Below are 72,089 nucleotides of genomic sequence, written 5' to 3'. Positions count from 1 at the left end.
TATATAGGACTGCATATTAGGGGAAAACATGTAAACAACTAAGAGGCTCATATATACCTCCTCAAGTAAAGCACATAAATAGCATGACTTAAACACATTTAGGGTCAGAATTTAAAATACTAAGACAGGGGAGTTTTAGTTGTTGAAGCAGACTAATTTATTACATAACTCATATAAGAAGTCTGAATCAGGCCTGCCTGCTGGTTGTAGCTGTTGCTAATTAAACAAAGGCAGATTCAGTTTTATCATTATTACCTAAGGCTTGCCTAAGTGAATATTGATGATATCCTATAAGCATGATATCTATTACTGATTCAAAATGGCAAAGCAGTAACCATTTTAAACGAGCAATTTGGATCCTATAGGCATGCTTTCTAAACCGCATTAATGAAAGGAGTAAATTGTTTAAACTGATTCAAAGCAGTACGAGTCAAACTGATTTTTAACTAAATTGGTTTCAGATCTTATAGACATAATCTCAATTGTTGCTGAATTAAAGGCTGATTTGGTCCTATAGGCATGGTATCTAATGAAACGGAGTAGGAAGGATTTATTTGATCACAGCGAAATTCCTATAGGCATGATTTCTATAAAATATTGAAATTAACCTTATAGGCATGACATCTAATTAACCTTGTAAATAGGATGTCTGATTATAGCTATTAGACCCTATGGGCATGATTTCTAAGTGTGGAAGTAAACATGCAAAACTTTATTAAACAGATCCTATAGGCAGGATAACTAAGTGTGGAAGTAAAACATGCAGAAATTTATTAAACAGATCCTATAGGCAGGATATCTAAGTGTAGAATTAAAACATGCAGAATTTGAAAGTAGGTCCTATAGGCATGTTATCTACCCTCCTAATAGCTAAACATACATAATTATTTCGTCCCTTTCTACTAGCCAACCCCAATATTTGTTTATAAATTATTACAGACCAAATACTGAATTACATCAGAAAAGTGTAAAATAAGAAGTTACAACCATAGGAAGCCTGATTCTGACTTCCTCTCTGAGTTATGGAACAAACCACCTCAAATGCCACTTGTTTCAAAGCCTTTCTCAGACCTGGGTGTGTCAAAGTTCCCTAAGGGTCTCAAAAGACCCCGGGCAGTGCTTACACCCAGGTTTGCATAACCAGATAGAAATGAGTGTAGTGTGGAAAGGCCAGCCCTTATGTGTCCAAGTTCAGAGGGAGCTCAAGGGCCCCAAGGCAAGGCTCACACAAGAGGGGCAGAACTTAGGTTCTAGGAATATAGTCAAAGTGCAGAACATAGAGATTTATTTAAAAAATTGGACTGGGAAATAGTAGGTGATAAGGGTGATTTGAAAACAGTAGTACACAGAAACAGTAGCTACACTAAGGGGTCAGGGATTTTGGGGAATACATTGCATGAAGCATATGACCCTAGGAGGGGTCAGGTTTGGACATGCGCAGCAATAGATGATGCTGGCATGTTCACAAACCAGCCAGAGAATACAAACACAAAGAGGGGATGTGGGGTTTGGGATTCATACACATATGAGAGCATTAACTCGAAAAGGGGAAGGGAACACATTTCAACATGCTAGTAATGAACTTGATTGCAGAAACATAAGCAGAAGTGGACAAGCATGAAAGAAGTTGAAACAATTACAGAAACATGTTGTTGTTGATGCTTGAAAATCAACTAGGACATACCAGTAAGAAGCAAAGTGCAGAAAAGAAAAAGTAAGCAAACTCCCACAGCTGACTAGACAAAGCAGTAGCACAAATAGTAACAGAGAAAAGAGGGAGTTTTGAGTGAAGTGTGTGTTCTGAAATCAGATCGTTCGTGTCTCAAAGAAAAGAGGGGAGGGGTATTTATAGTTTTGAAAACAAGTGGTAAGTAAGGTAATAACTAAAGTCTTAACACAAACATGGAAACAATCACAAATTAGAATCAATTAACACAAGTGATTCCCTTTAATTAAGGAATCACTTTTTAACGGGCAGTAGCAGGTTTTAATTAAGGAAAGAAAATCAGTTTGAGGACAGATTGATTATTGCCATATAAGGGGTAGTAAAAGCATGAAGTAAACAATCAAGTCTAAGTGCGAAAATAAGCTTATTTTTAGGAAAGGATTCTGCAAGGTAAAATATCATAGCAAGGAAAGGAATCAATTAACTTTAAGCAGATGAGTAGAAATTAGGGCTTGTAAGAAAACTTTTGCAATCAGTCTCAATATCAAGATCAATCGAGGAAGATCAATCAGTATATAAATAGAGTGAATAGAAGCATCAGACATGCGAGGCCAAGCACATTGGCAAAAGAAACAACATACAATAGTAGCAAAAATAAGCATAGGATTCAGTAGTAAAGCAAACATTCGAGGCACAGTAGTCAAGTAGGTCAAGTCACATAGAATCAATAGTGAAGAAAAACATAGTATCAGGTAAAAGAAGTCAAAAACAGGTAAAGATCTCACAGTAGTAGCAAGTGAGAAAATTTCTAAGAAATTTAGGGCTTTGACAGTAGTCGAGTTTTCAGAGATGGTAAGAACTCAAAATCAAACAAGTCAAACAAGGGAAATAGGGTCAGAAACAAATAACAAGTACATATTTAAACAAACAATTTCCAGAACTCGGATAAGACTAAAAAGAACTAGGGTTTTTAACATGCTGAAATAGATAGAAGAACAATGTGAGCAAATAGCAAAATCATCAAACAACATTAAGATCAGAGAAGAAAACTCAAAGGAAAAACCCTAATCGTTGGAAAAACGAATAGTCGTTTTGAAAGAAAGGTTGAAGAACCTTCGAGAAACACTTAAAAAATTCATAGTAAGCACAGATCTAAGATACATCTGAAAGAAATCGAAAAGTCTTAGAGATTAGGGTTTCAGAAAACCCAAAAGAGATGAGAAAGATCTCGAAAGTTAACGATCTAACCAGAAAAGTGAAGGGTCTGCCTTTAAAGGCCATGAATGGCCGGAGAAAGGTCGTGGATGACCGAAGAAAGGCCATGAACAACAGTCGAGCAGGACTGGACCAGATTCCTTTGAGGTTTGGTCATAAAACCACAGAAACAAACACCCAGGAGCCATAAAAGGCTGATACATGTCCTAAATGACCACGAGAGGCCATGGATTAGGTAGGTATTAGGGCGGATTAGGGTGGGATTAGAAGGCGGCGGCTAGGGTTTAGGTGGGGTTTCAGAGAGAATTGAGAGAAAGGGGAATTCAAGGGCGGCGGGTTGTGGAAAAATGATTTAGGGTAAGGGGTTGTTTGAGGCTAAAAATGGAAAGGGCGAGTATTGGCCGTTGATCGTAGATCAACGGCCAGGATTGAAAGGGTTAGGTAGGGGATCGGGGTTGGGTTGGTTTGATTGGTTGGGGGTCAGGTTAAAATTGAAATTGGGCTGGTAAATTGGGGGCCTGTTTTGGGTTATAATTGAAACTCAATTTGGGCTATAATTGCAATAGACACTTTTCCCCTTTAAATTATAAAAAATAGTAAATCGATTTCCAGAAATAAATTGAAAGCACTAAAGTAATTTATGATATATTATTGACACATTAAAAATATGGGACTTGATTTTATGAATATAAACGCAATTAAATCTTAAAAGAGGCTAGTATTGCAATTATGCACTTTAGCTTTGAAAAATACTAAATAAATTTGTAAAAATATGCAAAAATTACCTTAGCTATATTTTAGCATAAAGATGAAAATCCAATAGATGATTTGCCAAAAAATAATAATTTTGAAAATGATTATTGGTTTTTGTGGATAAAAGGTGGAAATAAATTGATTGAAAAACCTTTAAAATTATAGGAAAAATAATGAAATGCTTGAATATGCTTACATATGCATATATATGCCATTTTGAAGTTGTTTTGCATATTAAAAATATATAGGAAAAAATTGGGTGTCAACAGCTGCCCCTCTTTACCCGGGAAGGATGAAAGAGTTTTCGGGTAAAGATATGATGGTCAATTTTGACCGAGCGAAACGGTTTGAAGAGGTTTGGGCCGCACCCTGGTTTCTGAGTTGCCTACATATCCCTGGTTTTACAGGAATCGGGCCATATATAGTTCAGGATCCGTCGGCGGAGTATGCCGACGGGTACTTTCCAAGAACGGACGTAATATCTCGGGCTGGGTGTGTGAACGGCTTACGGGAATGGTTAGGTTTGATGTGGCTGCGGGCACTGGAGCGGAAACGCTCCTACCGGGACGGCTGTTGCTTGCCGGTTTACCTGCAAATAAGTAATACAAGCATATATTGTGCGTAAATTTAGACATGATGCAAATTCCCGTTGGACCATGAATGCTGTCTTTGAACGGTCAGGATGACGTCCTTAGACCATGATGTCCTGGGCCATGAAGCATATAATAAAGGATTCGCAGGCCATGAAATGATGTTCTCGGGCTATGAGGATGGTGCCTCCGAACCATGATGCCTTTGAATGATGATATGGAAGAGATTGAAAGGGATCCTCAGGCTATGACATGGTGTTCTCGGGCTATGAAGATGGTGCCTCCGAACGATGAAGCCTTTGGATGGGTTGGCGATATTTCAGCCCATGAAGGATGCAGTAACATGTGGCGATCTTTTAGCCGTGCGATGTGGCGGTCTTTCAGCCGTGCGATGTGGCGGTCTTTCAGCCGTGCAATGTGGCGGTCTTTCAGCAGTGCAATGTGGCGATCCTTCAGCCGTGCAATGTGGCGATTTTTTAGCCGTGCAATGTGGCGATTTGTCAGCCATGCAATGTGGCAATTTTTCAGCCGTGCAATGTGGCGATCTTTCAGCCGAGCAATGTGGCGATCTTTCAGCCGTGCAATGTGGCGATCTTTCAGCCGTCAATGCGGCGATCTTTCAGCCGTGCAATGTGGTGATCTTTCAGCCGTGCAATGTGGCGATCTTTCAGCCCTGCAATGTGGTGATCTTTCAGCTGTGCAATGTGGATAAAGACACCGTTTAGTCTCGGAAGGCAGAATAGTAGCCTTATGCAATGCAAATGCAGATAGAGGTAGAGCTTAACCTCGGAAGGCAGAATGGTAGCCTTATGCAATGCAAATGCAAATAGAGGTAGAGCTTAACCTCGGAAGGCAGAATGGTAGCCTTATGCATGTTGGAAGGCAGAATGGTAGCCTTATGAAAGTTGCAAGGCAGAATGGTAGCCTTATGCAATGCAAATGCAAATAGAGGTAGAGCTTAACCTCGTAAGGCAGAATGGTAGCCTTATGCAAGTTGGAAGTCAGAATGTAGCCTTATGCAATGCAAATGCAGATAGAGGTAGAGCTTAACCTCGGAAGGTAGAATGGTAGCCATATGCAAGAAAAGGTAGAATGGTAGCCATATGCAAGAAATAAAACAACATATGACAGTAGAGTTTCTTAGCTGATAGCAGATTGCGGCGTTGTGATTACTGGGAGCATTGTGACATACCGGACATCACTGGTCTGCGGATAGCAAATGTAGGTAAGTGTAACGGTAAGGAGAGTCGTATTCTTGAACAATGTTTGTTCCATGAGTGTGCATTATGTTTTAATGATTTTGCAATCCTTGTGCCTGCATCCAAAGAAAAGTCGTGAGTTTTGTAAAGGGGTCGGTTAGTTCGTATCCCCGCGGTCTTTGCTTGACTCTTTTGGCTTTTGATCTAGCGATACCGTCTGTATCATTGGGGTAGCGTTGCTAAACAAAGCAATTTCGATAATAAACATGCATGATTTTGTAAAACTATAACATATATGTATAATTAAAATAGTTTTTAGATGAACCGGCGACTGTGACGTGGTTCGAGACATTGCAAACTCTCTCGCTACGGAATTTTAAGGGTCCTCCTCAAAATTCTGCCCCAGTTTGATGGGTTGATGCTTCTGACTATTGCTCGTGCGACGATCGGCTGAAATTACTTTGGAGTTTTGACGGTCATCCTCAAAATTCTCCCCAGTTTCCAATTTCGGGGGGAAATGAAAATTGTGACCGAACCCATAGGGCTGCCTACGTATCCCCTCTTAAACGGGAATCAGGTCAGGCGTAGTTCAATTTACATCATATAGGGAAAACATAAAGATTACACATAGTAACGCTTGACTGCATCTGAATTAATCGGCTTTGGCCAGACTTCTCCGTCCATTTCTGCAAGTATGAGGGCTCCTCATGTCAGAACTCGGTGAACCATGTATGGGCCCTGCCAGTTGGGAGAGAACTTCCCTTTGGCTTCATCCTGATGTGGAAAATTTTTCTTTAACACCAACTGCCCCGCTATGAACTGTCCCGGCTTGACTCTCTTGTTGAAGGCTCTGGACATTCTATTCTGATAGAGTTGAACATGGCAAACTGCGTTCATTCTCTTTCCGTCTATAAGGGCTAGTTGCTCATAATGACTCTTCACCCACTCTGCGTCGTCGAGCTCAGCTTCCTGTATGATCCTTAGGGAAGGAATTTCTACTTCAGTGGGAATGAAGGCCTCTGTACCATAAACCAGCATATAGGGGGTTGCCCCGATTGATGTGCGGACTGTGGTACGATACCACAATAGAGCGAACGATAACTTCTCGTGCCACTGTTTATGCTTTTCTATCATTTTCCTCAATATCTTCTTGATATTCTTGTTGGCGGCTTCTATGGTTCCATTCATTTGAGGCCTGTAGGCTGTGGAATTCTTGTGTCTGATCTTGAAAGTTTCACACATGGCTTTCATCAAGTCGTTTTTGAGATTGGAGCCATTATCAGTGATGATCGACTTTGGGATACCGAATCGACAAACAATACGGTCGCGAACGAAGTCTGTCACGACTTTCTTAGTCATTGCTTTGTAAGACGTTGCTTCGACCCACTTGGTGAAATAGTCAATTGCCACTAGGATAAACCTGTGTCCGTTGGAAGCGGCAGTCTCGATTGGTCTAATGACGTCCATTCCCCGGGCGGCGAACGGTCATGGTGAGCTTGTTGTGTTGAGCTCGCTTGGAGGTACCTTTATCATGTCTGCATGTGTTTGACAGTGATGGCATTTCCGGACATACTGGATGCAGTCTGTTTCCATAGTCATCCAAAAGTAACCAGCCCGGAGTATCTTCTTTGCTAAGACAAAACCGTTCATATGTGGACCACAGGTCCCTGCATGAATTTCCTCTAGTAGGTTGGATGCTTCCTTTGCGTCGGCACATCTTAATAGTCCCAAATCAGGAGTCCTCCTATACAGGATTCCTCCGCTGTGAAAGAAGTTGTCGGACAATCTCCGAAGTGTGCGTTTCTGAGTATGATTGGCAAGCTCCGGGTACTCTCCTTTTGCCAGATAATCCTTGATATCATGAAACCAAGGTCTTCCATCTGCTTCCTCTACAACATGGGCACAGTAGGCTGGCTGATTGTGAATTTTCACCGGAATGGGATCAATGAAATTCTTGTGTGGATGTTGTATCATAGATGATAGGGTAGCTAATGCATCTGCGAACTTGTTCTGGACTCTGGGAACGTGTTGGAACTCTGTCTTCGTGAACCTCTTTCTCAATTCCTGTACATGATGCAGATACGGGAGTATCTTAGAGTTCTTGGTTGCCCATTCCTCTCATACCTGATGTATGAGTAAATCTGAATCTCCGATCACCAGCAGCTCTTACACGTTCATGTCAATAGCCATCTTGAGCCCTAAGATGCAGGCCTCATATTCGGCCATATTGTTGGTGCAGGGGAACCTAAGTTTGGCAGACACTGGATGATGCTGATCGGTTTCTGATACTAAGACCGCTCCTATGCCAACTCCTTTGAAGTTTGTTTCTCCATCGAAGAACATTCTCCATCCGTCATAGGATTCTGCAATGTCTTCTCCTATGAACGATACCTATTCATCAGGAAAATATGTTTTCAAGGGTTCATATTCTCCATCCACGGGGTTTTCGGTAAGGTGGTCTGCCAGAGCCTGTCCTTTGACCGCCTTCTGAGTTACGTAAACAATGTTGAACTCACTCAACAGGATTTGCCACTTGGCTAGCTTGCCAGTGGGCATGGGCTTCTGAAATATGTACTTTAAAGGGTCCATCCTTGATATGAGGTACGTGGCATAGGCACAGAAGTAATGTCTCAGCTTCTGAGCTACCCAAGTCAAAGCACAGCAGGTGCGTTCCAAAAGAGAATACCGGGCTTCGTACAGAGTGACTTCTTGCTGAGATAATAAATGGCTTGTTCCTTTCTTCCCGTTTCATCATGCTGCCCCAAAACGCAGCCGAAAGCTCCATCTAACGCTGCAAGGTAGAGTAGTAAGGGTCTACCTGGCTCGGGAGGAACTAGGACTGGTGGTGTTGATAGGTACTCTTTGATTCTATCGAAGGCCTTTGGCAGTCATCGGTCCATTTGGTAGCGGCGTCCTTCTTTTGCATTTTAAAGATTGGCTCACAGATATCTGTAGACTGTGCTATGAATCGGCTGATGTAGTTCAGCTTTCCAGGAAACTCATCACGTCTTTCTTGTTCTTTAGCGGTGGTAATTCTTGAATAGCTTTGACCTTTGATGGATCCAGTTCTATTCCTCGGCGGCTCACAATAAACCCAAGCAACTTCCTAGCAGGAACCCCAAATGCACACTTTGCGGGGTTTAATTTTAGGTTGTACCTCCGCAATCTGTTAAAAAACTTCCTCAGATCTTCTATGTGGTCAGTGGCCTTCTTGGATTTGATGATAACGTCATCCACATATACCTCTATCTCCTTGTGTATCATATCATGGAAAATGGTGGTCATGGCCCTCATGTAGGTGGCCCCTGCATTCTTCAGACCGAATGGCATCATCTTGTAACAATACATTCCCAACGGCGTAATGAAAGTTATTTTCTCCGCATCTTCTTCATCCATCCAGATCTGATGATAACCAGTGAAGCAATCTACAAATGACTACAGCTCATGCTTAGCGCAATTGTCAATCAGGATGTGTATATTTGGCAAAGGGAAGTCATCTTTCAGACTGGCCCAGTTGAGATCTCGGTAGTCGACATAGACTCTAACCTTCCCATCCTTCTTTGGTACTGGCACAATGTTGGCTAACCATCTCGGGTACTCAACCACCCTGAGAACCTTGGCTTTGATCTGTTTAGTGACTTCTTCCTTGATTTTCAGACTCATATCAGGTTTGAGCTTTCTGAGTTTTTGCTTTACTGGTGGGCATATTGGATCAGTTGGCAGTTTGTGAGCCACAGTAGACATACTCAAACCGGTCATGTCATCATACGACCAAGCGAATATGTCCTCGTACTTCTTTAGAAACTCTGTGTATTCTTTCTTCTCTGATGGCGATAAGTGAATGCTGATTCGTGTTTCTTTGACATTTTCTGTATTTCCCAGGTTAACAATTTCGGTTTCGTCCAGGTTGGACTTAGGTCTGTTCTTTAAGTTCTCAACTTCTTTGACAATCTCATCAGGTATGTCATCTTCTTCTAAATCAATGTCTGTTTGTTGCGTTGTCTCATTGCATGTCACAGTCATTGGTCCATCAAGATAAGTAATAGTAATGCTGTATTGGAAAGTAAGGAGGAAAACGGTAAAAATAAATATTAATTAATAAGAAAAATTAAAACATGTTTTTGATAGATTGAATAACTGTTTTGAACATTGAAGATCTTATTGCAGAAATTGAGAAATGCGAAAAGAAAATCATTTAGTAAATAAAGCAGCGAATAATGCTTGTTTTAGCCTTGCTACCCCGAGGCTCGTCGGGCTTTGGTTGTCCTGATGGTCCAATTCTTGAGAGGTGCCCCTGAATCTTGTGAAATAAGATAATGATGCCAGAGTGCACGAACTAACCTTTGGGGAGGGGAATAATAAAACAAAAAATAAAACAAAAAGGTAAACAAGTTAGTGAGGATCATAAAAAGTATTGCAATATTTAAACACATAGTGCAGGAATGTAAAGCGTGTCCTAATTTGGGGACCTCGTTGTGCCCGAGGTGGGCCTAGCGACAATTTGATTTGGAGAACTTGGAATGCTAAATGCTTCATTTCATTGATAAAAATAAGACGAATCCCAAATCGACATTAAATAAACAGGAAATGGAAGTTACTAATGGCCATTGGCCTTGTTACATTTTAAAGCGGAAAAAGATAAACTCCTATCTACTTGGTCCCAGAAGGACCTACCCTAGATTTGGCATCCTTGGTTCCGTCAAACAGCTTCCCCAACTCGCGAAGTCCCAGCAACAGGTATGCTCTGGCTAGATGTCCACCTTCGGTCCCTTTAGCCTCTTGACAATCTTCAACCCTTTTGAGAAACGATTTTGGTCACTAGAGTGTAAATCTTTCCACCAGCTTAGCAATCTTGGGTGAATGTTGGTGACCATGCCGAATCTGGGACTTCGTGCCTCATATTTCTGCAAGGCAAATAAGGTTAGGCCCTTACCCCCACCAGACTCGACTATTTAATATCAACAATTAGCATGAAGCATTTAGTTCTCCAAATAAATGCACAGAATGTGATGACATCCGTTTGGGTTTAGGGAAACCCAGTGGACTTTGGACAAGGCTATCTTAAAGGATCATTATGTGGACAACATAACTGATCCGGCTAGGTTTGACCATGATGCATGCACAATTTAAACAGAGTAAGGTTTCTATGGGGTTTTAGACTGGTACCCTTAAGCGGACAACTCAAGGGGGAAGGCTCCGAACTGTCGACTGCACCGCTGATCGACTAGTTTTACCGCAAATATGTCTTTCCGAATTTAGGGGGTAATGATATAGGAAGAGCACAACCACTCATTATAAGCGTTGATATAGTATTTGTTTTGGCCCGAGTGGAGTATGATGTTGAGCATGATTATGCAATAATTAAAAGCATGTTGGCATGTATTTGCAGATTAAGAAAGCGATAAATACAACAGTTTCATAATTTAAAGCAATAAAGAAAAGAAAACAAGAAAAATATGTCAAATTTGCTTCTAAAGAAGAAATTAAATGCTTAAAGGAATTATACAGATAATTGCACATAGAGTGAGGTATGAATTCACAAGAATAATCTGAAATGGTAAAAGCCTAAAAATCCCCAACAGAGTCGCCATGCTGTCGCGCCCCTTTTTTTTCTTCGCGGAAATCGGGTTTATGACATTCGGTTGGGACAACTCTTTCCTTTCGGGAAAGGGGTTTTGCAAATTTGAAGAGTCGCCACCTAACGATTTTAAGGTGCGTTAGGGCACCTATAGGGTTCAACTACAACTACATTTTATAACCAGAGATAGGGTAAGGGCTTGAAATTATCCCAAAGGGAAGGTGTTAGGCACCCCTCAAGATCCACTAGTATGGTTCCCGGCCAGATAGTTCTTTGTGAATTTGTGCAATTAACAAGTAAAACAAACAAGGCTCAAATAAGAGGGGATTTTAAATACACAAATGTTTGTAAGTGATAAAATAAAACAAAGTTTTGAAAGAGTTATAACTAAACATGCTAACGAATATAAAGGGGGTCCTAGGTTTATTTGTAATATGGATCACATCAATGCAATACCCGGTAATCACTCCTAAAAGAGGGGCTACACGTGGTATTAGCGCACCGGTCATCATATCCATATCTATCCTTCCCGCCCCATAAAGGTATTAAAGCGTGAATTGGTCTCGACCTCTATTGCATGCTATTACCCGTCCATTCCTATCAGTTCCGGAGGAATTTAGGACTACTATTCCTATAAGTGGGAGGATTTCAGGCTGACTCTTGGTTTTTCAAAGGTGAAAGACTAAGGCGACATTCAAAACACATAGGATTGCATATTAGGGGAAAACATGTAAACAACTAAGAGGCTCATATATACCTCTTCAAGTAAAGCACATAAATAGCATGACTTAAACACATTTAGGGTCAGAATTTAAAGTACTAAGACAGGGGAGTTTTAGTTATTGAAGCAGACCAATTTATTACACAACTCATATAAGAAGTCTGAATCAGGCCTGCCTGCTGGTTGTAGCAGTTGCTAATTAAACAAAAGGCAGATTCAGTTTTATCATTATTACCTAAGGCTTGCCTAAGTGTATATTGATGATATCCTATAAGCATAATATCTATTACTGATTCAAAATGGCAAAGCAGAAACCGTTTTAAACGAGCAATTTGGATCCTATAGGCATGCTTTCTAATAGTCGTTTTGAAAGAAAGGTTGAAGAACCTTCGAGAAACACTTAAAAAATTCATAGTAAGCACAGATCTAAGATACATCTGAAAGAAATCGAAAAGTCTTAGAGATTAGGGTTTCAGAAAACTCAAAAGAGATGAGAAAGATCTTGAAAGTTAACGATCTAACCAGAAAAGTTATGGGTCTGCCTTGAAAGGCCATGAATGGCCGGAGAAAGGTCGTGGATGGCCGGAGAAAGGCCATGAACAACAGTCGAGCAGGACTAGACCAGACTCCTTCGAGGTCTGGTCATAAAACCACAGAAACAAACACCCAGGAGCCATAAAAGGCTGATACACGTCCTAAATGACCACGAGAGGCCGTGGATTAGGTAGGTATTAAGGTGGATTAGGGTGGGATTAGAAGGCGGCGGCTATGGTTCAGGTGGGGTGTTATAGAGATTTGAGAGAAAGGGGAATTCAAGGGCGGCGGGTTGTGGAAAAATGATTTAGGGTAAGGGGTTGTTTGAGGTTAAAAATGGAAAGGGCTCCAGGATTGAAAGGGTTAGGTAGGGGATCCGGGTTGGGTTGGTTTGATTGGGTTGGGGGTCGGGTTAAAATTGAAATTTGGCTGGGAAATTGGAGGCATGTTTTGGGTTATAATTGAAACTCAATTTGGGCTATAATTGCAATAGCCACTTTTCCCCTTTAAATTATAAAAAATAGTAAATCGATTTCCAAAAATAAATTGAAGCACTAAAATGATTTATGATATATAATTGACACTTTAAAAATATAGGACTTGATTTTATGAATATAAACAATTAAATCTTAAGAGGCTAGTATTGCAATTATGCACTTTAGCTTTGAAAAATATTAAATAAATTTGTAAAAATATGCAAAAATTATCTTAGCTGTATTTTAGCATAAAGATGAAAATCCAATAGATGATTTGCCAAAAAATAATAATTTTGGAAATGATTATCGGTTTTTGTGGATAAAAGGTGGAAATAAATTGATTGAAAAAACCTTTAAAATTATGGAAAAGATAATGAAACACTTGAATATGCTTACATGTGCATATATATGCCATTTTGAAGTTATTTTGCATATTAAAAATATATAGGGAAAATTTGGGTGTCAACAATAATTAATGTGATTATTTTGGTGGGGAAATTGAAAAAAAGGAGGAAGTCTCTAATGAAAGACAATTCCAACCTGTAAAAGGACTTCTCTAAGTCTACTTTTAGGATCATGTTGGCATTTTTCCCTTTTATTTTTTGGAAATGGATAATGTACTATTGTACCACAATGGCGTTGCCAGCAGCCCTTCTATTAGCTAAGAAACTGGCTTGAGTTAGACCAATGATGTTCTACAACAATGGTTTGGTTCTATTGACAATGATCTTAGTGATCAGTTTATTTGTGTAGCACAATCTTATTAGTCTGATGTTTCTCAGCATGGTGGCATTAGGGAACTTTGGAATGAGGCAGAGATTGGTTTTGTTTATTTCAGGTGGAACTTTACAAGTAGAGAAGATATTCTGGCAATATTTGATGACTTTACCAGAAAGAATGTGCTAGTACTTCTGGTAGAAAATAGGGTGAAGTCCATCAGGACCAGGTGCCTTCATGGCCTTGAACAAAAACATGGCACACTTAATATCTGACAGTCTAGGGGGTGGAGTCAATGATGTTCTGCTCCCTGCTAGACAGGACATTAGCTCCATCACTAATGCGGTTATAGTTCAGTTTTGGAGCTTTGATGGTCAGTGGCATAGATCCTAGTGAAGTAGTGTAGGATTGTGTCCTTAATGTCTTGGGGGTCCTGGATTATGTTCCCAACCTCATCTTTTAAATACAGGATCCTATTCCTCATTCTTCTGTTAAGTGTGGATATGTGAAAGAATTTTGTGTTGGAATCACCCTCACTCAACCAATTAATTATGGACTTGAGCTTCCAGAAGTCCTCTTTACTCTTAAGGATGACAAAGAATTCCTGTTGAAGTTTTGCTTCTAAATACAAGATGAAGTTACTGATGGGATAAGCATTAGACTTCTAGATGCCAGTTAATCTAGCTAGGATCTGCCTTTTCCTATGGAATTTTTTTTCAAATACATGTTTATTCCAATCAGCCACCCTATTAGTAAAAGTATTAGTAGGTCTCAGAATATCAATATTAAGTTTGTAAATCTATCTTGCACTATTAGTAGGAAATCTAGATGATTGCACCACATAGACTCAAACTTAAAAGGCTTGTTGGCCTTGTTCTGACTCTGATTGATTAAGCTTAATAGAATAGGACAGTGGTCAGATGTGTTCTAGGTAGGTGGGTAATAGTTGAGTCAAGAAATTGTTCTATCCATTTATCAAGCCTTTCTAAGAGCAGGTCCTCTTTGTTGATGTATATTTTATTAGTTTGTGTATATTTTGAACCTTTGAATCCCAGATAAACTAACTTAGAACTGTTCAAACATTTCCAGAACACGTTTCTTCTATTAGTGTTCAAGCTATTTCCCCCAAACTTATCCCTAGATTTTAGGAGTTCATTAAAGTCCCCCCCCCCCCTCCCTACCACCACCACCACCACACACAAGCCAACTACCTTTGTACACAGATGCTAGGTCCTCTAACAAATTCCAAAGTCTATTCATATTGTTTACATATCTACTAGCATATATAGCAGAAAAAAACTATTTAGAGGAGGGGAGTACCTTAACCATGACATGCACCCCCTGTGATGTGGTGGCAACTTCATCTAGCTTAACCAGATCATCTTTCCGCATAAGCACAATCTCTCCAAACTGGCCCACATCAGGGGACTGGAATTGAGCATCGAATGTGAGCTCAGTAGTGAGGTGTTTGTGGTCTGCCATTCTTGTCTCCGGCAAGACAAGCATGGCAGGGTTATGGAGCTTCATAATAGAGGTACAGTGCCTATGGAACTCAGCACTATTGGCCCCTCTAGCATTCCATATTATGAAATTCATTAATAGGGGGGTTTGGGATGGAACTTTTCTCTTGGTTCCCTTCCCCTTTCTCACTGGGGCTGGCTTCAACATTCCCAACACAGGGACTAGTGTCACTGTTGAGTTTTTAAGCATAGAAATGAGGGCACTCATAGATCAAGTTTGCAACTTATGAGTTTTTTGGGGCACATAGCAATAAGCATTTCGCCTAACTACTCTTGGAATTCTATCTCCAAGGGTTCATGCATGTTTAAAGTCTTTGCCTTTGGCATCCCTAGCTTTTCTAGCTTGTTCTCCAGGTCCACATTGGACTCCCTGTGATAGTCTAGTTCCATGGTGGTGCCCCTGCTCAGGAGTTCGATGGGTGACAATGGTTGGGTTGTTGGTTGGGGAACTTGGACTATTGGTGGCCAAAGTTGGAAGGAAGGAGATGGGAGTGGAGCTTCTAGATTCATGAGGGGGAAAAGGGCATGGTCTGGCAGAGCTGGCCCATGAGGGTGTTTATTTCCTCCATTGAAAGAGGTTGTTGGTTCCCCATGTACTAGGCTTGGATTAGTGTAGACATTCATAGTTGGTGTCCAAAGTTTGCCACACCCTGGTGGAGAAGCTGGGTCGCTAGGTGAGCTAGGTATCGAGTGTTTTGGATGGTTATTTCCATCGGAACAGACCCTACCATTATTTGGAGGTTTTAGGTGTGTCCTTGGAGGGCCATCTCCAACCACGATTCTGACATGAGCTCTGGTGGCAGTGGGATGGAGGAGATGGTTAGTGGGGTTGTGGTTTGGGCTTGGGAGTAGGGAGGGTTGTTTTCCATTGGAAGGGTCAACTTGGAGGAGACTGTTGGTTTGGTTTTGAGTAATGACAGAGGAGGGAGATGCTCGGTTATAATCCTTCTCTACTTCTTTGGGTTTCATGTGATTCGATTTGCCTTCTGCAATCAATCTTGAGGGATTGAAAAGGAGTGTCACCTCAATGATAGTATCGGGCACAGGATTAGTAACAGACACTTGATTACCTCTACTGGAAGCGGCATGATCGGAGAAGAGTTTGGGGTGAATTATGTGTGGTGCTGGTGTAGACACGATATTGTGTCCTTTCGGGGTAGTGTGGGCCATTTTTGGGGTGGGGTTACATAAACAAGTAATCTTTTTCCAAAAAAGAGATACTCTCTATGTGTAAGAGTACCCGATTTGGAGAGACCAGAGTCAAAGGGGGGGGAATCTTTTAATTCCATTTTTGTAAATTGGATAGGGATTTTTGGGGCGGAAATATTCCCTGAAATTGCATCTTTTAGAATTGTTCCTGACTTATCCCTGGATTTTAGGAGTTCCTATGAAGTGGTGGCAACTTCCTCTAGCTTAACCAGCTCATCTTTCCACATAAGCACAATCCCTCCAAACTGGCCCACATTAGGGGACTGGAATTAAGCATTGAATTTGAGCTCAGTAGTGAGATGTTTGTGGTTTGAAATTCTTGTCTCCAGCAAGACAAGCATGGCAGGTTTATGGAGCTTCACCATAGAGGCACAGTGCCTACGAAACTCAGCACTATTGGCCTCTCTAGCATTCCATATTATAAAATTCATTAATAAGGGAGTTTGGGATGGAGCTTTCCTCTTGGTTCCCTTCCCCTTGCTCACTGGGGTTGGCTTCAACATTCCCAGTAGAGGGACTAGTGTCACTGCTGAGTTTTTGAGCTTACAAATAAGGGCACTCATAGATCAAGTTAGCAGCATATGAGTTTTTTGAGGCACATAGCAATAAGCATTTCGCCTGACTGCTCTTTGAATTATGTCTCCAAGGTTCCTGCATGAGCAAAGCCTTTTTCTTTGGCTTCCCTAGCTTTTTTAGCATGTTCTCCAGGTCCACAATGGACTCCCTGAGATAGTCCAGTGCCATGGTGGTGCCCCTGCTCAGGAGTTCGATGGATGACAGTGGTTGGGCTGTTGGTTGGGGAACTTGGACTATTAGTGGCCAAAGTTGGAAGGATGGAGATGGGACTGAAGCTTCTAGATTCATGAGGGGGAAAAGGGGCATGGTCTGGCAAAGATGGTCCATGAGGGTGTTGATTTCCTCCATTGATAGAGGATGTTGGTTCCCCGTGTACTAGGCTTGGAGTAGTGTAAACATCCATAGTTAGTGTTTTCCAAACCCTGGTGGAGAAGCTGGGTCGCCAAGTGAGCTATGTATCGAGTGTTTTGGATGGTTATTTCCATTGGAACAGACCCTACCATCATTTGGAGGTTTTGGGTGTGTCCTTGGAGGTCCATCTCCAACCATGATTTTGACATGAGCTCTGGTGGAAGTGGGATGGAGGAGATGGTTAGTGGGGTTGTGGTTTGGGCTTGGGAGTAGGGAGGGTTGTTTTCCATTGGAAGGGTCAACTTGGAGGAGACTGTTGGTTTGGTTTTGAGTAATGACGGAGGATGGAGATGCTCAGTTATAATCCTTCTCTACTTCTTTGGGTTTCATGTGATTCGATTTGCCCTCTGCAATCAATCTTAAGGGATTGAAAAGGCTTGTCACCTCAATGATAGTATCGGGCACTGGATTAGTAACAGACACTTGATTACCTCTACTGGAAGCGGCATGATCGGGAGAGTTTGGGGTGAATTATGTGTGGTGCTGGTGTAGGCACGATATTGTGTCCCTTCGGGGTAGTGTAAGCCATTTTGGGGGCGGGGTTGCATTAACAAGTAATCTTTTTCCAAAAAAGAGTTACTCTCTATGTGTAAGAGTACCCAATTTGGAGAGACCGGAGTCAGGGGGAATATTTAATTCCATTTTTGTAAATTGGATAGGGATTTTTTGGGGCGGAAATATTCCCTAAAATTGCATCTTTTAGAATTGTTCCTGACTTAGGCAGATGTCGTTTCAGCCTAGTAATTTCGGCGTGTGGGGGGCGATTGATTTGACTTGGCCCGCATGTAATATTGGGCCTTTGTTAGTATTGGCCCAAGTTGGTCTCAAATCTTTGTGGTTCCACATAGCCCGCCCCAGAGAGCCTAACTGGTTACCTGGGTCAAATTGATTTTGGGCCTTAGGGCTGCTCCCGTTAGTGGTGGTGGCTACCAGGTCAAGTAACGTACATGTGTCTTCACTGTACTATTTTACCTGGGTTGGGGTCTGCTCCGTTATTGCTCCGGCCGATCGTTATGCACGGTTTCCCTTATGTAGTCCTTTTTTTCCGCGCGAGTGGAGCTGTCCGCCATAGGGACTCTTCGTCTAGGACTGTGCCGTCACTTGGGATGGTAGTTGTTGGGTCAATCAGAGTATTTATTTCGTTAGGCTTGAGGAGGAACGAACAGTTTCCCGCATCCCTCCCTTGTCGAGTATCCCTTCCCCCTTATATGTGATGGGTTGATTATGTGTGACGATGGTAACGGAGGTGGTGACGGGGATGTCGAGTGGAACTTTGACACGGATCCTAGCATACTTCCCCCTTAGGGTAGAGGAGGTACATGTGTCTATTTTCAGGAGTTCGCCAATTATGTTGCCCACTTGTTCTAGGATTGCTCTATCATAAAATTTTGTTGGTAGTTGTGGGAGTTTAATCCAAATTGTTGTAATAGCTAATTTGGATTCCCCCGCAACAAAGTTAGGTTTCCATCGTCGTATAGATAGGAAGTGGCCCGTCACAAATCAAGGTCCCGATCTGTTAGAACCTTGTTCATGCTTTTCTTCAAGGTTGAATTTGACAATGAAAAAATTCCACCCTAGACCGATTAGTGTTAGGGGTTCAATGGGTTCCCATAGTTGCACATGTTTTGTTCGCGGCAACTGGTGGGGGATTTTTCCCCCAAATAGTTTCATTATTAAGGAGTGTTTCCATGGGAGGTACAACATGTTCTTGTTTTTCTTTGTGAAAAGGATGGGGATATTCCCTGCGGTTAATGCGAATGAAGGAAGGGGGGTGGGGAGTGGTTTAGCTCATATGATGTGGAAGAAATTAAGTTCCTTTCCAGTAGGATCTCTGTGAAAGAGTTTTTCTGAGGAGTGTCCTCTTCCATCTCAATTTAAGTGACTTCGTAGGGGGGTCCGGTGGTTCGGGTGGGATTTTTGGGTCCTCCGCCAGGAGTGGGGATGTGGCCATTTGGGATGCAGATTGATTAGAGAGTAGAGAGAGGTGTGGTCTATCTCTTTCTAAAATTTCTATGCCTTTTTCACAATTTTTCGTTTCAAAACATCATCCTCATAACTAATGCTTAACATATTTCAGATTTCGGAGCAGTATTTCTATGGAGAAAATGTAGCAATACATAAATGGGGTTCAATACATTGTGTTATCCTGTCCCATATAACAGCTACAGCCCAATGATACCTTCTGGCAGTTTTTGTTCTTTAACGGAAAGGTACACCTTTCGTACACATTCCCAATTTGGTCCCAAGCAAAATCTTTACTTTTCTAGTACTCCTACTCCCTACTGGAGTAAGTATTACCTTTCTAGCCCACTTTATGGTTTTCATGGCTGTTATCAAAAGTCACCTTCTAAGCCAACTGTTATTTTTCATGATATTCTTCTACATTTACCTCCACATTTAGTGCTCTCTACTTTGTCCCAATCCCACATCTGCACTTACCTTCAACCTCTGCTTCATCTCTTGATTTGTTTCTTGTAGTTAGTGCCCTTTGTTTGGTCCCACAACCCATATAAATACATACAATTTTCTTTTCATGATGGTGTTATATGATCATATCTTGATTATCTCACTATATATTTATTATATACTATACCACGCAAATATTAAATAATTTTACCTATAAAACTTAGGTAGAGGAAAAAAAGTCGCATAGTATTTGAACTCTAGATTTGGTTAGTTTTCATTCACTTCAACACTAAGCCCCCAAACCTCATTTCATGATTCATTTCTTGTAGATTTAATCCCTTTGTTCATCGGTTGTGAATCGTGATTAGTTAGTGAATTACCATCCCCCATGCAAAACTTTATCCTACATATTTATGTAACTTGTATGTATGAACCTATGTTTATTTGTACTATATACCGTCCAGTCTATAACGCTACAGTTGTTTCAATGGAAACGCTAATCTTTTAAATGGGTAATGACGCATTGAATATTAGACTAAGAATTTCTTCTTCGTTTTTTCCTTTCATAAGAAAGGTAACCACTTATTTTTGGTCGTGGGGTCTTGGAATCTTGGCTATGAAGTCAATGATTTAACTGCTTATCTTTATTTCTGCAAGTCAGGCGGTGTCTTTTCTCTACACGTTGCAATTCTTAATCCATGTTTTAGGGTTTTTTTTTTTTTTTGTTTCATTATCACTCAGAGCTTCACTTAGCAAATTGACTAAGAGGGTGTTTGGCTAAGCTTATAAGCTGGTCAAACTAGCTCAAGCGCTTTTCGGCTTATTTACGCGTTTGGTAAAGTTAAAAGTGCTTATAAGTTAAAAATAAGCTAAAAGCCATAACTGGTCACCCCAAGCTTATGAATTTTTAGCTTATAAGCACTTTAAGTTTGACCAAGATTTTTACCGTTTTATTCTTAAAATATTTTTTTTAGAACAAAACTCTTACATTGGTACTCACTGCCTCAAGTATTTTTTCAACTCCTCCTCCTCCTCCCCCTCCCCCCCCCCCCTTCAAGTCTGCAATTGTCATTGACTATTTAAGATAAACAAATTCTCTATTCCTTTGCATATTTGTATCTATGTGATTGTGTATTAATCTTTGAACTGTATGTAATAAATGAGGACATATCAAATTTTTGGTGCATTGCTTTCTTAGTGTTGTGGTGATAAAGACGGTATTTTTTTCTCTTCAAATACTTATTTAGATTTATTTTTTACTTAGAAAATTTTGTCAATTTATTAATTATTATAACTTATGATTATATATTTATCATAAAAGTTTTCGTATCTAAGCTCAATTGTATTTAGAATAAAATGACAAATAGAATATTTTGTGTTTGAATCGATGTGGAATCTACAATTTTGAAGAAATTATGCCCTTAGTTATAAGTGTAAGCAGTTCTAAGGCTATTTAAGTCATTTAACAGAAAAAGAGCTTATCAGCACTTTTTTCTCAAATATTGCAGCAGCTTATTATCAATTTCAGTACTTGTATCCAAACATGTAACTGCTTATTTATTAAATCAGTTTCAACACTTAAAAGTGCTTTTCAGCACCTAATGCTTATCAGCTAATTCAAACGGGCTCTAAAAAGAAATGAAATTCTTTTTTAAAAAAGTTTTCTGGTTAGGGCCAGGAAGGAGCTACGTGGCGGGACATAGACAAATCTAGGATTTAGAGTTAATAAGTTTATAATAAGTACATCCACTTATAGGTATATAGTTTAGTTGTTTTTGCATTCTATATTGCTCAGAGTTAAAAGTAATTGGTTCAAGGTATTGGATCAGCTCTTCTTAACATGACCAAGAATTAGATTAAACTCGTAGAGCTATCCCTAACTTAGTCACTATTTTTTTTTTGTGGGGGTGGGGGCGGGGGTGGGGGTGGGGGTAGGCAGCATAACTATCATTGGTTGGTCAAGCTAATTTTAGCTCTAGGAGCAGTGAGGAGCCAAGATCTGTAGCTTGATCACTCAACATTGGATTAGAATATGGCCTTAATTAAACAAGAGATCAACTACCTTTTCTTTTACTAGATCCTAATCTTCTTTTAAAAAAATATATCCATAAATATGGTCAGTATGATTCTGAATTTTGTAACTTTTGTCTTGTAGTTACAACCATGCAATAAAGCAGCTGATTTGCATTTGGAATATTTTAGTAGTATAAAATCTGTCCTAAACTATTGGTGTCAATGGCTTATATTTATTAGGAGAGCAAGCATTAGTCAAGTTCTAGTTTCTGGAGATTTCTTGTGATTGAAAATGACTTCCCTGAATATTTTATATATTTTTTTAATTTGTGTTTACTTCAGTTTTCAATTGAGGACCATTCAAGATTTCTTTTTTTCTTTTTTTAATACAAGTTGAGTACAGCATATATCTGTTAATACTTTCTGTCGTTTCCATTTGTATTTGGCATCCGGGGAAAGAACTCTGACCATTGACAACCTATTTAAATAGATAGTATTAAAGTCCAACAACACTTGCAAACAGTCTAACCCTTTGTGCCACTGTTGGCATTCTTGGGAACAAATTGACACTGCCTTTGTTCATTTGCGTTATGCTAATGAAAGCCAGAAGAGGAAGGAGATCTCAGGTATTTTTTTCATGGTCTGTTGACTCTGTTTATTTCCTTTCAATGGTAAACTGAGGCAATTGTATGGTGCAGGCCTTTTGGCCCTCCATTGTGATGAAGAAATGGCTTAATATTGCTCCTAAAGTGTATGATTTCAGTGAAGATGAAGTTGACACTGAAACGGAGAGTGAGGATGATGGTATCCAAATTATTCATGAAAATCTTTTTCTTGGTGTTTGTTTGTTCTAGGCTTGATTAGTTGTTTTCTTGCCAAAATTCCAGGTTGGTCTCTCAGGGTGGTTGAAGATCATGGACATAGAAAACGGGGGAAGCTTAATGAATGCGAGACTCAAACTGAATTGTATTGCTCAGGGAAACCAAGACACAGGAGAGGGAAATCAGAAACGTTGAGAGTTGAGTATATTAACAAGAAAGAAGTGAGGTTAGTTTGCATTTCTTTTGGGACCTGAAATCAAAATCAAATTGGAGATGATTTACATAAGCCCTGATTTTCTGCAGAGTTACAGTAGGTACTTGGAATGTGGCTGGAAGACTTCCAGATGAGGATCTAGACATTGATGAATGGATTCATATGCAAGAACCTGCAGATATCTATATTCTTGGGTAAATCTATTTCTATTTGCTCCTTCTATCTTCTTTATTAGAAATGAGTTCAAACCTATATTGCATTTGGTTACAGCTTCCAAGAGGTGGTCCCACTGAGTGCTGGAAATGTACTTGGAGCAGAAAATAGAAGACCTGTTCCTAAATGGGAAGCCATCATCCGAAGAACATTAAACAGGACACAAGAACCTGAAACTACGATCAAGAGTTATAGTGCTCCACCATCTCCAGTTTTAAGGACTTCTTCTGCTGCTGACATAATTGCTGATGTTGTTGATACTCCTGCACTGGATATGATGGCAGATGCATCACTGGACACAACTTCGTTTCGAGAAAACAACCTAGGAGAGAGTATACATTTCTATGGCACTGATTGTGATAGTAGATTGGATTGGCCTGAACGTTCACTTGATGCAACACCTCAAGTTCTTTCTTCTAGTTTCAAGTTGAGGAGAGTCTTGAGTAGTTGCGCGAGAGTTGGTTTTGGTAGCATAGACAACCCTCTTGCTTTTGATGGCAGAGGGTTAAAGAGGGTGCACCAAAGCTCAGGAAACTTAGGATTAATGTGGATGGATCAACAAGATCTTGTTGATTCTCTTTCTGATCAATTTCCTGACGAGGAAAATGACTTGTGTGAAGAATTTCCAGAGGTCAACAAAGAAGAAAGTTCACTTCTAAATCATACACGTCGAATGTATGTTCGTATTGTGAGCAAGCAGATGGTTGGTATATATGTATCAGTTTGGGTACGTAGAAGATTGAGGAGGCACATAAACAACTTGCAAGTCTCGTCTGTTGGTATTGGACTAATGGGGTACATGGGCAATAAGGTATAACTTCTTCTTTCAGTCTACAGATATTCATTGTATCACACATACCATATATTAGAAAGTACAATTTAACTTTATAGAAGAAATTGATGCTTGGTAGATCCTTTTCAATCAGCTAAGGCAATCCGTTGAAATTATGATTCATAATCCAATCAAAGCTACCCCCTTTGAATACAAATAACAACTGACTAATGGATGGTGCTATATATACAGGGATCTGTTTCTGTGAGCATGTCTCTTTTCCAGTCACGGCTATGCTTTGTTTGTTCTCATTTGTCATCTGGTCAAAAGGATGGAGCTGAGCAAAGGCGTAACTCTGATGTCAATGAAATCATGAGGCGTACTCGTTTCTCATCCATATTTCACACAGATGCAGATGAACCACAAACAATTCCATCTCATGAGTAAGTATTCAAGTTGACACTTTAGGAGTTCACATCATATTCTCGGGTACATATATATTATTTCTTATATAGACACATGGCTCTTCGATCTCTTCACAGAAGAAAGAGCAGTTTTATTTGTTGGAAGAGTTGACTGTTTGAATACAAAAATTTTGAAGATAATTTTCATGCTTACTGATATAACATGAGCTTTAATTTTATCATGCACGCACACAAGTAAAAAGACATAAAATCAGATCAGTTTCTGGTTCCTTGCTTTCTATAGTTATTCTATTTACAAAATGTACAGCTGATTATGTTCCAAATTTGCTGATAATACTTTTAGATCATTTCAGTATTTCATCTTTAGAGATGTTAATTCGGCAACTACTAATAATATGAACCTTCATTATATAGTCAGCGCCTCTATGAAGTACCAAAATTGCTTGTCCGTGAACGACTTAGCTATCTGAAGAAAAAAAAAAATCTTAATTGTCAAAGCTCAAAATCTATTGAGCTAATTAGATGCAATACTTTGGAAAAAATGGGACAAGATGTAACAGCCCAGCCCGCTAGTGATATTGTCCGCTTTGAGCCTAGGCCCTCACGGGTTTAAAACGCGTCACTAGGGTCTATGGTTTGTTAACTTATATACGAAATGTGGGACTCTGTCTAAAGTCTGAGGTGTTACATACACCCCTCTTATGGGCTCAGTCGCCTTGACTCAGCACTAAGGTTTGCCCTGCCTAACTGGGATTTGCATAAACTCAGTTGAACTCTGACTCACTATCGGCAAGGCTGACTCAAGAATGGCTCTGATACCTAGGTCCTGAGTAGACAATATCACTAGTGGACTGGCTTGTTACAGATGGTATCAGAGTCACTCTTGTGTCAGCCTTACCTAGACCCTAGTGACACGTTTTAAATCGTGAGGGTCTAGGCCCACAGCAGACAATACCACTAGCAGGCTGGCTTAATTGTTACACAAGAAATATTCATATTGAATATCCAAAACTGTTGTTATTCAGAAAAAGTAAAACTAGAGTTGTAATGAAAGTTGCATTTACCATTTCAAACTGTTAAGAGGCTATATTAATACATATGACCTTTCTTTAATATCTATCTACAGTCAGATATTCTGGTTTGGAGATTTAAATTATCGAATCAGTATGGTAGATGCTGAGGTACGGAAGCATATCGCAAAAAAGCAGTGGAATGAACTTCTGAATAGTGATCAGGTGAGTCGTAAATAAAAATCATTAAAACCAACTGAATCATTTTCAGAAGGGAAATCTTAAAGGTTAGATGATTAAATTTTGGTAGTAGTCATACTAGAGGCATCTTGGACAGTTTGATTTTTATGCAAAGTTGCAGTAACAAACAGTATTTCATCATATGGACAGTTAAGCAAAGAGCTCCGAAATGGACATGTCTTTGCTGGTTGGAAGGAAGGGTTGATTAACTTTGCACCAACTTACAAGTATGAAATCAACAGTGATAGATACAATGGAGAAATTCCGAGAGAAGGGGAAAAGAAGAGATCACCAGCATGGTAAGTGAAAAGAATGAACAACTTTAGCTAATCATCAACATTCAACTGAGGATTCTTTCTTCGCATCATGCAGGTGTGATCGTATACTCTGGTTTGGAAATGGTATAAAACAGCTCTTCTACAAGCGAGCAGAACTAAGACTGTCAGATCATCGGCCTGTAAGTTCAATGTTCTCAGTACAAGTGGAAATATTTGACCACAGAAAGCTACAGAGAGTTCTAAATGTTAACAGCGCTGCTATACATCCTGAGATTCTTCTTGAAACTGGAGAGTAAGACTTGAAGCTTCTGCAAACAACTTGCTATCAACCTTGACAGTAGGTGAGTTAACATCGTCTATATTAACATTCTTGCACACCCTTTATTTAATAGCCTTAATCATATTAGTCTAATAAATTAATGCTTCTTGTTTTTCTCAACAAATTGACAGTTAGCTTGTTATCTGTTTCCTTCTAACAGATGATTATTCCATTAATGGAGAAACTGCTAGAATACAACTTGGGAAGAGAAGAGATACAACAAATAAGACTGCATCGTGCTAAAGAAAGTATGTAACACAGATAATCCACTAGACTAGACTGTGATCATCTCTCAGGGATGAACATCATATACTCGAGCGACCAAAAGCTTGGCTACAACCAAAATGTGTTTAATGTTGTATAAATCTATATTGTCGCTGAAATTTTCTTTAGTGATTTTCCCTTGTATTTTTGATCGGGGTTATCCTATACTGTATTTTTCATAGGCTTGTTTCCAATAGTGTGAATTTAGTTCATCCGAAGGTTTTCCTTACTTCTCTTCTCATCTCTTTCTTTCTTTACATTTCCCATTGAAAAGAAGGGAATAGCTGTATAGTTTAGTAAATTCTATCTAGAAGTAATATTTTGCCTGTAAATGACCAACTGAACTGATCATCTTGAATAAAATTTCTTTACTGATTGCATTCTCTACAGTAACTCATGAAGGAGAGTTCTGACTGGGAAAGTCTTATTTCTTAGTCCAATTTAGAGAGTTGTGTAAATTGATATGAGCATAAACCATCTCCATGGACTCACACCCACAGCAAGCAACATAGCTGGAGGACAAGCGATCAAAAGTTGTAGATAATGTGATCCAAGTCACCAAAGAGGTGAATAATTCACTATTCTTGTAAAATGAAAAAAGGTTTTCATCTTGTGGCCTGTGACAACTGAGATTAATAGTGGGAGATGGAGAGTGAAGTGATCAGCAGAAAGGGAGTTTGACTCAATCACAGTTGAGAATGTACGAGAATTAGCTTTCAACCACTTCAACGACATCCTCATCGGTACATTAGGTCAGAAATTGAGCTTGACCAAGTCCCTATTATCGAGTCCTAACACATTCCCATCTGACTTGTAATGACATGACCTGATCGGTCGTTTTGAGTTCTAACGTTCCGTTTTGTGATTCGAGACTTTGAGTAGGTCCATTTGATGTTTTATGACTTGCATCTATAGTTGGTATTGATTACCGAGAGGTTTGGGAGAATTTTGGAAGAAGAATACTTATTTTGGAAACTTTAAGTTGTTGGAGTTAACTAATGGTTGACTTTTGAGTAAACAACCTTGGATTGGTGATTTGATGGTTCTATTAGCTTTGTAGGAGGGTTTTGGACTTATACGTATGTTTGGTTTGGATCTCGGATGACCCGTCATTTTTGTGCTTCTTGTCGGAAGTTAGAAATTTGAACTCTATAACCTTTGAAATTCTTGATTTGATGGTTGAATCCTTGTTTGATGTTATTTTTTGTGTTTTGAGCCTTCAGACAAGTTCATGTTAGGTATATAAATTTCTTGGGATGATTGGGGTCCCGACGGGTTCGTGTGAGTTTCGGATTGGTTTCGTGCATTTTTGGATGTGATTTACTGTTGCTGGACTGCTCAAATCGCACCTGTGATTATCAGGTGCGCAAGTGTGAGGCCGATTCCGCAGAAGGTTGGCTCGCATCTGCGAGTAAGGGGAGCCTGGCGACTTGGCGCATCTGCGATGGTAAGTTGCGCAGGTGCGGAGCTGCATCTGCGATGCTAGTTCCATTTGCAAAGAGGCTTAGCGCTGGGGATGATCGCATCTCTAGGTCTTTTGTCGCGGATGCATGGGCCGCATATGTGAAGGTATTGTCGTACCCGCGATATCTGCACTGATGCATGCTCGCATCTGCGAGCTATTTGGTCGTGCTTGCGGTGTAGCTTCTACGAGGCTTTTCTCGCACCTACGACATCTGAGGGCTGGTAAGGGTAAGAGACTTCGAGTTTTAGCTCATTTTCTTTCATTTTTTAGATCTAGACTTTGAGTAGATCCAACTTTTAAGAATTTTTCATCCTCACTTCTAAGGTTAGTAATTTTAACTTGATTTTGATTTATTTCCATAATTTTTCCATACATTTTCACCCTAAATCAAGGACTTTTAATGTGTAGAACTTGGGTTTTGGACTTGAACTTAAGTGAGCTAATTTTGGGAATTTGGACCTCAATTTGAGGTCGGGTCTTGAAAGTAATATATATTTAGACTCAGGAGAATGGGTCATCTCGATTTAGTCTTGGTTTCGGATTTAGACCATGTAGGCTCGGGTTAACTTTTTCTTGACTTTTGGTATTTCCTCAAAGATTGAACATTTATTAATTGGAGATATTTTCTTTAGCATTATTTGACTTCCTTAGACAATATTTAATTGGGTTTTGATTGTCTTGAGGGAAATTTCTAAGGAAAAGCGGTATTGAATTGTTGAATTTATTCCGGAATGAGGTAGTGTCTTGCCTAGCTTTGGTTTTGTCATGACCCAAAATTCCACTAAGCCGTGATGGCACCTAATCCAACCCGCTAGGTAAGCCAAACAGTATAAGTCACTGCAATAATGAGAAATCGTCAATATTATTACTAAAACTACAAAAGAATTCAATACAACTACCCCAAGGACTGGTAATACAAGTCATGAGCCATTATGATTTTAGAATTCGATCCGTGTTTTGAGGCCTTGAAAACTTCATTTTATTTCTCCTCGATTTGCGTGCGTAGCCCGGGCGGGTATCCGAAAAGCTTTCATGTGAAAAATTTAAGAAAAGATGATTTTGGCTTAAAAAGATGATTTTAGTTGACTTCGGTCAATATTTTTGGTAAACGAACCCGGACACGTGTTTCAACGGTCCCGGAGGGTCTGTACTAAAATTTGGGACTTGGGCGTATGCCCGAAATTGAATTCCGAGGTCCCTAGCCCGAGAAATGAATTTTTGAAGAAAATTGTTAACTGAAAAATATGATGGTTTTTGGAAATTGAATAATGTTTGATATTGTTGGTATTAGGCCCGTATCTTGGTTCCGGAGCCCGGTAGAGCTCCGTTATAATATTTAAGCCTTATCTGTGAATTTTTATGAAAAACGAAAGTGATTTGACGTGATTCGGACCATTGGTTGAGAAATTAGAAAGTTTGAACTATTTTGAATATTTCATGAGTTTTGGTGTTGAATTCATAGTTCTAGATGTTATTTTGGCGATTTGATCGCGCGAGCAAGTTCGTATGATGTTTTAAAACTTGTGTGCATGGTTGGTTTGGAGCCCCGAGGGCTCGGGTGAATTTTGGATAGGCTACGGAGTGTTTTGAGACTTAAGGAATTTGCTGGTGTGTTGCAGATCTACAGACTTCACAATTGCGAAGTCTGGCTCGCAAATGCGAGCATCGCATTTGCGAAGTTCTATCGCATTTGCGACAGAGGGCAGGGAGGGGGACATTTGCATTTGCGAAGTTCACTATCGCAATTGCGACTTGAACAGTAGCCGCATTTGCGAAGGCAACAGGTCAGGCCAAGCTTCGCATTTGCGAAGTATTAGTCTCATTTGCGAACCTGTGATCACAAATGCGATACCTGCAACTGTGTAAAACATAACTTAAACGGGATTTCAACTCATTTTCTCAAATTTTCAAATCCTAAGCTCCCATAGGCGATTTTCCAAAGAAGAGTTCTTCCCCAAATCATAGGTAAACGACTTCTAACTCATTTCTTTTAATCTATTTCATCTTTTTACAAGATTTCATCACAAAATCTAGGGATTTTCATGGGAAATTGGGTGTTTTTGGGTGAAATTTGGGAATTTCAAAATTTGGGGCGTTAGACCTCAAATTGAGGTCGGATTCCAAAACCAATTGTATATCCGGGCTTGGGGTGACTGGGTAATCGGGTCTTGGTCTGAACTTCGAGTTTTGACCAAGCGGGTCCGGGGTCAATTTTTGACTTTTGGGAAAAATGTTGGGAAATCTTTGATTATGCATTGAAATTGGTTTCTTTAGCGTTTATTGATGTTATTAAGTTAAATATGGGTAGATACGCGTGAATTGGTGGTGGAATCGAGAGGTTAAGCGGCGATTGAGCTTTGAAAATGCCCGTTGGCTTGAGGTAAGTGTTTGGTCTAACCTTGACTTGAGGGATTAGAGATCCCCGACTTGTTTACTATGCGAAATACCATGTGTGTGGCATATAGGTGTGGTGACGAGCACCTATGCGTTGCCAAATTACTTGTGTAGCCTGTTTCCTTTCCTCGTTCCCCTATATCATGCTTTCCTGCCTTAATTGCTACTTGTTTATCGATGCCTATATGCCTAATTATTTCATGTTAATTGTTGATTTTCCTATTGAAGTACTATTTGTTTCGTAGCTTCATTTTTATTACATTGTTGGATTATGTTGGTTATTGGTGCTTCATCGTATACTTAGGTTGGTCTCGTTGTATAGTTTAACTGGTGAAGTTTTACAGTTGTAGTGATATTCCATTGTATTGGTTTGAGGAATAAGTGCTGTGGAGGATTTGAGTTGATTTTGAAACACTTTTGCATATATATATATATATTGGGATCGGGTTGCACGTCGCAACAAGGAGTAATAAGGGTGGACAGGTGGGATCGGGTTGCGCGCCGCAACAGCAGGAATAAGGGTGATATATTGAGGAGTAATAAGGGTGGACTGGTGGGATCGGGTTGCACGCCGCAACAAGGAGTAATAAGGGTGAATATTGATATTGTTGTTGTTCATATGATGGGATCGGGATGCACGCCGCATCAGTTGTTGTTATGTATTCATTTCTGTTGAGGTCCATTACCGTGATGTTGAAACACCCTTAAAGATTGGTTATAGCCGAATACTAGTAGAACCACTGGGTTCCGAATTTACTTAATGCTAGGTATTGCTTTATTAATTATGTATTTCCTTTCTGTTTAGTATAAATTGTTGCAGGTTGTATATGTTGTATGCCCCGCCATAGCATCGTCACTACTTCGTCGAGGTTAGGCTCGGCACTTACCAGTACATGCGGTCGGTTGTACTGATACTGCACCCTGCACTTTCTGTGCAGATTTCGGAGCTAGTGGCTAATCGAGTGGTTGGTCGCTATCACTGCTTTCAGAGACCCAAGGTAGTCCTACAAACGTCTGCAGGCTCTGGCATCCCCTTTCTATCTTTACTGCATTCTGTTTTGCTTTTCTCCGAGGCAGATGTATATTTTCCTTTCAAACCAATACTTGTCGTATTCGTATACTGTTCTTGAGTTGTGACACCAGTTTTTGGGTGGAATTTATTTCGGTTTTCACTATTGGTATAAAGAAAATCTTTTAAATTGCGTTCTTCCGCATTTATTTCCGTTGATCTCCTTTGTTAAGTTTTAATTACTAAAAGATAAAGGAAAAGGTGAAATATTTTGTACCATTGGCTTGCCTGGCGAGTACAATGTTAGGCGCCATCACGATCCCGACGGTGGAAAATTTGAATCGTGACAAAACCCCAATTTGACTTTTGGGATTTCATTAAGTATTGAATATTTATTAATTGGGGATATTTTCTTTAGCATTATTTGACTTTCTTATATAATGTTTGACTAGGTTTTGATCTTTTTTAGGGAATTAGAAAAATCAGTATTGAATCGTCGAACTTGTTCCGGAATAAGGTAAGTATTTTTCCTAGCTTTGATTTGAGAAACTTTTTTCCCAACAAATGATATTGTTTATTGTATGCGAGGTGATGTATATGTGAGATGACGAGCGTTTATGCATGTGTTGAAGTTATCCATGCTCGGCGTAGATTATATGCTCCTTTGTGTCTTGATGAACTTTATAATCTTTGTAAGTTATGTTCATTAATTTTATGCCTATGTGAGTATAATTATCCATGCTAGAAATCATATTTAAACATATGGCCGATTAAATGAGTATGATGGGGTATTCTTGAAGTTATTGATATGATTGATTCGATCATAGTCATGCTTTATATTATGAGCACGTACCTATTACCTGTCATCATTGGGCTACGTGAGCCTTCTTATTCATGTTAAGGATCATGTGCAGAATTTGTTGTGATATTTGGACCGGATCTTGAAATATTGGCTTGCCTATTTTTACGATAGCTATGATTATTTCTCACAAAACGTATTATGTGTGCTCATCTATTTTCATTGTATTTATGCATTTTACATCCACTAGTAGTGATGGCACCTAACCCCACCCGCTAGGTAAGTCAATTAACAATTTATCATTTCCATTTAACTTAATAAAATAATTAAACAAAGGAATTATCTAAATCTTTTTTTTTGTAATTAATTTTATTATTACTAGGGAAATATTTACAAGTATAGCAAAAAAACCTATCAAAACTCACTTAGATTTGGACATGCAGCCCCAAATCTAGTGCCCTCATTTCTACATGACTACTCAACTACAATATCTATGGATAAAAGTTGAAATCCTGCAATTTCCTAACTATCTTAGAATTCAAACTTCCTCGACAGTGCATCTCTTGAACTATCACTCTGATCAACTCCTCGCAACTCCTTTGTGTTCCTCGAAATGTTCTCCAATTTTTTCCTTCCAAATGTAGTACACAGTACAAGCTAGCAGCATTCTATAGATTACACATATTTGCTTCTTCCCTGTTGCATGCCTTATAGCCCATTGAATCTCTGCATTCCACCCCTGCACATCTCTTGTTATCCCCAGCCATTGTAGTAGCTTCCTCCATATTATTGTTGAATAATTGCACTTGAAGAAAATATGATCATGGCTTTCTGTTACTCTTCCACATAACGAGCAGTCTGAACAAACTGCTATACCCCAGCCCAGTAATCTGTCTCTCGTGTATAGTCTTCCAAGAATTGCCAAGTACAAGATGAAAATCCATTTTGGGCTACTGATGTTATTACAAATTAATCTCTTCCATTCCACTTTAGGTAGCTCACCTCTGAGTTTATCATATACAAACCTGATGGAGTAATCCTTCATATTCATCACTTCTTCTACTCCTATATTTGCCTCATTCAAGTATTTAGAAGCACCTAAGATTTTCTGAGTGAGCCAAGAGGCTTGTTTAGCATTCACGTTCCGTACTACCTGTTGCTTGATATAGTACGTGTGAATCGATTGTATCCACAAGCGGTCCTTCTTCTTGCTTAGATTCCATAGATTTTTTATCAACGCAGCTCTATTCCATATTAAGATATCTGTTATGTTCAAACCCCCTGTAGACTTTGGCCAACACAATTGCTTTCAAGCTACTAAAGCTTTAGCCCTGCTCTCTGTTTCACCTATCCATAGAAACCTTTTACAAATTGTCTCAATTCCTTGAATGATCTTCTTAGGTAGAGGAAATATTTGGGACCAAAATGATTGAATAGCAAACAATACACTTTGGATCAATTGTACCTTCCTGCATATGATAGGAATTTAGCTGTCCAGTGTTTGATTCTGCCTAACATCTTATCTAGCAGAGGTTGACATTGGGTTATGGATAACCTTTTAGTACTCAATGGGACTCCTAAATACCTGAAAGGTAGGGATCCTGTAGAAAAGCCTAAGCATTGGATAATTTGTTGCTGAATATTCTCTGCAACCCCTCCAAAGTATATGGAACTTTTGTCTTGATTTGCAATCAGACCTGAGGCTCTTGAAAACTGATCAAAACACTCATATAGTAGCTGAATGGATACCACATCACCCCTACAGAACAGCAACAAGTCATCTGCAAAGCTGAGCTGAACAATGTTCAACTTCTCACACCTGGGATGGTAGTTGAAATCAGGCTTCTCCTTAAGAGTCTTTAAAATTCTAGTGAGATACTCCATGGCTAGAACAAAGAGATATGGTGACAATAGGTCTCCTTGTCTAACTCCTCTTCTTGCATCAAAGGGACTTGTTGGCTTTCCATTTACAACTATAGTATAGGACACTGTAGTAACACATGCCATGATCCATGAAAGAAAATTTCCTGGGATATTCATTTCTGTGAGAACTTGTTCAAGAAAATTCCATTCTATAGAGGCATACGCCTTTTGCATATCAATCTTTACCATACACCTAGGTGATACACCTTTTCTCCCATAGCCTTTAACAAGTTCATGCCCCAATAGAACATTATCACCCAATATTATGCCTGGTACCAATACTGCTTGACTCATATCTTCTAGGGACCCCATTACTGGTTGTAACCTGCTTGTGAGCATTTTGGAGATGATCTTGTATATGATAGTACAACAGGATATTGGTCTGAACTGTTTTACAGAAGAGGGATTTTTCACTTTTGGGATTAGAGTAACTGTTGTGCTGTTTACTGGTTTGTACATTAGCCCTTCATCAAAGAATTTCAAAACAGCCTTTCTAATATCCTTTCCAACTATGTGCCAAGTCTTCTTGTACAAGTATGCATTAAACCCATCCCCACCTGGTGCCTTTGAATCTCCTATCCCGTGCAGTGTTTTCATCACATCTTCATTAGTGAAAGGAGCAATAAATTGTAGCTGCTGACACCTTGTAAGCCCTGGTCCTTTCCTCATTATGCTAGGATTAATAGCAGGTATGCTATTAGTAGATCTTCCTAGCAATCCTCTGTAGAACCCCCACTATTTCTTGTTCAATACCTTCTGGATTGTTGATCAGTCTTCCATTTTCTTCAGTTAGGAATTTGATCTGATTCTGTGCTACTCTCCCTTTCATGCTTGCAAAGAAAAAGGTTGTGTTGGGATCACCCAATTAGAGCTATTTGATTCTAGATCTTTGTCTATAATGCTTTCCTCTATTGTACTCCATTTCTCAAGTTGCTTCTTTGTGTTTTTCTTTGATTCAAGCATATCAGTTGTTGTTGTAGTGGTTCTCATCTGTGGTTGGATGTTGGCTAAATCTTCCCTTAATTATTGCACCTTATTTGTTGTACTGGCAAACTCCCTCTTGTTCAGACTCTTAAGGGCTACTTTGACACTTTTCAGATTGTACCAGACATCTTTCATACTTCTATTATCCTTGTTCCATCTGTCTCTAATTATACTTTCTAATTCTAGATGCTCAGCTAGACAATTGAAAAACTTAAAAGGTTTCCCTTTATGTTCCATTTCTGCTTCCAGCTCTATACACAATGGAGAGTGATCAGAAAACTGAGTGTCCATCACACAAACTTGCATTAGTGGCATGTTTATCATCCAGTGGGCATTAAAAATAGCTCTGTCAATTATGCTATAAACATGGCTGTTTGTCCATGTATAAGATCTACCCACAGTTCCCAATTCATTCAAATCTGCAATCCTCCATTAGAGACCTAAAATCTTTGATATCAGTTTCCTGTACTATTGTACCATTTACCCTATCTTCAATGTCCATTACTGCATTAAAATCTCCCATGATTAACCAGGAGTTAGTCATCTGAGAGTCTATTCTCCTTAATACTTCCCACATGTCACACTTATGTGCAATGGTATGCAATTCATAAATAGCTATAAAAGCAAATTGTTTGCTAGAACTGCTATTTTCAACTATGCCATGGATGTACTAAGTATGAGTCTGAATCAAAGTGAACTGAATACTATTTGTATCCCATAGGATCCATATTCTCCTTTTCTCATTAGCTGATCTGTTTGAACACCAACTCCATCCTGGTGCACATTTATTAATGATCTCCTTTTCTTTATTATTCTGCACTCTATGTTCTACTATTGCTATAAGACTAATTTTTTATTTTTTCAAGAAAGTTTTCATCTCCTTCTGCTTATGTACATTATTGAAGCCCCCTACATTCCATGTAGCTATCTTCATATAGATTTAGGATTGGATGGTGCTTTCCCTTCAACTTCTCCCATAATGCTTCCAGCTTTATCATCATCTGCCCAACTTGTATTGCCCTCAATTGTTTCCTCTCTTAATGGAGAGAAGCCATTATTAGTAATGAAAACTTGTTGTATTGGACTTGTCATTCCTCCTCTGCCTTTTGCTTTTGTCCACACTTGTTGATCTTCATTGGACTTCTGTGGATCATTCTGCTGGACTTGAACTATTTGCTTGCCTGTGTCCTCCTCTGTTTGCTTTGTTGGCCCTACTGCCACCCATCGAGTTACTAGTTTCCTTGGCTGCTGCATATTACCATTTACATTAACATTCCTTCCTTGTTGCTTAGGCATTACTGGTCTTTGCTGTTGCTGCTCACTTTGCATATTCCTTTTGTCTGCTCCAACTTTTCCTTGTTCTCCATCACAATCATGTCCCACCATCAAGCACTTTTTATAATATTTTGGCACCAGCCATACTCCACCAGTTATTCAAACTCTTTTCCTGCAGGATCTTGTATTTTAATACACTTGGGTAACTCCTTGCTAATGTCCATTTCAATGAGCACTCGGGCATAAGAGATTCTAGATGCATTACTTGTGCATTCATCAGCATATAAAGGATATCCCAATCCACTAGCAATTTTGCTTAGAGTCATCCTTCCCCAGCAATTCAAAGGAAGATTAGGAAAGCTCACCCATAGTGGAATAGTTTTCAGAAATTCATTATACAAATTGAAGTCTCCTGACCATGACTTTAGAATCAATGGCTTTGCTCCCATGGTATATGGTCCTGAGTACAGTACTGCATTATTATAATCCATGCTATTGAATAGAATAACAAAGTAACCTTCATTGTGATAGAAAACTGAAGGTTTAGCAGCAAAGTTCCATTGCGTAGCTATAAATCTCTCCATAGCTCCTATTGAAGGTGATTCTCCAATAACATACACTATTATAGCCTTTTGCCATTTTGCATTTTCCACTTCCATTTCCTCGTGTTGTAATTGTACCTTTTTAACCCCATCATGAATGGTAGGTTGTATGAAAACTAGATCCATTCCTCTTGCAGCCATTTTGTTTCCAGTGAATAGATTTGTCTGTTTTTTCTCATTCTGTCCAATCTCTGCTTTTGCTGCCTCTTGATCTATTGCCTTTGTTGTAGTCTGATTTTGTGTTTGTTGCTCCTTCGAATGCTTTGTTATGCTCGTTTCTTCTATGATACTCTTCTCCTTCAGACTACTCGATGCTTCCTTTGATGGAACAGTGTTTACTTCTAGATTTCCCATACATGTCTTCCCAGCAGCTGATTGAGGTGTAGAATCATTAGGACTCAAAATTCCCAGATCCTGTGTTAATTTCATCTGCATGTTGCTCGATCCTACAGAATTTGTCGAAATCACTGGTGTTCCTTTGTCGCAACTTAGGGCTACTACTTGTGAATCAATTTCACAATTCCTCCCCAGATTTTCACTCCTACTTCCTGATGCTATGAATTCAGCTAGCTGAACCTTTGTTACCATCTTCTTTGGTCGTCCTCTCCCATTTCTGATCAGTGCAGGATAGCATGCACACAATCGTGTGCCGAGAGAGAAAGTCTAGAGAGAGAAAGTCCTGATTACTGCAACTGATTTATTTATCTAAATCTTATACATTTTTCAAGGACTGGTAGTACGAATTATGAGCTTCTAAGAATAGAATTTACAAACCCGATATGAATTAAATGCATTTTTTTTTAAAAGTACATAAAAGAGTTTTAAAATCTAAGGCTACCATGAACAAGAGGCAGATACAACATGGACGCATGCACATCTCCCAATCCAACTCTCATCGAACACAGCAACATCGGCATCCGAGATCTGCACGCGATATGCAGAAAGTGTAGTATGAGTACAACCGACCCCATGTACTCAAAAAATAACAAACCTAACCTCAGGTTGAAAGGAGTGACGAGCTGGAACATAGGTCGGGTCCAACACCAATAAACAAATAGCAGTTCATAACAGTGTAAAGCAAATAAATAAAGAAATAACTCAAAGATAAAGTGATCATCCTTTTCATAGCTTTCCGAAAACAGTTCCGCTTTTCAAGTATACCAATAAAAGCCCAAATCCTTTACCGAAATCGTCAAGAATATGAGTAAGTTTGAAAATTGTAACTTTTCCCAGAAATCCTTTCAACAGTAAATATGATGTTTCATTTTCTTTCTAGATAGCATGTGTGAATTACCTCTCTATGCCCACATATCAATGTGTGTAAAAAGTCATGAATGGCGTAATACCGTATAGCATGAGGAAAATGCATCTCTATGCTTGTATGTCATGTGCATGTCAAATGCGATGTGACTCAGTAATAAAACCATATGCATACTCTCAGAGTATCAATTCACTCAATCCACACAGCAACTCAGTCCTCACAGTCACTCAGCCCTCACAATCACTCAGTCCTCACAGTCACCCAGTCCTCCCAGTCACTCGTCACTCGGCACTCGGCATGCACTTAGTAGGTACCTGCGCTCATTGAGGGTGTGCACGCTCCGGAGGGGCTCCTTCAGCCCAAGCGCTATTACAAGACAATCATGGCGTAACTCAATAAAACATGTTGCGGCGTGCAGCCCGATCCCATAAATATCCTCACAATCAGGCTCTCGGCCTCACTCAGGCATAAATTAATAAAACATGTTGCGGCGTGCAGCCCGATACCATAAATATCCTTACAATCAGGCCCTCGGCCTCACTCAGTCATCAATCTCTCCAGTCTCTTGGGCTCTCAATGTCATGAAACTGGCTCGAAAAAAATGATATGATGTATCAATAAGTAACAACTGAGACTGAGATATGATATGAATGCATGAATATGACTAAGTACGAAATATCAATGAAATCAGTGAGGTGACAACAAGAAACGACCACTATGGGTCCTAACAATATCAACATAAAGCCTAAACATGATATCTAGCATGATTGACAGCTCAATTAATTATTCACATGGTGAAAACACAGATATCAACAAACGAGGGCCACTAAACAGTGCCAGGGAAAACTATAGAGTCACAATTCATAGGGTGCACGTCCACACGTCCGTTACCTAGCATGTGCGTCACCTCAATACCAATCACACAACATATAATTTGGGGTTTCATACCCTCAGCACTAAGTTTAGAAGAGTTACTTATCCCAAAAAAGCCAATTTCAACGCCGAGCAAGCCAAGCAATGCTCCAGGAATGCCATCACGCACGTTCCGACCTCCGAACGACTCGAAACTAACCACAAACAACTCAAATACATCAAACAATGCTAAAGGAACCAATCCCAATCGAAAAAGGTCGAATCATTAATAAAAAGCCCAAAATTGGCCAAAAAGCCCAACCCAGGCCCGCATCTCGGACGCGACAAAACTCACAAAATCCGACAACCCATTCAATTATGAGTCCAACCATACTAATTTCATCCAATCCAACTCTGATTCGATCTTCAAAACTTCAAAATTCACTTTATGAAACTTTAGGCAAAAACCCTCAAATTTCACACACAAGTCACATTTGACATTACGGACCTGCTCCAACTTCCGGAATCGAAATCCGACTCCGGTATAAAAAAGTCCACTCCTGGTCAAGCTTTCCAAAATTCCAACTTGCGCCATTTCAAGCCAAATTCTACTACGGACCTCCAAATCACAATCTGGACGCGCTCCTAAGTACAAAATCACCCAACGAGCCAACAGAACCATCAGAAATCTAATCCGAGTTCAAATACTAAAAAGTCAAACTTGGTCAAACCTTTCAAATTTAAAGCTTCAAACTGAGATTCATTCTTCCAAATCAATTCTGAATAACCTGAAAATCAAACCGACGATCCACATAAGTCATAATACATCATACGGAGCTACTCATGCCCTCAAACAACCGAGCGAAGTACAAATGCTCTAAACGACTAGTCGGATCGTTACACCTTGCTTGGTACTAATATACACATGCTTGGTGAGGATGAGTTAAATTGCATGAAGGGTGTTTCTGTGCAGTGAGGATGAGTGATATACACACAAATGATGTTTCTATACGATTTGATATGATATATGCACGAAGAGTATTTTCATGCGACTTGATATGATATTGGCATGAAGGATATTTCCGTGCAGCCGAGGACGAGAGACATGCATTTTATGATGTTTCTCCTTTCGTCTCATACACATATTTTCCTCTACCTGTTTGTTATTGTTACATATATGCTTTCTACCTTATTTGTTATTGTTACATATATGCCCTCTACCTTATTTGTTATTGTTACATATATGCCTTCTACCTTATTTGCTATCGTTATATATATATACCTTCTATCTTGTTTTTGTTGTTACATCTGTGCCTACTATCTTGTTTATTATGGTTAGCTGCATGTCTTCCACCTTGTTTTCCACTGTTAGCTATATACCTTCTACCTTGTTTGGAATGGTATACATATGCTTGGTAAGAGAGAATGGTATTGCACGAAGGATGTTTCCGTGCTTGGTGAAGATGAGATAAATGTATGAAGGGTGTTTTCGTACCATTTAATTTGATATCTTGTACACATTCTTCTTATTATGAGGAAATATGAATATGGTTCATGTAGTTTATGGACATCGTATCTGCCTCATGAACTTGACTTATTGAGAAAGATTTGGTTGATATGTTTGAAAAATCATGCTTGTTATCTCTCTTATTTGATTCTTTCACTATTACTCGTCTTTCCTCTTGTTATTTCTCTTGCTTACAAATTGCATAGGTTATATTCGTGAGTATTTTTTTAACTTAAATACCTCGCCACTACTGTAAGGAACGCATTGCATGTCACTCGTTCAACTGTATTTCCAAATTCCAATCAGTTTTTTCTTTCTTTATTAAAATTTTTTAAATCTCAAAGTGTAACCTTATTATCAATTTTAATTTCTTTTATCACCATTTTCCTCTCATCATCTCTTCCAATCAAAGCCCACCACTAGAGCACCAACAAATTATTTTATGACATTCGAGACAAAAAGAAACGTTTTGAGTTAAGTAAACGTTGAAATTTGTTGCTGCACAGACAAATTCTATTAAATTTTGGTTGTATATCAATAGAGCTGTCAATATGGGGGGCTGGGCTAGCCGGGCTAGCCCAGCCCAGCCCACGTGGGCTTTAGCAATTGACGGGCTGGGCTGGGCTAGCCCACCATTTTGATGGACCTTATAATGGTCGGCTCACCCCAGCCCTATGTGGGCTACGGGTCCCCACGGGCCGGCCCATCATTTTTAAAATATAATTTTATATTTTTTCTTTAAGTTCAAAACTAAAAAAGATAAATATTTAAAAGTTAAAAAAAATCTTATTGGTTCTAATATATCACAATAAAAGTAAATAAATACTTAAAAAAGATAAATATTTTAAAATAACTTTTTATACGGTTCTAATATATCACAATAAACACTAAAAAAATAAAAGACATGACTATATTTCATTCACTAAAAGTAAAAACTCAAACAAACTATTCGAGAGAACGTCAATGACGCTCATGGGATATCCAACACATCATCTTCATCAAACACATTTGAATCCGCTTGTGAGAAGGTTGTCTTAACATCTTCACTTTCATCTACATCTACAATTCGTATGCAATATTAATTAGTTAAATATTAAGACTAATTAACATCTACATTTGGGATACTCTTCTTGTTATGTTTTGTGTCATATGCTTTTTATATTTTATACATTTTAAATACGTATTTTTATTAGACCTACGGGCCGGCCCAGCCCAGCCTCAGTAAAGCCTCACGGGCCACGGGCTTACTCGGGCCGGGCTTAAAAGCCTCATTTTTAAATGGGCTCCAAAAATTCTAGCCCAGCCCTGCTAAATCACGGGCTGGGCTGGGCTGGCCCAACGGGCCAAGCCCATATTGACGGCTCTATATATCAATGTGCTACACTTTATCTATATTTTATCTACAAAATAAACTACATGTCAGAGTAAAATATATATATCAGTATGGATTTTCACAATATCTACAAAATTTCTACATTTATTCTACAATAAAATTACATATCATTTGAAGAATTAATATGAAATACAGAATTTCAATGTTTCTACAAATTATCTACAAAATTTCTACAAACTGTTCATAATAGAATTTATCTTTATTTTCATGCAGGTTCGTCTGGGACACTAAAGTTACTTGATATGCCAACATTTTCTGTTATAGAGGAATATGAAAGTATAATAATAATAGATAGTACACCAAGTTTTATTGAAGTAGGACAAGTATACCAAGACAAGCAAATTTCATACAACTAATTATGCATAGTAAAAATAAATTTTATACAACTAATTATATATTATACAACTTATTTATAATTTTCTACAACTTTCACACATTATTTCCACCCAGTTAAATACAACTACAATAACATACAACTTAAATACAAATTTTATATAAAATTTATACAATATGTCTTTTGTATATTTTGTATCTGATTTATACATAGTAAAAACGAATTTCATGCAACTAATTATATATTATATAACTTATCTACAAATTATCTACAATTTGCGTACATTATTCCTACTCAGTTATATACAACTACAATATATACCACTTAAATATAATTTTTATACAATGTTGTTCAACTTTCATACAATAGTTAAATGAATAAAAGAAAAATAAATAAACAACAGTCTAGAATTTTCTATAATTTTTCTACAATTTCTGCAATATAATGTATGTCATGTCTCACTACAAGAAATCGGGCTTTCGGTGGCGACAAGTATTGCCACTAAAACTAGAAAAGGCGCCACAAATGGTATTCGTGGCGACGCCGTGGCGACCACGTGGTCGTTGACTATACTAAGAGGATATTAGCGGCGACCATTCAGGGTCGCCACAAAAGATGACCCCCGAAAGTGCTTCAAAAAATGGGTTGCCAATGATGAAGCTACGTTTAGTGGCGATTAATTCGCCACCAAAAACCTTCAGTAGCGACAGCAAGCTGCCACAAAAAGTTTTTTTTTTTTTTTTTTCTTGTGGTGCCCTTGAAATCTATTTTCTGTGGCAACTTGGGTCGCCACCCGAAGTATCTTTTTTTTGAAAAAAAAAAAATTAATTGGCAGATACATTTTACTACTTTACCCAACAACATATCATATTATAAGAAACACCACCAAATACAATTGAACGAAATGACATAGAACTTTTCATTACCATCTATTCTACAAAGTATACAACACTCCATAATACATTCAATTGTGCATAAACATGGAAAATAAAATCAGCTGTCTATGGATTCCTCCTTGGCCAACATCATTTTCCTTTTCGATGAACCTTTGTCCCTGCAATTTAAAGAACAAAAATGACAACGATCATTTTGATAACCCTCATAACAGAAAGCAACTTTTTTTTTATAATATTGAAGTACTTATCAAATCCAACTAAGGTTCATATCAGCTTGTATACAAGATAGACTTATGAAATGAACTCAGTAACCACTACTGCCGACACCAGTAAACCTTCATCTCTGCCTTAAGCATTATCCTTCCTTTTATGGCATCTTAATTAAACCAAAACTGATTGACATTAAGGTCTTGGGTACTGCCCTAAGCATTCTCAAAATTGTGACTTCTAATGAAATTGGAAACATCTCTTAGCAAACTAGCAGAACCTCCAAATAAATCATGGTATTCCATACTGTTGAAAGTTCAGAGAAAAATTCAAAGCGCTGAGCATAATGTATTGTACAACTTGTAAAGCAAAAAATAATATTAAAATGGCAAAAGGATATACCTGGACAAGCAGTTTAGATCACCTGGGACGAGCAGTGCCAGGCTGAATTTAGGAGTGACTCCTTTTGGCCGTCCCTGAAATTTCAATCAGCAAGATAAACTAAGAGTTGACATATCTTCATTAATTTAGCAAAATGCGGAAGAAGAGAGTAAACATCAAGAAAGTTACAATGCCTTCTAAAAGGCTATTACTAGAATTTTACTAAATTCTTGATAAACTAACTATCCATATACACATTATTTCCTATGACAGTGGCAGGATATAAATAGGTAGAATTACAATTCCAAGTTGATGTTGCAATTTTATATTTTTTTTAAAGACACAAGTTTCTTATGAGTAATTTTCCATATCACCTTTTAATGAATCATATAATGAGATTATCAAATTAACATATCAATTATCAATCGTACGATAAATATAATGCACCACTCACATGTGCAAAATGTATTAGCAACATATCAGATGAGATTTTTACCATGAAGAGCATTGCCAGATATTGCAGCTTCATGCAGTACTAACGTGTGCCCATCTGCACTTGAGTCAAACCTTCTTTAGATATTAACTAGTACATACTTAAATATAAAGTGTGAAACTAGTTAGTAAATAGAATTACTTGTAGTAATTGATTACCTTGCTATAAAGGAGAAACTAGTTTATGTAATCTTGTCAGATAACTTCTGGCTTCTCCTCACAGACACCTACAACATAAGTATTTTTATTTACAGGATGTGTGCATACCATGGCATCAATTATTATAGGAAAAAAAGAGTTACTCTTTATCTTTGAATGTCATGTTGGTAACTAAGTGCTCTTGAAAGCCCCTCTAAGTTAGAATTTTATTGTTATTTGAAGCTCTATAATACTAAGCAAAATTTGATTTTGAGTCAAAGAATCATGATATTAGAATCATAAATAGTTAAAGTAACTACACTTCAGCTGTCTTTTACTATCGAGTTGCCTTGGTAGCAGTGACATCTGAATCTCCTCTATCTGGTTCATACAGAATAGAAAGAAGGTATTAAGAGCTCACACACCTTATACTCAATCACCATTCTCATGTTGTTAGAGATTCAACCTTAAATTACATATGCAGACACTGATTTATTCAGTTCTCACTCAATAGAAGCACAACTCAGTGGTAGAGAAGATACTTAAATCTATTGTACAGAGGATGTTTCACGGAATATGAATTTCCCTTTCAAAACTTAAGACTACAAGGAGATTTATTTACAATCATTTATAAAGGCACAATTACCAAACTTAAAGGCATACAACTGAGTGGACAATCAATGTGAATTGTAAGAATCTTCTTCTTTTTCTTCGAGTTTCAATCTGAAATTCAGCCAAAACCAAGTCTAATCTTCACCAAAATCCATCAAAATCGAGATATAAACTCCAAACTATATTCCCAATTATTTGCAACAACACCCAATCCAGACAAATAATGATTTTTGAAAACCCAAATTCAAATTCAAAGCTTCAAACCTTTTTAATGGTTGTCAATGGTGGAATTGCTGCTCTCTTTTCCTTTCCTCTTATATTACTGAAACTTGGGATTGAGAGATAGAGAAAGACGTAGAGAGAATTCTCAATTCTTTGCAACAACATCCAATCCACACAAACAATGTCTTTTGAAAACCCAAATTCGAATTTAAAGCTTTCTAATGGTTGTCAATGGTGGAGGGGTTACAGATTTTCGCTGATTTTAGAAGATGAAATCGTGGGTGATTGAAGAGGAAATCATGGGGATTTGGAGAGAGAAACTTGGGGTATACAGTTGAGTAAAATTAGGAGACTAATTAATACCACTAAAATCCTAAAATGGTACATAAATGGTAATTAGGTATATAGAAGGTAATTATATTAAAAATTAAGTATGGAGGGTTATATTAAAAGTTAAGTATGGCATAAGAATGTAAAAATTCCTTAAAATTATCACGTAAGAGACTGAAGTTCACGCCGTTGTTCTGCTCCCTACCTTATATCTATGGCGCTTATACTTTGGATAAAGTACCAGCAAAAAAATTATATTTAGATTAGTTTCTGAAAAGAAAAGAAAAAACGTTTTTAGGGAACATTTGAGGGTTTGTTTTAATTTTTCCGAAGATTTTTTTTCCTGATATCTTGAAAAACAATCTGTTTTTTCAGATCAAACCGTAACGTACAAAGGATATCTTGGAAAACATTCCGAAGTACTTCTTACTGCTTTCATCATTAAAATATTCTACTTGTGTGGTGGCATGTGTCCAAAAGTCGGTCTTGCTGTTGATCAAGGGAGTGGCTCATTCATGCATGGTCCAAAGGAGAATAACATGTTCAACCTCTGATTTGGAATGTTAAAAGCACAACCAAAACTTGGGAAAATTAACAAGAAAAATAACAATAACTTCTTAACAAATATTCAAGAACCATCACATTAAATCAACTTGTCGCTCCTCCAATTGGTCTCATTGGACCAGTTTCCTGGCATGTTTTAAAACAAATTAATGACACAATAAAAGGAAGCCCCACAGGTTCCAAGAATCCTAAATCAGGCAGGACCTGAAGCTCCACGGCATTTCATATCAACCATTTGGGAAGATGACGGACAATGTCAGAGCAGCAGCAGCAGCAACAACAACAACAACAACAACAACAACCCACTAAATCCCACTAGTGGGGTCTGGGGAGGGTAGTGTATAGGTATACCTTACCCCTACCCCGAAGGATAAGAGAGGCGGTTTCCAATGTGAGCGCAGCATTTTCTGGATTAATACTATGGCTTGATAGTCATGAGATGTCAGAACATGAATCAATCCTATCTTAAAAGTAAGCACATGACTTCTCCATCTTCCTATCCTTCCAACTATCTAACTTGACAAGACCAAAATATTCTAAAACTGTAGAACTTACTCTGGCTTGGCTACAACGAAAAACAAGCATGGAACAAGAGAAGAATTTGTTCACTCGCTCAGCATGTCAGTCACCTCTAAAGATGGACAAGGGTAAAGGAAAAATTCATGCCAATGGAGGCGTCTAATTGATGGACGAGTGAAAAGAGGGAGATGATTTGAAAAATAGAAAAGGGAAAACAAAAAACACGCAGAAGCTAAATGAACACTCCGACAACCTGGCTTGAGGGTTTGCCACCATCTCTCCTGCCTATTGGAAAATGCTACTCACAGAACAATCATCGTGCACTCGCCAAATTGTTTCACCGAGAAGATTTGCGACTGAGAGAACGGTCAGCTGTGGAAAAAAATTTTTCTCCATGGCAGGAATTGTGTTTGTGACGATGACCTCTTGAAAAAGGCCACTTGACAACCTCTCGATCGCAGGGGGGCTGTCAGAACAAGAATATTAATAGTGAATTAATATAAAGGTAACTCATGAATATGCGTAAATTTGGAACCATATATCAAGAATGTTGGAACCATAGGAACAAAAAAATTGCAGCTGTTTCGAATATTCAAAAAAATAACACCTTATGAGTCTCAACATCAATGATATACGAATTAATTCTACCTCCTGTCCATTTTAAATGTTGTTTTAACCTCAGGAAGGCATTAATTATCTTTTTCCAAATCAACCCGCCCTCCAATAAATGATCTAAAAAGTTTGAGGAGAGAAAGGGTAATTTGAAGAGATTATAAAGGGTATGATACGATCCTCGATAGCCCGGGAGGAGCAGAGAACATTGAGGATGACCTCGAATTATCTAGTGGATCGTTGACTCGATCCAAGTCCAAGGTTAAAGGAATGCGCGCTAAGGAGTTGCATGATCTTCAACAATTGATTAGAAGGTACTTGGAGAGTCAACTTGAGAATTCTTGCAAAGAATACCATATTTGGAGGCTTGGAATTGAAGTATCAAGACCTCAAGCCAAACCATGTGACACGGTTGCACCAAGTATTGGCCATGGTTCAAGAGGAGTCTGAAGAGCCGAAGAAAATAAGCTTATGGATTTCGACACGATTTAGCTATGTAACACGGCTGAGGCTACCGTTGAGGACCCGGTTGGGCCTGACGAGCTGTTTTGGAAAATCAACTTTGGAACTTTTTCCTATTTTCCCAATTGGGTATTTAATATTTATACTAACCTAGGGTTATTTCATAAGTCATATTTTGACATAAGAAAACTCTTGAGAGAGATTTTGAGCCTCTTGGTTCGCATTCGACTTTGGATTACCTGTTTTCAATAATTGGATTCTTGAGGGCTATCTTCTTCTTCTTTCTTTATATCTAGGGTTTCTTTTTGTCATACCCGTTGCTTTGTGTATCTCAGGTCGTATCAGGGTAACTTAGTCAAATAGTCCTTCGATTAATAATATTATATGTTTTTTTAATGGGTATGCCAAATAGTTAAACGAACAATAAAATGGACCGGAGGTAGTACTAAACAACTCCAATAATATTAGTGAAAGTTTGAGTCTTAGCTGCTCCCAGAGATTCTACTCTCATATACCAAAGAAAAGTGACTAGCCCAAATTTGCACAAGGTTATATATATACTTCCACTCCACAACAAGTAAACAACCACTATTAAAATAGAAACGTGTTCAGCCTTTAAAGAAATGATTGAAGGTCTGCCAAAGAATAGAACAATTTTCACACAGCAACAGTCCAGTTGTAAGCTAAAACATCAGCCGAGATAGATTGGTTGAAGTGTATCCATATTCACCCAGCTAACCACTCTACTAAGGGTATAATGTGTATATATAGAGTTCTTAATGCTGTATAATGTGTCAATTAAATGGGAAATTTTACCTAAAAACAGCATGCGTACAGCATGCATAAACTTCACGTGCGCCCTCCTGATGCAAAAGTGCTGCGCCTTTGGCAATAGTCCCTAAGACCCATAAGCAGAAAGTTAACGAATGATTTTCAAACCTGACCTTAGAACAAGAGAATGAGCCGAATAAAAGCAAAAGAAGCTCCACACTGCACATGTGCACCTAGTGGAACTTCTAGTTGAGACAATTTCATAATCTTAAGATGCGCAAATGGAAGAAAGAGAAACATAAAATAAAAATAAAAAAACTTTCAGGGCGAATAACTCAAGATAGAGGATACTAAACAGATCACCACATAGTTCATTGAGTCAGTTAGTGTCCATGCTAGAAAGAACTAAGACTAATAAACCATTTATGTTTCCAGGTTTTGGATCGACAAGAATACTAGAGTTATGCATCCAACTAACCTGCTGTGTCAATCATGTCATCCACCATAACTGCAACTTTTCCTTTAACATCACCTATCAGGTTCATAACCTGCAACACAACAAAATAATGGCTCCAGGACAAGATAGGATGTGTTGAAAGCGACGTTGGAAGAAGAAATGCAAACAGAGTTTACTACTTTGTGTAGTATAATAGCTCTATAATATTGTTTTCACCTGAATTCAAGCATATCTGCTATGGGTTTTTCCCCTCCGTAGTTGGATGCTTAATCAACAGGTGTAAGTGATAAATTAAAAAGAATAATTAGGATGATGATCCTCATATAGAGCAAACCATATCTAAAAGCACCAAAATCATGTTGAGGTACACTAAAGAAGAAGTGCAGATAGATGTACGTCACAACACAGTCAGTGACCCATGAAAACAAGTATTTGATGTCTTGACCAATATTAATTATTAAGCATCAAAAAGGAGTTGGGTATAGAGCTCGTACATTTAAAGTACCTTTTTAGTACTCTGTTAATGAATTACCTTACTGGTCCCCATTAAAAAAAGAATCTGTAGCAGTTTACTTGACTTGGGAGGAATGCTTATAAACTATGAGACCAATGCTGCGGAAATACGGCCTACTCCACAAAAAAGAATCTTTTTGAGACTGCTAGGCACTTGCAAGCCAAATGAATAGTCCTGAACCTATATAGCATTTTCAGATAGGAACCAAAGGACCCTTTCACCTTCCAACATTCCCCTAAACACGTGGAAAAGCAAAAACAAAAGGAAGGGGGGGGGGGGGGGATTGGGAGGGGAAAGGATTGAAGCAATAGCGTTGGTTAGTCCAGCCAAAGAGGGGAATTGACCTTTGAGTAGAAACCCTTGATTAGAGGATTAACTAAGTTTTGTGGAAATACATCCTGCTAAATGATCCTCCAAAAATCTGTAAGGACAACACATTGCTCACAAGTTATGTTGCCCGTACTCTTCAACAATGCCCCAGCCGTGTGTGTGCCAGATCCTCCAAAGTAGTACATTTTTGGAGGATCCGATACGGGTGCGACAATATTTTTGGAGAGTTCGAGCAACGTAGCTCACAAATAGAATTTTTAAAGGGGGTCTTCATCTCATCTATTGGGAGACCAGAACTTAAAACATTGTTTCCATGACAATGCAAAAAACTGCAGTACCAAGGTTTAGCTTTGTATCTACCTCGGCGACATTATGTCCTTGCCGCCTTTTGTCCACAATGGCTAACGGTGCATCAGATAACTTTTTTGCAAAGGCACGTGCTCTAGCAACTCCGCCAACATCAGGAGAGACCACTACCAAATCATTGGAAGAAATCTTCTTGCTAGCAAGGTAATCAAGGACAACCGGCTGTGCACGCAAAGAATGCAGACTGCTCATTTACTAATTTAAAATGGGCAATACTTAAGCATTGTCAACAGTACAGAAGAGATTACCTGACAGTACACATGGTCCACTGGAATGTCAAAGTAACCCATTGATTGCCCGGAGTGCAGATCACAAGCTAGAACACGATCCGCACCTGCTTCAGTTATAAGGTTCGCAACCAATTTGGCGCCAATGGATTCACGACCTTGTGTCTGTAATTAAAAAAATTTATGATTATTAGAACAAAATAAAATGCACTAAAAATTGCGTTCCCATCTGTAACTCTTTAAAGACAACTGAGAAAACCTCAAAGCATATGAAAAGAAAGTAGTGAAAAAGGACACAAACTGTTCGACATAATCGTTGCACTATTTCAAGAGTAAAGAACACTAAAATATTGACCCAGAAGAAGATGCAAGAAAATAGTGGCAGTACATCATAAGAGCATAGGGAAATGTCAGGTTAGGCTCTATCTCTCCCTCCCCTTTTGTAATCACCTTTTGGGTATTATTATACAGGTATATATAGAGGTAAACACCCATTCCCACCTCAAAGTAGAATAGAAACAAAGGCAAAGGAGGCTGATAAAATTGACCAATAAAAATTTGAAGCTTGCAAGCATAAAATTTGGAACGGAATCTAGCTTGCCTTTCTATCAGCTCTGGCATATCCAAAGTATGGAATCACGGCAGTAATGGTCTTGGCAGAAGCCCTTCTGCATGCATCTATCATTACCAAAAGCTCCATAAGGTTTTCATTGGCCGGAGGACATGTGGATTGAATCAAGTAAACATCACAGCCACGAACACTTTCTTGCAACTGGACATAAATTTCACCATCAGCAAAGCGCTTGATGTTGACCTTTCCCAGGTCAAAGCCCATGTACCAAGCAATTTCCTAAGTGACAAAAATTGTTGCATCAGTTGAAAAGAAAAGCACAGCATAAACTTAAAAGAAGCTTCATAGATTTCACTGCTAGAAGTGACTATAATTCGTATATTTTGACGAGTGAGGAGAAAAGTTAATAATTACCAAATAAAATAATATCTTAGGAATTCTTACAACGGAATTTTCAGATATCTTTGTAATTGTGTATCTTTCGTAAGAAGAGAGAAAAAAAAATAAAGGTTCCTTTCATCCCCACTTCTTATGCAATATTTAAAAAGAAGAAAATTCTTTATGCTTAACGAGGAATGAAAATCTAAAGCTGAATTATCTAGACTGAAACCGCACAATTCTCCATAGTCCCAAATCCTGAAACTATATCCTTGAGTGGACTGGAAGAGTCAAGTACAATGTACTACTGGAGGCAATCTCCCAAGGATTTGTTTTCTTGTCCTGCTGGAAAGGCTATTCCAATTTTCTCTAAATACTACTAATTGATAACAAATTTTAAGACACTAGATTATTATTTGAAGTTGAGGAATTACTGAACTGTGAAACTCGGGAAGCATATTTCAGTATGTCATTGTTTGCACTGTACAAAGCAAATAAGAAGATCTTGGTTGTCACTAGACTGAATTTGGCAGACAAGAAAACACCATGTATACACATGACAATCGTCTGGTTTACCTTAGAAAGAGAAGGATTTGCAGTTCCAGTGAATATCTTCAGCCTACTATTGTTTCTATTAACTGCATTCTCTAGGCGTTTTGCTTGCAAGAACTTTGGAAGTGTTCCATCATTGATAATTGGCACGCGAGGCTTCCCATTCACTGGTTCGCTTCTTTCACAACTCTGATATCCAAACAAAAGAAAATGATACAAGATAAAGGGCAGATATCTGAGAGGGCACAGCAATAAAACAAGCAAGCACCGTAAATTTTGGAGCTTTATCAAAGTTTCAACTTATAACACTAAATCCAGGAAGGCAGAGCAAACTCAAGTTGCGCTAAATTATATTTTTCAAATTCTCCTTCACTTAACAGTACAAGAATATAACCCCTAAAAAAGGACAGATATCTAAGATGAAGTCAAGGCAAACTCCACTTTCATTTCTCCTTGTAAAGACACTTTTCCATTTCTATTGTTTTTGTAAATATATTTTAGTCATCTTAAACACACACATCAATGGTTTACTACTAGCGGAAAAGTGAAAAAAAAAAAAAAAGAAAGATCTTAATAATAAAGCAAATAAATACCAATAAGCAGCATACACTTTTCACCGGCCAAAATTGGAGCTTTAACAAAGTTCCAACTGATAAAATGAATCACAAAAGATTAGAAATACTATGTAAATTCCATCAATATAAAGAATTATTGATATTTTCTGAACCCCTTCATAAAAAATAGAGCAGGCATGTTTTCCATTTAAATAACAAAAGTTGAATCCAGATTAAATCTTCTAAAAGGGATTTAGTTTAAAGAAAAAGCGAAAGGACTTACAACAAAGCTTGGCTGATGGGTTCTTTTAGGAAGGAAGCTTTGACAGAGAGAAGAACCTTTTGTTGAAGTTGAAGGCAAAGCCAAGGAAGAAGCCATTGAAATGGGAATTGTGGGAGGTTTTGGCTTCCTTTAGCTGCTTTTTGTTCTGTCTGTCTCTCCTAAGGATTTTGTTTCTTAGGTGATGAGGTCGATGGTACAACGTCGTTTGGTTTTCTATTTTTTTTTAGCAAGTGTTGTATTACACTCCGATCGCATCATTGTTCCCTATCGTTTTATAATGTATTGTATTGTACTGTATCGTATTGTACCATATCGTTTTATGAATACAATATTTGGATAGATTGTATTGTTTGTTATTGTTAAATAATATTTTGTTGCTTGGTTTGACGGTATCATATTGTACTGTAATTGATAAGTTTACTAAAATACCCTCAATTGTTTAAATATTAAATTTATCAAAATTATATATAAAAATAATTTTAAAAAACAAAACAGAAGAAGGCAAAACACAATAAGTAAGCAGAACAAAGGAGCGAGACAGAAAAAGGCAAAACAAAGGAGCACAACTAATTAGAATTGAGTTACAAGCAAATTAGGAGAAAAAAATAAAACAGGAGGCAACAAAACACCTTTAACATTGGTCGGGAAAAAAATAAAGTAGGTTATAAGTTGGAGATTTGGAGCTAAAATAGAAAAAAGATAAAGGGTAAAATAGAATTATGGAGTAATAAGTTAGGGCATAATTGGAAAGAAAAATAGGAAACAATCCCACCACACCAAATCGATTATTTCAAAAAAGGGACTTTTCATTGTTCCGGAACGATGAATTTAATAATACAATACAACCAAGTTTAATGAAACAATCAAAACAAACATTGTTTTGGGATAACAATACAATACAATACAATACAACGAGGAACAACCATCCAAACAAGCTGTTATTGTTTGGACTCAACCATCTAACATCATACTAGTTGAGAGAGGTAACATGGAATAAAGTGCATATTTTGGGCCCAAAAAAGGTGCTTCATTTATGCTAGACGAGTTTTCTTGCTCACTATAGCTTGAGGGAAGAAGTGCATACATATTCGATTTAAGGATCACCATTAAACATATGCTTGCATTGCATACATATTTATAAATTTACTTGTTTCAGAATTAGCTTTAGACTAGAGGATCTGAAGTTGAAGAAGAAGAAAAAAGCTCTAAGCACTAGTTGAGAAAGAAGCACCACAATAGCTCACATCAGTAAATATTTAACCAAAAAATAATTTTTATGGCCAGAGCAAATATATATTGAAATAGGATTTCTAATAACCAATTTTACTTCACTTTTCTAAATATAAGAGAATATGAAATAATAGAAACTAAACATTCAATGAATAAAAGGAAAGGAAACCTTACCGATTATTGTAGCTTCCTTCCAAGGATTGAAAGTAAGAATCTTCAATCAAGTAGAGAAAATTGATTGCGAATATTTATGAATTCTTTGATGATCGTACAAAGTATGGCAAGGGGAATTTATATAAGGATATAATATGTAAATATTTTCCCCACTTAATTACTGACTGTTACTAATATTAACTACATTAATTGCCCGATACTGAAATTATTCGTAACAGTTATGCTGATAATAAACAATCGTATATAATCAGGGATTGTACTGATTCCTTTTCCATATTTGTAGTTGTTGACGAATCTTCCTCTTTTGTGGTCTTCATGCATCCCATGTCTATCTTTTCTTTCATGATTATAAGATACGGTATCTTTATAAATAATCTCGTAGGTGTTTTGCCCATGCCTCAACATTCCTCTTTATTGCTCTTATTCAAATGCCACATGTCAACATGTCATTAATTTACGTGTGATTTCTATTTTTCCACGAATACAGATAGTCCACCCACTTTCTGAATATTCGAGAAGTGATAAGTTTATTTATGGCGGGAATGTCTTGCTGCCTCTTTCCAATATCATTATATATTCTTCAAAAGCGTAGAGACGTACATCTTTTCCATTTTATGCTCGAGACACGTATCTTGCTATGATTATTCACTCTACAGTTTATAGTGTCTTTTTAGGGTTTTCTACGGCTATGTCAGTTTGAAGTGATGGTTCATAATGATGTCGTTCTCTTATAAATACCGCATCACACATCATTCAAAAACTTTTTCTAATTTCTTGCATTCCTTTCCAAGATTCTTCTGCAATTTCTCTTCTCCCGTCATGTTTTTACTATTTACAAAAAATGGCTTCCCGTTCTTTGAACCCCTCTTCATCATCGGATCCCCCAAAAACTATCATCGTAGACAAACCTTCTCCTTTTACAGCCCTAGTTAGAAGTAAAAGAGGTGATAGACTTTTATAATCTAGGTTCCATATTAAGTCGTAGTACTACTCCTTCCCAGAAGAATTCTTCTAAATCTTCTTCTTCTAGAGCTAAAGCTTCATCAACTCCTAAACCTTATTGCAAAGGCAGAGACCAAAGCCAACCATTACCTGAGTCTGTAGTTTTTGATATTGTTCCTCAGGAATTTTCCTTCACATCAGATTGTGAGGCATGGAAGAAAGAGGTTTCTTCCATAACAACACTTAAACCTGTCGATCACTACACTTCTTTAATTACTTCTGACCTTCTTCCTTTAGTACGCCGTGAATGCTATTGGAAATCTAACTTCCCTATCGCAGATCCTAGTGTTGATGATCGAATAACCTCTTATCGCGAGGTTATTCATTTGTTTACACTTATCCTTTTACTTTAGGACTCAAACCTCATATTGATCCAGTGATCAACGAGTTTTGCCGTTACTTCAATTTGTGCCTTGGTCAAATAGGTGTTATAATGTGGAGGGCGGTCACTTTCCTTTGACACCTGTCACGCTTAGTCTCAACCCTTTACTTTTCGTCACATTCTCCATTTATATTCCCCGAAGCTTTTCTACGAAGGTGTTTTCTTTCTTGTAGCAAGAAGCAAAAGAGTCTTGGTTAGTCCCGAAGATGACCGTGATCGGGGCTGGTATGCTCAGTTCGTAGCTGTTCCCACTCGTGACTTAGTAGGTGATGAAACATGTATTTTCCTGAGAAGTGGAACTTTTCATGTAAGTATTTTTCTTTTCCTTTTTACTGCGCCACTTTCTCTTTAGAATGTTTGATTTTCTCAGTCATATTTTTCTATTTTTCAGCAATCAAGGAAGTTTTTGGTGAGCTTCCCGACTTTCGTGATTGGGTAGGAAAAATGTTATCTGCCACTCCTATGGATCAAAGATCCTGGAAGTTTCTCTCCCAAAAGTTTGAGTGGAAAGTGAAGACCCATGGTTTATTATTTTACTTCACCACAAATTCTTCTTTTTTATTACTTTTCTTATTGTGACATCTTTCATTGTTCTCAGGATTTGCTATTTATGGCGTACGTCCCGCTTCTGTTCTTGCAACTAGACTCCCCATTAGCACATACCAATAACAAATTTAACTGTTTCCTCTTCAAAGAGGAAAAATAAAGAAAACCGCACCTCTGACGAGGAAGAAGAAGATGAGGGCTATTTAGTGAAAAAGCCACGAGTCAGGAGGCGCGTTGTTCTAGATAGTGAACCCACCATTTCCCATAATCAACCTTCAGACTCCGTGCATTTCCAGCTAGTTGATGCGCCTGACAATGTTCCTCTAGATATCTCCGAAGACGAGGATGTTGGTCCTGCTTTGAATCACCCCATAAGTCCTACTGAAAGGTATTTTGCTCAAGGATTTGAGGGTGAAGAAGAAGATTTCGGCCTTGTTTCTGAAGAGCCACCCGTTGCAACTTTTTCTATTACCCCTGTCGTTCCTACTGTCACCCCTTCTGGTACTTCTACTGTGACTCGTGCTGCCATTCCTTATGGAGAGGCTGGCCCTTCCAGTGGAAGAAGCATGAATTATTTTTTTATTGAAGTCCCCGAGGGATCAAATTTGTTGAAAAAGTTTAAACGAGCTGCAGTTTTGTTGAAATCGTTGACCGGCCCTTTTGAAAGAGAAAATCCCGAGTCTCATACCTCCATCACTCTAATGAATTATGTCATTCATTCCGCTCTTAAGGTATATTCTTCTTCTTTTACATCTTTCACGTCTTTTTTCTTTAAGTTTGTAACTTATCTAACACGACCTAACAAGAGAAATCACGATACTACTATCTAAGAGAAGCACACACACACAAACACTGAGATGTTTAGGGTTCCAAGCCTTAGGTTTCTTACTGATTTTCTTTTCTTTTGCTGAGTTCTATCGCTGGTCTAAACTTGAGGCTTCTGGAATTTTGAGCGACCGAAAAGAACCCTCGTTTGTTCTGCTGCTCTCAAAAAGGTCAGCACCTCTCGTTCTTTTCTTTTGTTCATTTTATTTGAATACTACAAGTATGCTAAGTTAGGTTCTATATATTTCAATTGTTCTATGGTATTTAATGTGTTAATATTTGTGTTATGTTAGTTTAATGACTCCTCGTGATTAGCTTGTTCTCCTATGAATCTTTAAGTGATGGTTGATTAAACCATGACTGATACCTGCTGATCTTTGTTCCGAGTTTCCAACAGTCTCCATGCCTAAGTTATTGTATATTCATGTTCAACATGAACTTCATAGCTTTCCTCGACCTGCAATAAGCTTATCTTGTCTTGTTGCATCTATGTAGTTTTATGAGCTTTGAAGTTGAGTTTATCACCTGATAATCATAACTAAGATGAATCTGAACATGTATATCCCCTGTTTTTTAATCTTAATCATGAATTTTAAGTGTCTAAATACTTTCTTCTTTGCTTATGTTTGTTAGACTGTTTTCTGAGTTATTACTATGGTCTTTCACTTTGTTTAGTTATTATTAATTCTGTTAATCTAATATTGCTTACCTAAACTTCATGTTTTTCTTTCACTGATGATTCTGTTGCGATCTTTACCTCTACATATTGTTTTCCTGCATCATATTTGTCTTGTGATCGAGTTTATCATTTTATAACCCTAACTGGGATGAACCTGAAAATTCATAAGTTCATATCACTTAACTAAAGCCTAAAAAATCTAAGTGTCTAAATGTTTTCCTTCTCTATCTGTATCTGCTAGCTCTGATGGGAACTTCGGGCTATCACTGTGACATTTTCATGATTATATCTAATTGTTGTTTGCTTCTGTATGAAACAGTCTTGTTGAGCTAACTCTCCTCTTTTCATACCAATAGTTCTATTGAATACACCCTGTTAATATTAAGTTATCCTTCTTTTAGAAAAAATAAGTCATAATCATATTTTTTATAGTCAACTAGTAATTGCTATTAAGTTGAACTTGGTTGTCTCATATCTAGATATAACTCTCAGCTGCATGTTTAAGTCAAAGCTTATTTATGTGTAATGCTTTCTGGTCTTTAATCTTTTATGAAATTGTTGACTCTGTGAAGCTTATATGCAATTATCATTGGGATATTTTGCCCGAAGTCCTATGGGTATATTGTACAACCTCAAAATCTAGTACTAGGGCCACCCCGTTTTTGTTAGTCTACTGCGCCAAAGCGCGAATACTGGTCGAAGTAGGAGAACCGAGTCTCGGGTTTTGATATGCGATCGAAGAGTCAAACGACAAGGCCATGAGTATGGGCGTGGAACTGTTGGGTGAGAGGCGTGATGCCGCTCTCGTCCGGTTGGTCGCCCAAAAACAATGGATCGCAAGGTATTACAACCGAAGAGCCAACCTCCGACACTCCAATATCGTAGACTTGATATTAAGAAAGTGATACTAAACACCCGTAACCCAAACAAAGGTAAGCTGGGACCGAATTGGGAAGGTCCATATCAAATTATCGAGATCACCGACAAAGGATCATACAAACTCGAAGCAGGGAACAGAGAGCAACTACCGAACAACTGGAACGTGGCCCACTTAAAACGGTACTACTACTAAGGTACGACCCCATTCATTCTTTTCTTTACATATATTATGAATGGAACTAACACTTGCAGGCAGTGACCAAAGAATGGTGCAGTTATTAGGCCTAAAAGCACGCGTTGCACTCTTTTTCCCTTTAATTGATTTTGTCCCAAATGGGTTTTCCGGCGAGGTTTTTAACGAGGCAACAATATATCGTGCTAACTTATAATTGAAGACCGGCTATGAACCAGAGTCGAGGGTCACATTAATAGTATCCGAGCCCTCTCTACGATCGGACTCGAATATTATGGGCCATCACCCTCGGATAATGATTTTAGCAAGGAAGGAACTTTATGCTCGAACAGTCTAGGCTCGGTGGATATGATTTATTGTAAGGGCCAAACGGTCAAATGAACCGCTTAAGCCATAACATGAAGCTTGTACACAGTTGCAATGTTGTATGTTGTGCACAACAATGAAATAAAGTTTCTACCTTGCAGATAAATATTTTGTCTCCTAAAAACTACTACATTTTGTTCCTTAAGGACATTGAGCCCAAGGGCCACCTCTATCCGGATCTAAGAGATCACCCCCATTCGGGGACTGTCCTCCAAGGAAAACTCGGACGGCTTGGGATGTCGAAGCCCGGGGGCACAAAAACCTATTAGGCAGTGCCCGAACTTTAAAGGCTACAACCACCCATACTCGGCGACTGTCATCTTGGGCAAGCCCGGACGACTCGGGTATCGAAGCCCAGGGTAATAAGCCTATTGGACAATACCGAACTTAAAAGGCTACGAACATCCTAGAAACGGCTCGGAGACGTCCGAAACCCGTAACCAAAACATAAGGCCTTCAAAAAATCCAAACCAGTTCAAAGGCTACCCTCGGCAAAATTATAATTTATAAACATCTAAGTAAGCACTTTGGGGAAAGCTTCCGATGATACCAAGTACCCACGAGTTTTAAGCAAAATTACATCGAGAACAAGACTTGTTCGAACCTCCGAACGAGACCTAATTACAATGTGCTAAGGTATTTGAAATCTTTGCAATCATAAAGAAAAAGCCAAAAGAAACAAACTTTAAAATTGTCAAAGGGAAAAAATGCCTTGTATATATATAAAGATATTTACAAAGGCCAAACGGCCTCAACAAAATATAAAAAATACAAAAACAAAGGAAAAACTACAAGGTGCGTAAGACTGATCTTCGCCGGAGCTCGCCTTGTCACCGGGACCATCGGGGTCTTCTCCGCCATCGGATTCGTTGGAACCCTTAGAGCCTTCCTCGTCCTCAGGATCTGCCAACTTTTTGTCCTTGGCCTCGAGCCTCTTAGCATTTTCAATCTTGGCCGATAGGTCGAAATCCTGGGCATGAACTTCCTCGAGAGCCTCTCTTTGGGACTGCCACTTCACGTATTCGACAGTGACTTTCAGGTGGTCCTGGGCTACCTCAGTGTCAGCTTTGTACTGGGCCACCATCTCTTCAGCATAGGCCCTAGTGACTTGGCTATTTTAAGCTCCTTGTCAAGGGTATCCCGTTCAGCAACGGTCGAGCCCGATTGAGATTGGAGGTCTTCGATTTTTTAGGACCGGGCCTCAACTTTCTCCCTCTCCGCTCAAAGTTGGAGCTCCACCGAGGCCAGCTGTTCCCGTGCATCTCCTTCTCCAGAGCCAATCGTTACATTTTTCCCTTCCACTCTTCGGCTTTGACCTTGACCTCGTTCATCGCGGCTCGAAGTATGTCGATCTTATCAAGCTTTTGTTGGACCTGCGAGTTTTGATCGTTGGTCACCATGTATAACTCGTCTTCAGTAACTTCAAAGATCTTTATCCTGTTCCGCCAGGTCGGCATGTTTTTTCTAAGCCGCATCCAACTTAGCCCGTAGTTACTGTTGGGTTTTGGATGTATTTAATTAATATATATTAAATACTTAAAAGAGGGTGAATGGAAAATGGAGGAAAATGAAATTTTTGAGTGAAATTTTAAGTTCCCCCCCCCCTGGCAAATGGGCATTGTCCCATATTGGAAGAGGAATAGGTTTTTCATGGGTATATAAGCAATTGCTCTTCTTCTAGATCTTAAAGAGTTGAGAAGAAGGCAAGCCTCGCGCCGTCGTCGTCGTCGCTCGCTCGGCTCGACTTCGGCTTCGGCTACGGTTACGGCTTCGGATTCGGATTCGGATTCGGATTTGGTCAAATGATCGATTGATTGATTAACTTTTTGGACCAAATTTACTTTGTTAATAGTAAAATATTAACAAAAATGTTATTAAATATTTATTTTAATAACAAAATATTAATATTAAATCCAATCCATTTTTTCTGTTTTGGTAATAGAAAAGCAACTACCCTCTTCAATTTTCCCTCTTTATTATTGAGTAAATGGCCATTTATGTAATGGCATTTATGATGTGGGCGTTTTGCATAAACAACCATTCTGAAGAGTTGCACCTCTTCAGATTTCAGCCCAACTTTGGCTATAAATACAATACTATTCTGCTCAGAATTTCACTACGATTTTCTGAGTTTTCTCTTCTTCTTCTGCATACTTTTAGCATCAAACAAAGTAAAAAGTAAGTGTGATTTGCTACCGAACTTTGTGTTCGCTGAAACACTGGGGTTTGAAGTACCACTACACCAGTGTGTAATTCGTTCTATCCTGGGAGGAAATAATCCATAACCTTGGTACTAGGAGGGGATTAAATTCCTTAAGGAAACACTGTGAATTCAGTGGGCTCGAATTGGTTTTATGTCATTTCTGTTTATGTTCATTTCTGTTTATATTCATTTATATTTCCAGAATTATTTTACAAATACTGTCTACTAACAAGCTTAAGGAATTTAATATATTTTCTGTATTTGTACTTACTGTTTCTGGAAGAGTAAAACCTTTGTGGTTTTGTACTCTATTAAAATCTACGTGATTTTAACGTTTCTGTCATTCTTTTACAGAAATGACTAATGAGAATGAGAACCAAGCTGTTCCAATGGTGACTGCCAATGCCTCAACAAGCCGAACGACACCGGCAGCATTGGCACCGGCGGAGAAACCCGGAAAATTTTTCGGGATTGATTTCAAGCGCTCGCAGCAAAAGATGTTCTTCTATTTGACTACTCTAAGTCTCTAGAAGTTCATCAAGGAAGATGTTCCTGTGCTGTTCGATGAAACTCCAGAAACTGAACGCTTTCTCGTGATTGAGGCGTGGAAGCATTCAGATTTTTTGTGCAAGAATTATATTCTAAGCGGGCTGGAGGATGCTTTGTATAACGTCTACAGTGGTGTGGAAACGTCAAAGGAACTGTGGACTACGCTTGAAAAGAAATACAAATCAAATTAATATTGATATAAATCAAATTAATATTGATGTTGAAAGTAATAATCTTAGTATTTTTACTAATAGAAATTTTATTGAAGGTCTTGTCATCAATGAAGCATTTCAAGTAGCAGCAATGATTGAGAAGTTGCCTCATTTGTGGAAGGACTTCAAAAACTACTTGAAACACAAACGCAAGGAGATGTCCCTTGAAGATCTCATTGTTCGGTTGAGAATTGAAGAGGACAACAAAGCTGCTGAAAAGAGAGGCCGTGGGAACTCAACAATAATGGGAGCAAATATTGTTGAAGATAACAAAAAGAGGAAGAAGGCTTCTGGACCGAAATACAACCCAAGCAAGAAGCGGTTCAGTGGAAACTGCTACAACTGTGGAAAACCGGACACAAATCTACGGAGTGTCGTGTTCCGAAGAAAGACAAGAAGAAGGGTCAAGCAAACATGGTTGAAAAGCATGATGATGTTGATGACTTATGTGTCATGCTTTCTGAGTGCAACTTGGTGGACAATACTAAAGAGTGGTGGATTGATTCTGGAGCCACTCGCCATGTTTGTGCTGTTAGAGAAGCTTTTGCTACTTATGCTCCTGTTGGACCCGATGAGACGATTTCTATGGGAAATGCTTCAAAGGCCAAGATTGAAGGATGTGGGAAGATATTTCTCAAAATGACTTCCGGCAAAGTGGTGACTTTGAACAACGTCCTTCATGTTCCCGAGATTAGGAAGAATTTAGTCTCTACTGGACTTCTTGTTAAGAATGGTTTTAAATGTGTTTTTGTTTCCGATAAGGTTGTAATAAGTAAGAATGAAATGTTTGTAGGAAAATGTTACCTCACTGAGGGCCTTTTCAAGCTGAATGTAATGGTTGTTGAAAATAATAATAAAATTTCAGCTTCGTCTTACTTACTTGAGTCAAATGAATTATGGCATATACGTTTGGGTCATGTCAATTATAAAACCTTACGGAAAATGATTAATTTGGAAGTGTTGCCCAAGTTTGAATGTGACAAATCAAAATGTCAAGTATGTGTGAAATCTAAGTATGTTAAACATCCTTATAAGTCGGTTGAAAGGAATTCAAATCCTTTAGACTTAATTCACACAGATATTTGTGACATGAAGTCAATACCATCTCGCGGTGGAAAAAAGTATTTCATAACTTTTATTGACGATAGTACTCGATATTGCTATGTTTACTTACTTAATAGTAAGGATGAAGCAATAGACACATTCAAGCAATACAAAAAGGAAGTTGAAACGCAACTTAATAAGAAAATCAAAATGATAAGAAGTGATAGAGGTGGTGAATATGAATCTCCTTTTGAACAAATATGTTTAGAATATGGAATTATTCATCAAACAACGGCCCCTTACACGCCCCAATCCAATGGGATTGCAGAAAGAAAGAATCGTTCATTAAAGGAGATGATGAACGCATTATTGATAAGTTCTGGTTTGCCATAGAACTTGTGGGGGGAAGCCGTTCTTACGGCTAGCGGAATACTAAATCGAGTACCCCATAGCAAAACACAATCCATTCCATATGAAAAATGGAAAGGAAGGAAGCCCAACTTGAATTATTTTAAAGTGTGGGGGTGTTTGGCAAAAGTGCAAGTTCCTAAACCCAAAAGGGTAAAAATAGGACCGAAAACCGTTGATTGTGTTTTCATAGGATATGCGACTAATAGTAAAGCATATCGATTTCTGGTTCATAAATCAGAAAATCCCGACATTCATAATAATACGGTTATAGAATCAGATAATGCTGAGTTCTTTGAAAATATATATCCGTATAAAAAGGAATGTGAGTCGATTGGTGAAGGATCTAAACGACCTCGGGAAGAAACAAAAGAAAGTACACTTAACCAGGAGGATCCAAGACGTAGTAAACGTCAAAGAACGTCTACTTCATTTGGACCAGATTTTGTGACTTTCTTATTGGAAAATGAGCCTCAAACATTTAAAGAAGCTATGTCTTCTTCGGAATCATTGTTATGGAAAGAGGCAGTCAATAGTGAAATAGAATCCATACTGAACAACCATACATGGGAATTGGTTGATCTTCCTCCTAGAAATAAACCGTTGGGTTCTAAATGGATCTTTAAGAGGAAAATGAAAGATGATGGCACTATTGACAAGTATAAGGCAAGACTTGTGGTCAAAGGGTATAGACAACGAGAAGGTCTTGACTATTTTGATACATACTCTCCAGTTACAAGAATTACATCCATACGAACGTTAGTAGCGTTAGCTGCAGTTTATGGTCTTGAAATTCATCAAATGGATGTTAAGACGGCCTTCTTAAATAGAGAGTTGGAGGAAGAAATTTACATGGAACAACCTGAAGGGTTTGTGGTTCCAGGTAAAGAAAAGAAGGTCTGTAGACTTGTTAAGTCCCTTTACGGATTAAAACAAGCACCCAAACAATGGCATGCTAAATTTGACCAAACAATGTTGTCAAATGGATTTAAGATAAATGAATGTGATAAATGTGTGTACATTAAAAATGTTCCAAATCACATAGTCATTGTTTGCTTATATGTGGATGATATGCTCATAATGAGTAATGACATTGCCAACATAAATGCTACTAAGCGTATGCTAACTAGCAAGTTTGATATGAAAGACTTGGGAGTTGCTGATTTAATTCTGGGAATTAAGATCCATAAGACTTCTCAAGGTCTAGCATTGTCACAATCTCATCATATTAAGACAGTACTTGAAAAATTCAAGCACTTGGGCTTTAAAATTGCAAAGACTCCAATTGATGTGAATCTTGCATTAGCAAAGAACAAAGGCCAGAGCATATCACAATTGGATTATGCTCGTGTGTTGGGTTGCTTAATGTACATCATGAATTGTACACGACCAGATATAGCTTGTGCTATAAGTAAATTGAGTCGATATACGAGCAATCCAGGCCAATCTCATTGGATGGCCATGAAACGAGTTTTGGGGTATTTAGTACATACCCAGGACTTTGCTTTGCACTACAATAAATATCCTGCGGTCATTGAGGGATACTGTGATGCAAATTGGATCACCGGATCAACTGATTCCAAGTCCACAAGTGGATATGTATTCACTATTGGTGGAGGAGCGGTATCTTGGAAGTCATCCAAACAAACTTGTATTGCCCGCTCTACAATGGAGGCTGAGTTCATAGCCTTGGATAAAGCCGGTGAAGAAGCTGAATGGCTCCGGAATTTCTTGGAAGATATTCCATTTTGGCCCAAACCGTTGGCACCAATATGCATACATTGTGATAGTCAAGCGGCAATTGGAAGGGCTGGGAGCGTTATGTATAACGGTAAATCTCGCCATATACGACGAAGACATAAAACCGTTAGACAATTACTCTCTAGAGGAATTATCACGATTGACTATGTAAAGTCAAGTGATAATGTGTCGGATCCACTTACAAAAGGCCTAACTAGAGAGGTAGTTGAGAAGTCATCAAGGGGAATGGTACTGTGGCCGAGAACAAGTCATAGTGGCGGTAACTCCACCTAGAAGACTGGAGATCCCAAGATCTAGGTTCAAGGAGATCAAACAAAGTCATTTATGACGGTTCAACATTGTCAACTAAACTTTTGGTCCATTCTCGTGATGAGACAATGTTCAGTACCAAGGATAAAGCATTAAGGCTTTTTAATAATTTCTAAATTTGATACGGGGTATATCAAATAGTGTATCTACGGGATGGCACGTTTAGGATTCACCTATGTAAGTGTGAAGTGTTAGCCGCTCAAGGAGAACATTGTAAGGCCAGTTCTCTACGCACTTATGAAACCAGGCGGTGTTCATGGCTGAAACGAACACAACAATGAGAACCAAAGACGGTTAAGGTTGGTTGTGTGACTTATGGTTGTCTAGGTATACACTAATGTTCGACGGTTCAAAGATATCAAATCTACCGATTGATCGAGTATATCCGATATAAGTTCACTACGGAAAGTTCAAAGGGAAACCTACTTATCCAGATGCAATTAATCCTTACTTGCGAATCACACAGTTTTTCATGCATACTTCCGTGATATAGCCATTCCCCATTCATGTGGGGGATTGTTGGGTTTTGGATGTATTTAATTAATATATATTAAATACTTAAAAGAGGGTGAATGGGAAATGGAGGGGAATGAAATTTTAAGTTCCCCCCCTTGGCAAATGGGCATTGTCCCATATTGGAAGAGGAAGAGGTTTTTTATGGGTATATAAGCAATTTCTCTTCTTCTAGCTCTTAAAGAGTTTAGAAGAAGGCAAGCCTCGCGCCGTCGTCGTCATCGCTCGCTCGGCTCGGCTTCGGCTTCGGCTACGGCTTCGGCTTCGGCTTCGGATTCGGATTCGGATTTGGATTTGGATTTGGTCAAATGATCGATTGATTGATTATCTTTTTGGACCAAATTTATTTGTTAGGTAACAGAAAAGTAACTACCCTCTTCAATTTTTCCTCTTTATTTTTCCTCTTTATTATTGAGTAAATGGCCATTTATGTAATGGCATTTATGCTGTGGGAGTTTTGCATAAACAGCCATTCTGAAGAGTTGCACCTCTTCATATTTCAGCCCAACTTTGGCTATAAATACAACACTATTCTGCTCAGAATTTCACTACGATTTTCTGAGTTTTCTCTCCTTCTTCTGCATACTTTTAGCATCAAACAAAGTAAAAAGTAAGTGTGATTTGCTACCGAACTTTGTGTTCGCTGAAACACTGGGGTTTGAAGTACCACTACACCAGTGTGTAATTCGTTCTATCCTGGGAGGAAATAATCCATAACCTTGGGTACTAGGAGGGGATTAAATTCCTTAAGGAAACACTGTGAATTCAGTGGGCTCGAATTGGTTTTATGTCATTTCTGTTTATGTTCATTTCTGTTTATATTCATTTATATTTCCAGAATTATTTTACAAATACAGTCTACTAACAGTTACATGACTTCTCCTTCGCATTGCTCGCTGAGAAGCTTATACATATCCCTTTTCTCAGAAAGCTCTTTGACCTCGGCCTCGAGCTGGCTAAGCTTAGCCCGGTACCGGAGAAAGGTTTCATGGTGGAGTGCCGAAGCCTGCAAAAGTGTGAAAAGGGAAAGACGTTCGAGTTATCAAAAACTAAATTTGAAGATAAAAGAGTGTAATGACACCTTACCCGATTCAGTGCCTGTTGTGCTTCGTTGAACAAGCACGGCGCATCCACCTCGCTCATTTTTGCATGATATTCTTCGGTTACCAGGCATAGGAGGTAGCTAGCCACACCGACATGGGCGGAAAGAATTCGAGCGTCATTCGAGATGGTGATAATAACTGACCGCTTTCGGCCAAGATCCACGCTCGGAGTGGGGAACAGACTGATCAACCTTGGGTTCGAGTTCGGCCCGCCAACCTCCAAGGATGGACTTTTCCTCAGTACCTCTATGTCAACCAACCCGGTGAAGTCCTCCAAGGAGGTTGAGTCCACACCATCAAAAAAGCAACAGAGGGGATCGTCCGCTCCATAAGCCCCCTCGTTAGATCGCTCCTTCGTCGCTTGGCCTTCATTGAACATGGATTCTGTAAACGAAGGCGATCTCGAAATTTCAATAACACCGGGCAGAGCGGAGTCAGAATCTCGAGAGGTTTCGGCCCTCACCTCTGCACCAACCTCCTGAACTTGAGGGGGATTAGCCTCCGTTGTTTCCCCCTCAGCTTCTATCCGCTCCTCGGGGATGGATGACTCGCAGGACACAAGAATTTTTTCCTCCTCGGGCTCGTCCATGAGACGGTAAAGCAAGTCCGAGTCAGGCACCCGATAACTGGAGCTTTCCTTTGGCTTATGAGCCAACCTTATCCTTGGTTTCTTTTTCTCCAAGCTCGGGGAACTCGTAGCCCTCCTTCTTTTCTTTTCTCCTACTGCGCTTTCGGCTGCCTCGAAGCAGAAGGATCGGCGGGTAGGCCCTCACCCCCTACTAAGGGCCTAAGCTTGATCGTCTTAGGTAAACCTGCAAAAATGAGAAATGAAGGAATGAAAACATAGTGTTGAAAAGGAAATCCTAGTGCTACTTATCCAAGAAAAGGATCCTTACCACAAGAATGGGCCTCCCAGCGGCCCTTCTAGAGCTCACGCCACGAGCGCTCGGCATAAGCCATCTGCGAACAAATGCCTCCGATCCACTCCTTGAGTCAAGGAATGGCGTATGGGACTCGATCGAGGGCTGCACCACAGCAAACACCGATGAGAAAAAAGAAAGATAAAACATAGAATCGACGTTTAAAAGGGAGTTATACTTACGTGATACATTCCACTTCTCGGGGAATGGCCTCCACTTGGTAGGTAACAGGTCAGCGGTCCTCACCCGGACAAAAAGTCCTTGCCAATCCTAATCTCGGTCCTCGTCAATACTTGAAAATGGGCTTTGCTGGCCCGATGTACAAGCTTTATCAGTCCCCGTTGGAAGATTCGCGAACTGTACAAGAGGAGTAGATGATCAATGGTGAATATGCATTAATCATTTTTTGTTCACAAAGAATCGAATGAGGATCACGATCCTCCACAACAGTGGGTGGATTTGGTCGAGGCGTGCGTCATACCTCCTACAAAAGTCCAAGATGACTGGGTCCACCGGGCCTAATATAAATGGATAAGTGTAAACACTCGGATATCCCTCAATATGGGTAGTAATGTCGTCATCAGGACCGGAATCACTACGTCCTTATCCATCCAGCCGTAGTCTTTTCAAACCAGTGGAAGAATGACCTCGGTAATGGAGCAGATGTACCGTGAAACCGCCTTGCAACGGCCTTGAACCTAAGAGGGCTTTTCGACCTTGAAGTCGTCATTAACCGAACACCCCTCGAGGACAAACATTTTCAAGGGGGGCTCGACCGTCGGTTTATCTGTGGCCGCTCTCGGAGCGCACCTCTCGAGGACAACCACATCGGAGACGGTCTCATCAACCTCGGTGGTGGGCTGCGAAGAATAAGGAGCACCTTTCTGGGGAACGACTTGGAAGTTTTCACCATTTTTATCTGGATAAAAGGGTCTGAAAGGATGAAGAAGAATGAGGAGATGAAGGGTGAGAACTTGCTAAGAAAATCAAGCACACTGACTTAAGTGAGGGGAGAAAGAAAAGGTTGCAACTTGGAGAACGAAGGTAAGAATGTTGGAGAATGAAGGAAGACAATGATATCTTGAAAGATCAAAGGTAGAAGCTTGGTCAAAAGTAAAAAATGAACGAAGGAAGGAGTATTTATAGAGGCTTTGCGCCGTTCCGCATCTAGGGACTAGACGACACACATTTGGGTTCATTATGACGCGACTGACGGGACGTTTCAGTTTCTTTGTCGTTTTGTGTCATTGCGTGTTGAAGAAGGGATGGAAGAGCTCATGTCGTTCCTCTTCGTTTCCGTAAAACTTACTTTCCGAAAAATAAGGGGACTATCTATATACGGGTAAAACCGGTCTTGTGGAACGCCTCGACTTTTGATAAGATAAAATCGAGCTAAAGACGTGATGATAAGGAACCAAAGTCGAGGCAAAGGTCTCATCGAGCTAGAATCTGGGGGCATGACGCCCACCCTCGAGAATATCGGGGCCATGATCCAGGATCGATCCAAATCCCAAAAGACATCGGAAAACATTGTCGGGCAACCAAGCACGACCAACATAAGGCCGTGATATCTGCGACCGGCCAGATATCACGGCGTAGATCTCGGCACGCATCGATAGAGAACTAGTGATTAGTTAAACAGAAGACTTTTTACCTTTTATAGAATTATTAAAACTCCACTGGTATATGCATGGGAGTCTAATTATTTATTGACACATGGTAATGCACGCATACCAAGGCAATATATTGTTATTTTCTTTGTTATTCAAAGTTCTTATTCTTGTCCATCAGTGTTTAGTTACTGTGAGTCCAGATCGAGGGAGGATATTTTATCAAGGCTAGAATTATCCTCTTCAAGTGGTTTGATAATTTACTATATCTTTACCTGTTTAAATAGTATTAGTACCTGCGCGGATGCGCGAACAATAATCATGTCAAATAATTAAGTTATTCGGATTGTATGTAAATAATCTTAAAATTTACACTTTCTCAGTAAATATAGATAATCATTGGATATTAACTACATGAAAAAAAATTAACCATTTCTTCTAATTTTCTTTTTTGATACCATTTTTGCCAGTGTCATTGGATCCTAAAAATAGCGAGGAAGCAAAATAATAACTCATATATATGGCAAAACAATGAAATATTGAGACAATGAATGACTCTTTGGATAAGACTTAACTCTTTTACTACTACTTTAACTCTTATTTGGTGTGTTGATATCTCTTAAAAAATATTGCTTTCTTAAAATTTTAGTTTCTAAAACATTATTTTTCAACAATAATTATTTTTATAATAATGTAATTGAAAATATTATTCTTAATTCAAAACTCATTTAATTGGCTATCTAAAAATATAAAGAATTCTTTAGCTAGTGAATTTCTTTTACTCCATTTTGATATTTGATATTAACCATGTTAAATATCTGAGTTGTTTGAATTATATGTAAATACTTAACAATTAAACCTTCTAAATAATAGATAATCGTCAAATATTAATTAAGAAACACTACATGAAAAAAGAGTAACATTTTCTCAATTCTCGTAGTGATAATTTATTTTTGCACTATTCTCATAGGTGTCATTGGAACCTAAAAATAGCCACAAAGTGAACTAATAACACATATTTATGGCAAAGCACAAAGGTTGACACGATATAAACGATTCTTTGATTACAACGTGACTCTTATACTACAGCTTGAACTCTTATTTGGTATGATTTTATCTTTCAAAAAATATTTCTATTTTGTAATTTCAATTTCTAAAACTTTATATATATATATTATAATAATGATTATCTTTATAATGATGCAAGTGAAGATATTATCCTTAATTTAAAATTCACTTTAATCCGCTATCTAAAAATTTAAATGATTCTTTGGCCGGATTTATTTCAGTATGACTCCACTTTAAGTTTATCGATATCTCTAGCCTTAGAATTTGAATTTTTAATACCCTATATATACAAAAAAATTGTTCTTTGAATTATTAAATATTAAATTAGTTGATTATTATTATATAACATTGCATATATTGTCTTAAAATTGTCAAGTAGTTTATTTTTCGACACCATTCTTGGCTTAACCTCAATGCAAACTACTCAAATTGCATTCCAATTCAGATTCGAATATCATATCGTTTGTTAGTAATAGTGATTTTTTAAAAATGACACATAATGTAAATTAAAAAAAATATTCTAAGATATCTTTATCTTATAATCTATGTATTTGAGTTGGANATAAAACCACTTTGGTTTTGAGAAATAAGTCTGGGCAAGATAAGAGCCAATCTCTTAGTGAGGATTTTGGAAATGATCTTCCCTGAAAAATTACTCAGGCTGATTGGTCTCATTTCATTAAAATTTGCATTCCAATTCAAATTTGAATATCATATCAGTTTGTTAGTAATAGTGATTTTTTAAAAATGACACAATGTAAATTAAAAAAAAATATTCTAAGATATCCTTATCTTAATCTATGTATTTGAGTTGGAAAAAAAATATTTGAAATCGATGAGATTAACTTTCAAATTTTTTATACTCAACAAAGATGAAACATAAAAAGAAATTTGTTGTCATCCTTTATTTCTCGTTTTTAGATCTTTCTAACATTTTTTTCAATATTTATTTTGTTTTATCTTATTTTTTATGTCATTATTTCTTTTGTTACAAAAAATTAATTTATTTCACTATAAAAGGATGAGTTTTAATAAAAATTGTCTATATATGAACTTTAATTATATTTTTAGTCTTTGGTAGAAATTATTTTATATTTTTCTTTGGCTTTATCTAATCAGCCTAAATAGGTGCCCGACCACTTAAATTAAAAAATTTAATGATGTGTAATTTATATATAATCCATATATAATATGTGTATAATCGTGTATTGTCGGTATATCATCTATTTATATTAGCTATAAAAAGTAAACAATAAATATGGCCGGATACTATGTAAATATTCCATAAGATATCGGGTTTTTGAGTTTATCCATGATATAACTTCTATTATAATAATTTTAAAACTCTCTACTAATTTTTAAAAATGTCTTATCTTTTTATTATCTTTGAATTAAAAAAATTAAAGATTTTATTCGAAATAATTTGTCTACATTTAAAAAAAAATTATTTCACGTCATACCAATTTTTTTCTTTATAGATACTCTTTGTTACACTTAAAAGTGCTATAGAAACCAATTTATCTCTTGTTGAGTTTGAAAGAAAAACCTTTCACATAATCTAATGATTAAAAACTAATATTCTTCAACGAAAAAAATATTATACCCTTGCAATATTGGCTTGACTACAGCTAAATGAAGGGGTTTCAGCATATACCCTTCAATTCCTTGAATGTGCTAAATTGAAATTAATGATAACAATTGTACAGCCAAAGTTTTGTTATTTGTTTGATGTCCATT

The 72,089-nt window shown here is 38.3% G+C and overlaps 2 protein-coding genes and 1 long non-coding RNA gene across 3 annotated transcripts; 1 reads left to right on the top strand and 2 right to left on the bottom strand.

The window, feature by feature from the left end:
• Positions 1 to 22,024: 22,024 nt before the first annotated feature.
• Positions 22,025 to 26,516, top strand: LOC109237153 (type I inositol polyphosphate 5-phosphatase 2-like). The gene is made up of 10 exons (XM_019403413.1): positions 22,025 to 22,210; positions 22,283 to 22,388; positions 22,472 to 22,631; positions 22,709 to 22,813; positions 22,890 to 23,643; positions 23,857 to 24,047; positions 25,156 to 25,264; positions 25,430 to 25,578; positions 25,652 to 25,898; positions 26,037 to 26,516. The coding sequence occupies exons 1-9, from the start codon at positions 22,175 to 22,177 to the stop codon at positions 25,851 to 25,853; spliced, it is 1,812 nt and encodes a 603-aa protein (XP_019258958.1). The 5' UTR covers positions 22,025 to 22,174; the 3' UTR covers positions 25,854 to 25,898; positions 26,037 to 26,516.
• Positions 26,517 to 42,800: 16,284 nt separating this feature from the next.
• Positions 42,801 to 44,819, bottom strand: LOC109237142. The gene is made up of 4 exons (XR_002069602.1): positions 44,074 to 44,819; positions 43,919 to 43,972; positions 43,444 to 43,517; positions 42,801 to 42,992 (listed from the first exon to the last, which is right to left on the bottom strand). It is a non-coding gene; the product is annotated as an uncharacterized LOC109237142 (long non-coding RNA).
• A 963-nt stretch (positions 44,820 to 45,782) lies between these two features.
• On the bottom strand, positions 45,783 to 52,563 carry LOC109237152 (ribose-phosphate pyrophosphokinase 1-like). The gene is made up of 8 exons (XM_019403412.1): positions 52,377 to 52,563; positions 51,564 to 51,728; positions 50,640 to 50,888; positions 50,060 to 50,203; positions 49,806 to 49,973; positions 48,623 to 48,692; positions 48,190 to 48,271; positions 45,783 to 46,765 (listed from the first exon to the last, which is right to left on the bottom strand). The coding sequence occupies exons 1-8, from the start codon at positions 52,470 to 52,472 to the stop codon at positions 46,585 to 46,587; spliced, it is 1,155 nt and encodes a 384-aa protein (XP_019258957.1). The 5' UTR covers positions 52,473 to 52,563; the 3' UTR covers positions 45,783 to 46,584.
• Positions 52,564 to 72,089: the final 19,526 nt, after the last annotated feature.

Source organism: Nicotiana attenuata, unplaced genomic scaffold (genome assembly GCF_001879085.1).
Source record: "Nicotiana attenuata strain UT unplaced genomic scaffold, NIATTr2, whole genome shotgun sequence".
Classification (NCBI taxonomy): Eukaryota; Viridiplantae; Streptophyta; class Magnoliopsida; order Solanales; family Solanaceae; genus Nicotiana; species Nicotiana attenuata.
The sequence above is the reverse complement of the archived record's forward strand: the minus strand, read 5'-3'. Positions and strand labels throughout refer to the sequence as shown.

Coding starts and splice junctions, on each gene's coding strand:
- LOC109237153 (XM_019403413.1), top strand. CDS start 22,175: ATGCTAATGAAAGCCAGAAGAGGAAGGAGATCTCAG. Junction 22,211..22,282: donor GAAGAGGAAGGAGATCTCAG/GTATTTTTTTCA, acceptor TGTATGGTGCAG/GCCTTTTGGCCCTCCATTGT. Junction 24,048..25,155: donor CAAACAATTCCATCTCATGA/GTAAGTATTCAA, acceptor ATCTATCTACAG/TCAGATATTCTGGTTTGGAG.
- LOC109237152 (XM_019403412.1), bottom strand. CDS start 52,472: ATGGCTTCTTCCTTGGCTTTGCCTTCAACTTCAACAAAAGGTTCTTCT. Junction 50,889..51,563: donor CAAATCCTTCTCTTTCTAAG/GTAAACCAGACG, acceptor TTTGTCACTTAG/GAAATTGCTTGGTACATGGG. Junction 46,766..48,189: donor TGTACGCATGCTGTTTTTAG/GTAAAATTTCCC, acceptor TTGTTCTGACAG/CCCCCCTGCGATCGAGAGGT.